This window comes from Phragmites australis, chromosome 15, assembly GCF_958298935.1.
Source record: "Phragmites australis chromosome 15, lpPhrAust1.1, whole genome shotgun sequence".
NCBI classification, from domain to species: domain Eukaryota; kingdom Viridiplantae; phylum Streptophyta; class Magnoliopsida; order Poales; family Poaceae; genus Phragmites; species Phragmites australis.
In genome coordinates this window covers 10,618,326-10,687,545 of record NC_084935.1, presented here as the reverse complement: position 1 = coordinate 10,687,545, position 69,220 = coordinate 10,618,326, and the positions used below count along the sequence as shown (strand labels likewise).

The window sequence follows — 69,220 nt, the reverse complement described above, 5'->3', positions numbered from 1 at the left end:
ACGATTGACTTGGAATTTGCATAACAGGGCATTGCGCAACTGCTCCCACGAGTAAATAGACCTTGAAGGTAGGGAGGAGTATCAGGATCTTTATAACAGCCCAAATTCTTAAAACCAGGAAAAATAAAAACTTTTGCAAAGAAAATAAAAAGAGTTTTCAAAAAACCAAATAAAACCCTAAGTGTGTATGTGTACCTTTATCCATATACACATATATGTGAATATGTGTGCTATATGTATAAATACATATATACATTGAGGGCTATTTTCTTATATAAGAATATCTATATATATGTGTGTATGTTGATTATATATTTGATTGCTTGTTTGATTGCTTGAGTATGTGAACTAATATATAAGTATATATGGTATATACACTATATGTATACATGTATATATACAAGAGAGAATAGAAAAGGAAAAAGATAAGTTTTTAGAGTTAAAAGGCCGAATCCATCTCTCCTTCACTCTTTTCTCTCTGATCCAGCCCAGCCCGAGCCAACATTTCCCTCTCTCCTTTCTCCCTTCTCGCAGCCCACTCAGACCGCAGACCCATTCTTCCTTTCCCTCCCTTTCTCCTCTCCCCGCCTGGGCCGAAGCCAACCCAACGACCTGCTCGCTCGCACCTCAGCCCAGCTGCAGCCGCATCCGCTTGCTGCCAAACGCGCTCCGAGTTGCTTACCAATCGAGCCCGCATGTCATGCCAGTCTCCCACCTCAAACCGGAGTCCGCCTCCTTCACGAGATCAAGTCGGCCGCAAATCCACACTAATCCAAACAATAGACCCTCTAGAAGCTTCCCAAATCGAGTCCGCATGAGTCCCACGACCTGCTGTCGCCCTATCCCTAACCAAATCACGCTTAAACGCGAGATCGAGTCTGGGTTTGAGCCGCCGTCGCCATGGATTCAAGTCGAGCTCGGACTCTATCTCTAGACCTCCCCGCCTATAAATAGCCATCCCTTGAACCTTCTCATCTCATCCCACTTCCTTTTGGCCATCAAGCCGAGGCTAATCCGCCGCTAGATGGCCCGTGCACCGAAGCTCTGAAGCCGCCCGCCACGCGTCGCCACCAGCTCTCCACAGCCATCACCGACGAAGACGTGCCCCTTGGCTGAGTTCGCGGTGAGCCCCTGGCTGTCCCACTGCTCGTCATCGATCGTAGGACACCGGAGCATCCATTCCGCCGAGTTCGAAGACCGTTGCCGCTGGATCGTGTCACCGCCTCTTCGACGATGCTGATGCCCAAGGTGAGTTCTCCGCCCTCCTGTTGTGCTTGTCCGCCGCTCATCGTTGCTGCCAGTGAGCCGGAGCTCAATTCCGGTGAAACTTCGGCCGAGCGCCGCCGCTCCCGAGCTTCCACTGTCGTTGGATACTTCTCTCTGGCCACCATCAATCCGAGCCGTTAGATCAAAAATCGGTGGTCACGATTAGATCTTCTACTTACCCCTTCAGCACCCAATCCAGATCCGCCACGTAGCCAACATGATCCCAGTCAACCTTTTGCCACATCGTCACGCCACCTCAGCCTTCAACGTTAGCCGTTTCGCTGATGTGTCGCACCACCTCACCATAGAGTGTCACGTGTCCAGCCCAATCAGCGATGTTTTTCTTTTTATTGCTGTGATGATGACATAATTGATGTATATTGCGCAATAAATAATTTTCCAGTATAAAAATAATTCTAAAAATAAGAATAATTAGGAAATTAATTTCTAATAATACTTTATAGGTTTATTTAATTATGTTTAATGTTTTTATATAGCTTAATAATTAAAGTAAATGCTAATAAATTCCAAAAAAAACCTAGAAAATCCCAGAAATCATAGATGACTCTGGAAAAGTTCTATAAAATTCCTAGCAACATAATTTCATTCGTGGATAATCCTTTTAGTCCTGTTTTAATCTTTAGATAATTGTAACTTGTTATCTGTAGTTCCGTTTTGACCCATTCTTTCATCGGGTTGTCCGGAAAAGCGTGATCTTGTTTGTAATGATGTTTGTTGTGTGATATTTGGTTCTTTTTTAATCTTGGTGTTTATGTGTTTCCTCTTCGCTTATGTTCGCGAGTAGACGCCAACTTTCCAGAGGAGCTATAGGGACTACAAGACCCAGACTTCGCTGAAGACCCAACTGAGTCGAGTAAAGGCAAGTTGTGTTCTTGAACATACTTATTACAGTTTTATAAATGTTTTATTTTACAAACATGCATGCTAATAATATGTTGGGAATCACAAGTGTTAGGCTTTACCCTAGGTTTTCTCTTATCATCCTTGTCGCCATAGTATGGTTCTGGGTTATGGATGGGTAGATGATACTTAGATTTTCTTTGGGATGGTAATTGTGAATTATTCCACGAACTTGATAATGGTCCTATGCAACAATGATAAAAGATGATGGAATAATTTTTGTAGTAACATGGTATAGGGATTTGAGCAGGTGGTTTGGTGAGATGTATGGTTGGGAAAGTGGTAGTCTTGCTCAAATCTAAGGACCGGTTCGTAGGGTGACCATTCTACGTTTACAGTACAACCACAAGCCTGGAATGGGACGGGCCTAGCCAAGTAATTTGCTTACTCTCAGTATAGTGTAGAGCAAGCAGAAGAGTGGTGAATGGACGATGTCTTGGGATCCGACAAGCGCAAGAGGGGGCTTCCGTTGTTGAGATGGAATCACGCGGCAGTAAAACCTTAGCAGGTAGACATGTGCTGAGAGGGGGTATTGTAAAGGCTTTATAGTGGATTTCTAGCGCACACCTCGGTAGTGTGTAAGAGTTATCCGTCGGACAACGAATGCTCGGCAAATGGGATGATACGTCTTATGGGTAAAGTACAACCTCTGCAAAGTTAAAACTGAATATTCAGTCGTACTCGCGGTCACGAGCGGCACGAAAAACCTACCATGATTATAACTTGATGTTTTAGTTAGTGGGTCAACTGTGGCGGTGGGAACCATGGTTGAGGTGTGGATCAATCACGATGGTGGGAATCATGGTTGAGGTGGTCTGTTAGTGGTTCAATTGTGGCGGTGGGAGCCATGGTTGAGGTGTTGGGTGTTCAAACTTGGTGGTTAGAACCTTGGTTGAGATGGTTAGTTGGTTAAGTCAAGATGGATGGAATCTTGATGTGGTTTGTTTTTTACTTAATTACTATCGCTTTTCAAATGTTTTTATATAAATATTGTTTTATGCAAAATAGCCATTTAGCCTTATTCTTGTTAAAGCCTTCATATGCATACTATTCCTTCACAACTTGCTGAGTACGTCATGTGCTCACACTTTCTATAACCAAACACTTAGTGGGAAAGAATTGGAAGGCTTCGTGGAAGATGCATTCTAGGGAGGTGTTCTCCATCGAATTTTTCCCTATGGAGTTATCGGTGAAGATGAAGACCACGCTTAGGATCTGCTACAGTTTATTTGGTTCTTCCACCCTTGAAAGTCTTTTAAAAGATGATTTATCGATTAAGATAATGATATTGCAATGATTATCATCAATTAAGTCACTATATGTTGGGATTATTTTCTAGGGCCAGCACATAGATGAGATTGGTTTGTTCCTTAAACTGGCCTCAACAGACTAGCTATCCCTTTCACTGCCAACGTATAGGCATTTGCCAGTGATGTGTCATCTCTACCAACAAATTTGACTGCCTCCTCGAAGCTCATGATGAACTACCTAGGATATGATTCTCTGTCAAACATCACCACCCTCAGCATTTTGAAACCTGAAGGCCAAGGCTGGTTCTGCAAGCCACAGGAGAGCAGTGAGTCTGGATCGCTTGCGCAAGACCTACGTCAAAGGTCTTGCACGGAACAGGCCGCAAATGTTGATGAAGGGGTGATGGTGTGTGGTGCCTCCTCGCGCTCGTGCTGCAGCACGTTAATTTGGCCTTGCAACTATTCTAGCATTCTTTTGGCCTCATCAGCTCATCAATGATATTTGGCTGTCTTCCGACTCGTTGTTAAGTTTTCTAGCATTTGCTTCTTTTGTCCTATTTGCTGCTCTAGGTGTTCGACTTCTAGCTGTGCAGCTCTTTTCGCTTTGGTTTCTTCTTTATCATCGTCTTCATAGTCTTGAAAATGATCGAAGTCGTCATGCCCTTAGCCTGAAGGGCCTTTTCCTTCGCAGTTGCCGAAGCTTCAAAACGAGCACAAAGGCCGGCATCTACCCTTTGCATTGAAGCATTTGCATCTTCCTAGTGAGTTGGGTCTTCGCGAACTCGACCCTCCCCATCGGTCAACACAGCCACATCGTGTTGTTTTTCTTGGACTTTGTCGACTGCCTTAGCCGTGGTGATGTTCAGCTCCACAGCTGCGTTGATGATGCTTCGACGCTCTTCAGCTTCTTCTTGGTGGCATGGATTCTTCTTCTTGTTTGATCCCCACGGACAGTGCCAACTGTTGGAGACTTGCGTAACCGAACAAGATGGTGGGCCTTCAGAACCCCAAAGAGATCCAAAGGCTAAGAGGATGAACACATAAGGTGGGGAATTGTGCACTGCTATTAGTGTCACCTGTCTTTTTGGTTACAGTGTTGGTCGGTCCCCCTTACAGTTTACGTGAACCAAAACCATATGAATCATGGTAAGATCCACGTCGAGCACCACCTCTAGGAGGAAACTAAGGAGCACGGGAGTCTAGTGAGTAAGAGCGAGGAAAAGGCTCATGTACACTAAAAGAGGGGCGGTACATGTCCCGAGTACTCCACTCCCACTCACGTCGCTCATCCCTCCTACGGCAAAAGCAAAACCCAACTAAGTGACCCTCTCTCTAGCAGTAGGTGCAATGGTAGCGTCTTTAATGAACTAGACTACCGGTCACTCTAAGCTCTTTCACAGGGGCTCTCATCTTAGGCTGTGAAGTTCTCTTGGATTGTGGTATGGGTTTCTTCTTTGTCGATTGTGGTGTGGGTTTCTTCTTTGTGGGTTGTGGTGTGACATCGATCTTAACTTTCTCAGCCTCAAGGGTAATAGGTGGGGTGAAAATAGTCTTAGCCTTCCCATTATAAGCTACCCTCTCAAAACCTAAAGCCAAAGCTAACTCAGTCTTATTGGTACACATCTTAGTCTTGGCTAAGATCAAATCCATTTTTCCCTTACCTTCTTAGCACTTCTCCACAAGAAAATGGACGTATTCATTCTCAGCCATGAGTTTCTCAACTTGCCCTCTAACCCAACTGAGCTTGTCCTTAAGGATGATGCAGGTGGAACAGTTTGGTTGTACATCCTTAGAACATTCAGCACTCTCTAATCTAGACTCTAGCTTCTATATGTGCTTGGCTTTCACATCAAGGAATAGCCTTTGAGAGTAAAGGGCAATTCTTGCAAAAGCCTAAGAGAGTAGGTCTAGACTCCTCCTCAAGGAGCTTCTTCTCAGTAGTTTCAAACTGACTAACAACTTGAGCATGCAAAGTATGAAACTCGGCAAGCTCACTCATGACCTCAAGGCAACTATCACACTCCTCATCCCTGACCCTAGGACTAAGCAACTCAAGCTTAGAAGATGAACATTCTAGCCTAGACTTGAGTTCCTTGACTTTGCAAACTACTTTCTTGAGTAATCTATCATGGCTAACAAGCGCATCATTCAAGGTATCGACCTGAACAGAAAGTTGGTCATAGGAAGGTGATACCTCGGAAGAATCAAGCTCGGGGTCATTGTCGTCTGCCATGAAGCACAAACCGATGAAGTCCTTGTTCTTCTTCTTGTTCTTCATGGGCGGCTCCTCCTCCTTCGAGCTCTCATCCTCGCTTGATGACGTGTCAATGTCGTTGAGCGCTGCCACAAATGCTCGTGATGCCACCTTGACCACCTTCTTTACCATCTTATCGCGGTTCATGAAGAAAGGCTTCTTGTTTTTCTTGTGCTTGTCGTGTTCATAGTTGCGATCTTCCCTCTTCTTGAGCTTGGGGCAGTCCGCCTTGAAGTGAGTGGTATCACCACACTCATAGCAGGCGCGAGAGCCCCCTCTCCTATGATCTCGTCGGTTGTTGTAGAAGTGGGTGAACTTCTTCATGATCAATGCCAAATCCTCATCATCAAGTGCGTCCACCTTCTCCTCTGTGATAGAAATCAAGGAAGACAAAGAAAATCCACTAGGTGAAGGGTTAGCACAAGAAAATTAGCTCCAGCTTGACTACCACCACTAGGTTCTGAAACCAATGCCATATTCTAAGACAAGGGGTTTCCTAGGTATATCCTAGCCGCCTTGGCTATCTCGGTGGATTTGAGCTTGCTGAAGAATTCATCACAAGTTAATGTGTCATAATTGTATGACTCCTCAATGGTCGAGATCTTCACTTCCCATACGTTACGGTCACGAGTATAGAGAAGCTTGATCACCCTCTCGTGATCAGAGTAAGGCAAAATCCCAATGGATCTAAGGGTGCCAACAATTCCATCAAACCTAGCAAACATAGCATCCAAAGACTCTCTAGGGCCCTGCATGAACATCTGATATTCTTGGTTGTACGTGCTATGGCGCCAAGCCTTGATTTGGTTAGTGCCCTCATGAAAGACACTAAGAGTGGCTCAAATCTCTCTAGCAGTACGGAGGTGCCGGACTCTATCAAACTCATTACGACTCAGGCTAGTGAACACTATATTTCTAGCCTTGTTGTTGGCTTCATATTGTTCAATTTGGGCCTGAGAACTATGAGCAGTAAGGATCTCATAATTGGAGTCCACAATCTCCCATATTGCACTTCCTTGGCTCAAGAGGTAAGCCTCCATGCACACCTTCCAATACGAAAAGTCACGACCTTCAAAGAGAGGGATCTTCCCATATCTATCCATTATTGTCTGTGGATCAGAAAGCCAGTAAAGGTCAACAAATGATCAAACTGGCTATGATACCAATTGTAGGACCAAGAAGGACGACTATAGAGGGGGTGAATAGGCGTCTCACCATTTCTTTCAAAATGGATGGCCTTCTTCTATTTTGATCACACAACGCACCTCAAAAACTAAGAGCGGAAGCAAAAACAGGAGAGATACAAGTTGCAATCAAAAGCACAAAGAAGGCATAGCTCTCATGGATCTTAGTGAACCCTAGGTTTGATTGAGACTCATTCCATAGGTCATCTCCATAAAAACATAGCAACTTGAGGGAAAACACTTAGATCCAAAGAAATGTGCATCGGTGAAGAAACTCTCCAAGTTGATTATCTAGAAGCAAGGGAATTCAAGATCAATTCTGAATGTGAATTTTATTCCTCTAGCAACAAGAGGAATAACTTTCCAAAGTGGAAATAGCTCAACAACTAAAATGAAAATCGAAACCAAAAAGGGAAAATCTCGCAACAAAGCAAAGGAGCCAAAAGAAGGAAACTAGAAGAAGATGAACATGAGCATCAAAGGAAATATACACTTCATTTCTTGTAGAGGTTAGCCCTCTTTTTGGCAAATTACAAGATGGTTTCCTCACAAAAAAACTCTCATATATTACAAAGGATAAGCTCTGCTCTCTTGTTTCCTCTAAAACCTTAGCATACAAACTCAAATGGCTGGCTCAAACCTCTCCTACAGCCATACTCCTCTATTTATAGGCCTAGGGATGTTGCTTAGCCCTTAAGATTTCTTGTTCCCAAAATACCCCTCTTCAATGGTCTCCTACCTACCACCGGGGCATTTTCGTCCATTTTTCGCTTCATCCATCGAACAGCTATGGCGCCTTCATGACTTAGCTTTGCCTCGACCCAAGCTTCGCGATGATGACACATGCACTCCATCCTTCCACGGTTTTGAGGATAAACCGTGAAACCGCCTCGCACGCTTCTCAAAGAGTAACTCACTATCACTTGCTTTCACCTCAAGCAAGCATCCCGATGACGACATGTTTACTCCGTCTTGCGATCTTGACCAACGACAAGTCTCTCCCGCTCCCGATCCCTCGGGCCGTATTGTCACTTGCACCGATATCCCCTTCGTTTGACTTTGTCAACACATCGTCTTCATCCATCTTCTCATGTTTTGCTTGACCTCTATGTGCACAGCTAGGATCACCCTTGAACCGCCCGACCTCCTTGATCGTCTGGCACCAAGCACCATAATTGGCCATGATCATCCCTCCCTCGACTGCCAAGTCACATCCATCATCTGCACAAACATGAGACAAGCAAACTCATATCTCCAACTCCATCTCTAGTTAGAAGAAATCAAAATCTCTGCTGAAAGAGAAATCGCATAGAAAACGTGAATGTTGGATTCTCTGGCATTGTTACCTTCTCAGTGTCGGATCATCTGTGTTCAATCTAGCAGACCGGCCATCTTGCAACCTCTGTATAAGAAACGCCCCGACGTGTTCATCATTTCATCGTCAGATCATCCGGCATGTACTTTTCTCCAAACCAGCCATCTTGCAACACTCTGCAAGAAATACTCCGACGAAGCATCTAGCGTTCATCCCTTTGAGCGCCGGACCATCCGGCGATTTTACAAATCCACTAGGGCCTGTTTGCAACCTCTCTGCAAGAAAAGAGCTGGCGTTCACATCACTCCATCGTCGGACCTCCCGGTGTTCACTTCAATTTTTACCTCTAGCTTGAAATACTCCGGTGTGAAAATTTCCTAAGCACCATACTATCTGGCGTGTTCAAATATCCCAGTGCCGGATCATCCGGTGTGTACAATTTTCCTAGACTCAGAGACAAAAGAGTTAACTCCATTTTTCTCTGCAACTATGGTTAGTCATGATCATAATTGCAATACATATTCATGCTTATGCAATCCCACAAGTCTACAAACCAAATCCACAACATTTTCAATCACTCATCACAAATAAAACCAAGGCACATTTCAACTTGGTTTCTCAAATGATTCATGCAACATGGCACACCCACGACAATCGTAACCTCTACTAGTAAACAATGGTCGTGGAGATCTTCGACCCAAGATCTGAATGGGGCCTGTGAGACCATTCCCCAACACCAAGTAACCTTCCTAATGATGACACGTGTACTCTGTCTTGCGATCTTGATCGTCGGCAAGTCTCTCCCACTCTTGATCCCTTAGGCCATCTTGTTACTTGCACCGACATCTCTTTCGCTTGACTTTGTCAACACGCCGTCTTCATCCACCTTCTCAAGCTTTCCTTACTCTCCATGTGTACAGCTAGGATCACACTTGACTCCGCACGGCCTTATTGATCGTCTGGCACCAACCACCCTACTAAGCCTTGATCATCCCGCTATCGACTGTCAAGTTACATCCATCACCTACACATTATAAGACAAGCACATAAGTTTCTCCAACTCCATTTCTCTTCATCTCCATTTAGTCATAATCATAATCATGCATTGTAATACACAGACATGCTCATGTAAACCAAATTCAACTCAACTCAATCTTTGTCAATTACTCATCACATATAAACCAATGTACATATTCACTTGATTTCTCATCCCTAAACAACGATGCTGACAATGGTGGTAGCGGAGCAGCCAACTAATACATCAGTATTAGGGTCTTCTCTTCCTTCCTCTTCCTGCACGGTGTCAGGCTAGAATTTAAGACCTCTTTTGGACCCCTTTTGGATGTATAGTTTCCTTAGCATGTCAGTCATCTATAAAAAAGAACTCAAAATTTTGTTAATGAATTCTCTACTTTTAACTGAATTGCCTTTGTATGAATCTGGGACTCCTTGAGTATTGGATATAGAAAGCATGTAACAACTTATCATGTTTATCCTTAGACGCTTCTTCTTCCAATTAGTTCAGGAGTTTGCAATCACTTGTCAAGATACATACTGTCGACGTTTGGTGAACCACCGATCTTACAAATTTGTAGAATAAATAGGGGATGCCTTGAGTAAATAAATCGCATGAGAACATAGAGAGGTTTTTATACAGGTTCGGGCCTCTCTGAGGGTAATAACTCTACGTCATGTTTGTCTTGTATTGATCTGAGCCTGTTACAAGAGGGATATGGCTAGTCTAGATAGATCTAAATGTAGTGGATGACATTCTTGCTCGACTTCATGTGTCTTCTGGCTTGTTTGGCGTGTCAACTCTTTCTAATGACTTCTAATGGTTTGTCTTGACTTGTCCTCCACAAGGGTCCTAGGCTCCATATATATAGGGGGTATCGTACATTCTTTGCAGTTCTAATGGTTTCTCCTGACTTGTCCTCCACAAGGGTCCTTGGCTCCGTATATATAGGGGGTGTTATACACTTTTTGGAGTCTTTCTTTCCGTTCTTGGAGATAAATTTTCCTATTTACAGGATACCATGGGTACATACGGGTAGTTTCCTGTCATCTAGGATCCCCTTCCTAGAGATAGAGATATGCCCTGAGAATTATGAGAAACTCTAGGGTGCCTGAATATGGTAGTTATCCAGTAGTTATCGTTAAGCCTCCCATCAATACATAAAATGAGGCTTTGACGGATCAAGTACATAGCCAGCAAAGATAAACATTTTGTCCGACCGTGTCATCAAGTAAGACTCGAGTTTCTGATTAGTATGATGCATCTAATCAGGTAATCTGGGTTCTCAGATCATCTACTCGAGGTTCCAAACACCTCTGAGTTCTCAAGCGAGTCCAAAGATGTTCCATCCGAGTAGGTTTTCTAATCGGCCCAAAAATAACAGTCCCATCCCCACGAGAGGACAAAGGGGAAAAAACTTATCACTAGTCGGGTTCGAAAGTTGGACCGGCGCAGCGTAGATTTCGGATAGTGGTAAGAATCTTTAGCCTGGCAGGAAATCATGATTACGGTGGAAAAATGTGTGTCCTGGGCGGTGTTGTGCGCTGAGCTCCTCGAGCTAACGCCCCAACTGCTCTGCATGTATCGGGCATTAAATGTGATGTGACGGTAAAACGGAAGATCGTGACCTCGAGTTGTGCCACACTGTCAATCGAAGAGTTGTTGCCACGTATAAAAGCAGAGGGGGAGCCCACTTCATCGTTCACCCCACCGTCATCATTTGCTTTTCGTCATCCTCTCTGTGCTCCTCACGCCTTTAGCCTCAAAACCCCGAAAACCCTCCTCCTCCGCTTCCTCCAACCCCATTAGGGAAAAGACCAATAACCCGGGAGAGTTTGGGCTTCCCAAACAAGGCCTGAGGGATGCAACCCACGGAAACACCCACCGCAACAAAAAATCCCGTGAAAAAAAAAATCCACCGCGCCGCCATCCATTTTTCCGCATTCAAGTCGAACTAGAAAATACGTGGCGTGCATCCTCATCGCGGGCGCAACAGGTCGTTGTTCGATCGAGTGACGGTCGAGAAAAAGGAAAATATCAACGCCACCGTCGGTATCCTATCTCCGAGCAGTGCCCATCCTAGGCAGCTCGCAGCCTTGCGGACAAGAGATATTAGCAAGCGTGGGTGATGTTTGCGCGGGTCAATTTCCACCCCGAGAATTTTTTTTGCCGACACTTGCATCATCTTCTGAAGTCGTTGGGGAGCTCGGTCGTGTCCTCCAATTCCTTTGACAAAACGAACGGAAGATATCCGTGCCAGAGGAAACGAGTGGAAGGGGAGAGAGTAGCAGCTAGAGAGAGCGACGGGCCGGAAGCCGGGAGCCGCACGTACGGCGCGCGCATGCAGCAAGCGTAGCCGGCCGAGACGCGCGCGCGCTCCCCGCCGTTGTCGCGCGTGCAGCCGCTGCAGCTGCATACCCCCCTTCCCAAGGAGACGTACCCCCGCTCTCGTTGGACGCCAAACCAAGCGCCTTGTTTGGCCCTGTCTCGGGGCTAATTTTATCCCTCGCGTTGCGCCGCTCTCGTCGTCGTCCCCCGTTGACGGTGGGCCTTCTCTTCTGCCTTGTGGGAGTTGCGTTGCCGTGACCAGACAGAGAGAGAGGGGACAGGGAGAGGGAGGGAGATGGAGTGCCTGCTGGGGCTGCTCAAGGTGCGGGTGGTGAGAGGGGTGAACCTGGCCATCTGCGACCCCCTCACCCACAGCAGCGACCCCTACGTCGTCCTCCGCCTCGGACAGCAGGTAAACCGTCAGCTCCTGCTTACATTCAGGGTTTTTTACCCATAAATAAAATTTTCGGGATGTCACCGGTAAACATAATTTATCAGATATCGAACAAAATTCAAATAAAATACTGATAAATATGATAATTTTTTAGCGCTAGAGCCTACCAGTAGATCGGTAAAACAGATATATCGGATATACTAAGCCGATTTTTTTCCATGCTTCCATTTCCCACCTACTCAATCACCATTGGTCTGCCTTTTCATCTGTTTATCGGTCTCACTAGATCATGCGCAAGTATCGGCGAAGATGATTGATTGTGTGATTCTTATGGTGGTGAAAGTCGTGCAAGTTCCGTCGCCTATTCACCTATATTCAATTCAAATGCAAGTTTATTGTGGGTTCGTTTTCCTTTATGATTTTGTCATACCTTAATTCTGAACCGGTTGTCTTCTCCCGCTCAACGCCTGAACTTTTTCTTCACCATTTTCTCCGAGGCCGGCGAGCCCTAACCCGCACCATTTCCCCCGCTTTCTCACCTCAAGCAAACTTTCCCATGCACCCTCGCCCTATGCCATCCTCTCTCATTCGACAGCTCTAGCTACTAGATTCACCACTAACACCATCTTACCACTCCCTTCCTTGTTGCCACCCACCCTTAACAGCGTCGCCCACCGCCATCCTGCCAGTTTTTCGCTGCCCCAGTCTTCCTCTAAGCCCAAAGAGTTAGTGGTGAAATCCGTCCCTAGAACCAAATTCATCCTAACCCTAATCCCTAACTCTTGAGAAGGTTCCTACCACCAAAGATGAAATGGATAGCGAGAAAAACCACATGTTGCAACATTTGGTTGTATTATAGCATATCTATTTTGAAATAGCTCTGATCATATTTTGGCAAGGGCACAGAGGTACCAGATTTTATTCATGTTTAGAATATAGTGGATTTTGTCAAAACATTTTGTGGAAGCGAACGGCAGCAAAAACATTTACTCGATGTAATTTTGCAAAGTTCCCGATAGTGTCACGGTCTGACAGATCCACTTGTCAGTGAGATAATGTATACTGTCATATAAGGAATAAGGAAATTTTACAGTGCAAATAACAAATTGTTCCTAAACGCTTGGGCAACCACAACGTGAGGAGTACCAAGTTCCAACAAGATGCTTCGGATGTCTTATTCACCTAAGAGTTCAAGATTCAGTACAAACACTTCTTTACGGTGCTTAGATAGTCACGTAAACTTAAGATCTCGTAGAAGACTATCCAAGCACCGATGCATAATGCAGCAGTGATACTACCATAAGCACCTTATCTTTATTCTATTTGCTAAAAGAACTAGTTTTTTCATGTAAATATCTTTCTAGGCAACAAAATTGTACATGTCCTGACAATTTTAAAGGCACAACAGCTGGAGTCTCTCTTTTTTCACTATTGTTTTTCAGGAACCCGCAAAAGTTTTTGTGTATTTTTCTCTATCCTCAATGACCTTCTTGCATTGCCACTTTTTGCCTCTTTGTCCAACTTTTTTATGTGGGAACTTCTTTTCATATATTGCGCAGAAAGTGAAGTCAAGTATAAAATATCACACAATCAACCCAGAATGGAACGAGGAGCTCACCCTATCCATCACAAACATGATGCTGCCGGTCAAGATTGTAAGTTCATCACCATCTCCATGAAAAAATGCCACAACCTTCGGCGTCTCGCATCTGCCTTTTCCCTCCTCCAGGATTTCAATAATTTGGTGCCACTCTACTGGACAATTTTCAACAGCCCTTGTTCCTGAAAGAAACCTCGTCTTCTTTGGTACTCCGAATTGCAGGAGCTCTTCGACAAGGACACGTTCACCAAGGACGACAGCATGGGCGACGCCGAGTTCTGCATCCTGGACTTCGTGGAGATCGCCAAGCAGGACATGAGCCACGTCTCCGACGGCACCGTGATGAAGACGATCCACCCGGAGAAGGGCAACTGCCTCGCCACCGACAGCCACATCACGTGGAAGGACGGCAAGGTCTCCCAGGACATCGTCCTCAGGCTCAGGAACACCGAGACCGGCGAGCTCATCCTGCACCTGCAGTGGGTCAACATCCCCGGCGTCGCACGATGAGTTCTTCTCGCAACGGCGAGGGTGCGGCGACGGCCGCCCTGATGATTTATATTATGTAATGTTGCCCTGTTTACGAGGCATGGAGAATAAGCAGCATCCTGAGGAGATCCTGGGATGTCTAATATGTAAGGCATGCAGCAGGGAGCAATGCTTGTTTCAGTTTTTGGTTCTGCATAATATCTGCAGTCTTTTGATCCACACAGATATATTTGTCTTGAAGGTCTGTAAAGCTATATTGCATACTGCAGTACTAAATGTCTCAGTGTTCCATATTCCCATTTATTGGTAGAAACCAATGTACAACAAACTATTTGGATCGACATTAGACCATCTCCAACCATATTCCCTTCATTTTGTTCCCTTCCCGATTCCCTTCCCCGTTCTCATTCCCTTTATTTCCTCTCATCTCCAACAACTTCCCCTCAAGGGGAATCGCGAAGGGAAAGGAGAGAGAATCCCGTCCTGAAGGGAATGACTCTGGGAATCCCGTCGTGACGGGAACCGTGAAGGGAAACTGTTGGAGCGCTGAAGGGAACGAAAATCCCGTCGTGAAGGGATTTTGGTCCCTGAAGGGAAACCGTTGGAGATGGTCTTACAGATCCAACGAAAGTTCAGGTTTCTCCCACCCCAACGCCACTGCTACTGATAAAAAGCAGTTTGCAGAGCTCAAAAGTTCAAACCAATTGACAAATAAAAAAATCGACATGCCTGATCAATGAAGTAGAAATTGTATAGTCGGAATCATAGTCACTAGAAATTTGGGTTGATTGGGCCAAGAAACGGAGTCATGGGACATAGGTCGATACCTAATTAAAATATGGTATCAAGAGGTATACCTCACGACAAATCAAAGTAGAATATGACCACGATTCATCCACACATGTATATGTTAGCCAAAAAATAACAAAAGAAAACATATTTGTCCTATGCCACATTCACTACTCAACCCATTATCAAACTATGGGTGAAAACAGGACGAATATTTCCCGCCCAACCGAAGTTTTATGAAGTAAATATAGGATGCAACAATGGTACCTGGCACTATTCGACACTATCCGTGTTTGAATCCGGATCCGAGAAAAAATTAGATAGGATACATGATGACTGGTATTCATTCAAAGTATCTGATGGTTAGGTATTATGAGAAAATCTATTGTGATTGCACTTAAAAATATGACAATATATAGGTATATTATCACACATCTATAGACATATAATATTGAATGCTCTTGTTTTCATATCTCATCGATCATTCTCTATATACTCACTTTATTTATACCCCTATATTGTTTAATGTATTGTGTGAAGATGCAAATGAAGTGAAAATTTTCTATCTATCCAACTAACTGAAAGCTTACAACACTATCAGCTCTGACTCCCACTCTAATATATATATATATATAGGACACAGGATGAAGAAATAATTATATAGTACTATCCGTGTCCGACTTCGACTCTGAGAAAAAATATAGGATAAGATATATAATGAGCTATATATATATTACACCCCTAATCTCCACTCAGCAGAAACCTCTGGCCTTCACAGCCCTGGCGCCTCTCTCTATAGCAGCGAAGCATCCCCATGGCGAGCGACAAGAGGCAACAGCGGGCGCGTAATCCTCCTCTCCCGACGGTTTCATCCCGGTGGCGTCACAGCAGCAAACTAGACCCGCAATCCAGGTGGTTCGATCCGGGGTCATGAATCGCGACATCGACCCGTTTGTGGTGACTGTGGTCAGAGCAGCAGATGGGAAGAACCTGATAATCTCTCTAATTTGACTGTTCTCCTGGACCAAATTTCGAGCAAAAAAGGGAGTATAGACACTATTACTGACCTAGTATTTACAACTTTGTTCTTCAAATCTGCGAACGAGAATACAAGAAAAGCAGAATGGAAGCCAAGTCAGCATTGTTGGCTATCAACTAGCTATGGAAGCAAATGGCGAGCTTTCTTTGTTGCTACTTCGCGAGCTTTCAGGTGGGCGCTGGTGCTTGGTCATTTGCACGTCCCGCGTAAATTGGGTCCTTGATTTAGCATAAGGAGCTTCCCTTGCTGCAAATTAAGGTCAATACAATCAGTCGATTCAGTCCGTTACCACCTGAAACTTTGTACGTCATGCTTTCAGATTAGACAACTGGTCAAATTCTTACCTGCAGCTAATTTTTTAGCACGGAGAATGTTCTGCCTTCTTTTCCACCAGCATGCTGCGAAAACAACTAGAAACAGAATAGCTAAAAGCACCCCAAAAGCCATGCCAATCTTCGCAGCCACAGATAAATGAGGGCCACACTCATGTAACCCAGGGATTCCGCATAATCCAGAATTGTCCGTGAAGCTGCAATGTTGTCACAACACTATTAAGTTACCTTACCATTCATGTTAGTACTAAGAGAAATGACAACTCAGGGTATGTGTCTAGATTAGTATAAATGATGTTATGCGTGAGGAAAATTTGGTAACTTGTACACAACTATGTACAGTGATAACATGAAAAAGAGAACTTTTTACAAATGGAGTGGTTTCTTACTTAAAGCTAGCTCTGTGCAGAGGCCTTCCTCCCAAATTGGCCGGAACCCTTCCCGACAAACGATTGCCATTCAGATTCCTGAATCCAAGCAATTCTTTTATGTTAAGAGGAAGGAAAGCACAAACATAAATGGAAAACAGAATAGCATGCATAACTAATGCACTCACAGTGTCTGTAAAAACGTCAGCTGGCCAAGGCTCTCAGGAATAGATCCATTAAGTTCATTGTATGACAGATCCCTAAGATAGTTATAAAAATCAGTTTCATATGAAACAACATTTATTTGATCTAAGTGAGGGAAAATATTTTCGTTGAACCAATTTCACAAAAAAGAATAAAAAATAGCTTTGACATGTCAATGACATGAGCTTAATCCTCTGATTGCAACAGCATTTTTTTTTCTAGTTGTCATATGCCACAAGATGTGCTGAATAAGATGAGTTCCATGTCTACAGAGACCAGGTAATAAGCAGCCAGAAAATTCTCAGTGAATATAAAGAACCAGGGATATTGAAAACTTTAATCTGATGATGCAAGATCTAATTACCGCAATAACCTTTTCTGATGTTTTGTATCCTACTATTACTAAAAGTGAGAACACTTCAGCCAAATAAATAAATTTTCCCTACTATCACCTATCCGAGATCAATTGGCATCATACATCAAGAAGATGGAAACTTAATGAGTTTGGAATAACATTTGCAACATTTATATACTCTTATTTTCATGAGAGAAACCTATTGTGGCTTAGGCTGTCTTTGAAAGAACAGAAATATCACGTAGGTACTGAAATAGACGGTGTTAAAGTGCACTTACAGTACTTGCAGAGCAGAGATGGTGCCGACAGAGGTTGGAATGTTACCCTTGATGCTATTGCTGCTTAAGTTTCTGTTTGACAAGACAGGAAGTTACTTCTGTCAGACAGGAAGTGCCATTGCTTTCTTAGGATGGTAAGAAACACAATCATTCCATTTAGATTTGGTCGCAATGCTGAGCAATCACATGATCCGAGTTCCTAGGATATTAGGGCATAAGAGATTATGAAACAATCCACAATCCGATTTTTAACTTCTTAAACAATACTGGATTATTTGTCATTCAACTCAGCCATGTCACCATGGACTACAATACAACCAGCAAGCATTTCATATTTTGAAGAGGTCAACCTTTGTATCATGGAAGGGTTTGCAGCTTCTTCTTATTTTTTAATATTATCAGCATATGACACAGGAAACCATCCCAAAGATTCAGAATCAGCCCTATAGTTAAAATTACTGTAAGTTTGAGATTCAAACCCATCTGAAATACAAGGAAACTATAGATGTAGTAGTTTCCATCAGCTCAAGAATAAACACCGGTATATGCTAAATAGCTCAATAAAGTTAGCTGATTTCCATGCATTGTGCATGAAAACGTAATTAGGCAATCAGATTTTCTGTATAGTTTTTTAAATATACTTTCAAATCCCTTGGAGGAATTATAAAGAGGCACTAGATTGATGCTTCAACCCATTTCCAGTGGTCCTTTATGTTGCCAGAGTTTACAAAAAAAATACACATTAACAATAATTGCAGCTAATGGTCTAAAAGTATTACAGGTTTTTTAGAGTACATTTTCTAAATGTCTAGTAAATGTTAGAGCTTTATGCATTTTTACACAAAGCATACACTGTTGAGGAAAAGTGGACGATATACTAGACATTTTTACACAAACCCCCTCCCAAAAAAACCATGAACCCACACACACGCGTCTAGGCTTGTCTAGGGCCCACAATATGGACACGATGTGCAAAGGGAGGGGCAACACCCCCCCCCCCCCCACCCGGGAAATTGTGTTAACCAGGTCCTAAACTCAGGAGTCAGGACCTTTGGTTCCGATACTCTTCATCAACCAACCAATTCACGGTAAAAGATCTGTGGACTGACGGCAGACAATATACTTTAACAGGTAATGGGAACTGGTATTGCTAATTTAAATAAAATACTTTCAAATAATCATGTATTTATGTCTGTGTTGTACATAAAAACTCACATGCTTTGCAGGTGTTGCAGCTTAGATATCTCACCAGGTATAAACCCTCTCAAACCCTGGTTGTCAAGACCTCTGCACATTCAAGGAGTAGTGTTAAATACTTGCAACAAAAAGAACGAATTGTCACTGACGGATAATTTATAAAATTGTAATGAGTATAGGGAAGAAAAAAATGTTGAGGTTTAAGCTCCTAAAATATGATAACACAACAAGAACTAAGAAAAACCCTTGAACTTCTGAATTTGAACAAGCATATGAAAAAACTTCAATTGTCCGAATCAACTCTTTCACCGGAGTATCGCTAAGCAATCCTACAGAATGTCACATGGACAATAAACTGCAAGGAGACAAGGACTTGATGGAATGACATTGCAAATAAATACATAGACATTTTGAATGTGTCATACAACAAGACTGTGTGCCAATTTTTGTAATGCCTAGTATAACTAGTATGCTTGCTTCAACTTTCTTTTAAGAACAGCTTAGAACATCAAATTCAGGATATTTCACTTGGTGTCAGCTCATGGAAAATTAGGATATTTAGTTAAAGAATAGTATGTTCATTTGTTCAAAAAAATTCATATATTCTTAATGTTTCCGGCCTTCTTTTTCTTTTGTATTAGTTTTATGTAACTGAAATACAATCATTACATAAAACTTTTCAGCTTCAAACAAATCAATAGATAGCATTTATATAGAAACAGTATCGTTGTATGTTATCTAAACAAATAACGAATCACTGCACAGGTTTTTCAATTTCAAATGATAAACAAATAGAATGAATTCTATCATGCTAATCATAAAAAACTATCGATCTTTGTGATATGGACCAGCATGATATAGAGAACGTACAATCCATCAATAACCCAATTCCCTTTGGTGTTGTCAAACTGGCAATCAACTCCACTCCATGGATGCTGCTGAGGAACACAGGGGTCACCATTCCAACCAAATCGAAGAGGAAGACCAAGTGAACCCTTCAAAGTCCGCAATGCACTCACTATAGGGAGTCGAAAACAAGAAATTAATACATAAAACTAATAGCTAATTCCAGGTGGTAACCATGTAAATCTCTATTGCTTCAAAACAGACATAAGTTGTGCTATTTATTTAGAATCAATAAAAGCAACTTTCTTCGGTACTAGATTTTATCAACTATCGCCATGTATCATTAAATGGTTTTTATCCATTTTTAAAGTTACATGATCCTCTGCATTCTGCAAGATCCCAAATAAAAGAGGCTTGAAACATTTATTAACTTAAGTTTGGTACCGCTAGAAACAACAAAAAATTGAGTTTGGAGAATGTTAAACAACAACCTTCTTGAGGCAAAGTCTTCTTTTCAGCTGGGATTATCTCAAACACTTCAATGGCACTAATAATGGCACGGGTTCCTTTCACAGGTTGCAAGATAATTTTTAGTGTTGTCCCGCTGACAGCTATAGTTTTATTCAGAACAAGAGCAGTAAATCGCTCTCCTGTCATGCGAACTATATCAACATCCTTAAATGCAATGTCTCCATTGATGAGTACATCAAATACTCTTTGTTCTTCTGCAGTTACCCCATTATCAATCTCTGCAAAGTGAAGCCATACTGAATAGTTCTTGTTTGGAGTGACATCCATTTCAAAAGACAAGCTTGATTGCCTATCAGTGCCCATGATAGCTGATTGGTAGATGCTTTGAGGATAAAAATTTGGTGCAAGCAATGTCCCTGCTATAACATTCTCGGTTGATATAGATTGATCATCAGAACTCGATGACAAAGTTTTCACCCCTAACCAGAATCTGTCCCCACCCCAGTGGATACCATTCAGATCTTCATCAAAAGCAGGCTTTCCAGAACCACATGTCAACCTTTTGGCTGTTCTAAGCACTGTCCCTTTTCCCCATGGCGGGCCAAAGTTATAGGCATTGTCATCTATTTGGAGAACTTCAATAGAAAGAATTGATGGATCGCCATGACCCGTGCTATGGAAGCAAATTGATAAGCTTGAGTCCTGAACAAAAACCAAAGCTTCCGCAAATGTCTTTTCATCATCGCTGCTCCAGCCCAAAAGCAAAGAACTAAATAGGGTACCCTCAACAGAAACATCGAAAATTGGCTCGCTGTCAATACTAGGATTGGCCACTAGGGCAAAGAAAAGCCTAACTTGATAGTGCCCATTCGGAACGTTGTTGATGGTGTAACAATTTTCAGGGCCATCAGACAGCGGGAAATATCGAAGCGTTTTCAGCGGGGGGATAATAAAGCTCGGGCGAGTGGCATTTGCAAACCTGCCTCCGGTATAACCAAAGTCTCTGTACCACAATGTATTGGTTGGCGCCGTGCGCACATCGTCGAAATTTCCGCAGCTTATGCGGATGGTAAATGGTTCTGAAAATAAACAGACAATTAGAACTATAGGAAACAGAAAATTTAAGCTAAAAAACATACGGAGCAAGAGGTTCTTTAAATCAGGACAGTCGAGCATACAGAAAGGAAGGTTTGGATGTTTGCTTTCCTTCACTACTAAATTTCCCAAGCCTCCTTCGTATTCAGTCCTAGCTTGAGCAAGCTTTATCTTAAAATGGCATGTTCAGCACAATGTATGCACATGTGAGCAAGAAAGGGCGATAACTGTACTACTTACAAGTAACAAAGAAGCAATCAATATCAGCTGAATGAATACACAAAGTTTCTCAAAATGGGTAAGACTCCATTCTTCGTTCCGTCAACCGCCCCCAATTCGCCACAGAAATGGGACTAGAGCTGAAGATAGATGGGCCTTCTAAGAAAGTTCCAGGGTTGCAGAAACTAAACAACAACTGATTTGGTCAAGAATGCAACATCAGGGAGCGAAAATCCGAGAACTGGGGGAGCCTAGCATGGCTAGATTTAGAGATAAGAGCAAGAAAAGGCGAAGTAGACACGAAATATGTTATCCTGGAAGCCAGAAAGTTCTCGATTTGGTTACGAATGCAACACCATCTGCACAAATGCAAGAAATTGGAAAGGCTCGGCCTCACCGCTATGCTGCATTTAGCAAGATTTCAGCAGGAAGACGAAATCTCAAGCTAAAAGGCTCACCTTTGCTAAGATCGGCCGCGAGGACACCAAGAAGAGTCGGCGACGCGGAGACGGCGAGCAGCCACAGCTTCAGCTGCAGCACGGGAGATCTCTGCCGCATTGAGCCTTAGTCCGCCTCCCTCTCTCTCTCTCTCTCTCTCAAAGTACGAGCTTTTTCCTTTGGCTTTGGAGTTTGGACTAGATTTCTCCTTAGAGATGCCGAAATGTGCACGAATTTTACGGAAGAACTTCAATTTCCGTACAAATCTTCGAGAAATTCACGTGTGTTTCAACGGCGCCTTACTCCTTTTCTCTCCAGTTTCGGCTTAAAGAATCGAAATGAGCTGTGTGGAGTAATGGAGCTTAGACGGAGCTAAATGTGGTTGCGTTTGTGCCAGCAATAATAGAAGCCGGAGTTGACGTGGTTCACTGGATTCTTTTTTATTTCCTTTTATTTTGGGCACTGGGGAGTGGGGCAGCTCATCACGTTCTTGAATCTTGATTACGACTCACGAGCCACCCGAGAATTTAAGAACTGGACGGACTCTCCTGATTGCGAGAATGACTGAACGAATGTCTCGGCAACCCTGATTTAAAAAGAAAAAATGGACAAGGTGCGACGGAAGTGCCAGGACGTCGCTCTAGCGGATATCATTTCTAGCCTAGCTAGATGTTGTAACAAGTGGCTCATGAACTTGCCATCTTGCTCGTCGATGGATCCGAGTGCTCTCATGCTGCGGCCCACGAGTCAGTTTCGGCTGATGTTATGCCGTTGGTTATCAGTGGTTTAGCTGGCCCATTGGTCTAATGGAATAGAATGAGATTAAATAAAAATAAAAAGATATCATTTATAGGCGTAAATTGTAATACCTACCCATTGTTACCTAGATGACTGGATTCATGCTAAATTCCAACTGTTCAAAGAACTCGCAATTTGATATCATTTCTAGGCCGTTTTTGCAACGGAGAAATCGTGCATTCTTTACTATAGTACAAGCAATAACCAACTGTAGCCGGAAGCGAGCTGGCTTTTGTGGGTCACTCACGTCACGTGCGAACAGGAGAGGGGGGACAGCCAGCCGGACACGGGTCCCGGGGAGCACAAGCCCGAACCAGAACGGCAAAACCAGAGGGGCCGAGCTGACGGGCGGCAGACAGCGCGGCCACAGGACCGGAGACACTCGCTGTCGCAGGTGGGTTGGCTGCGCCAGGCCGGAGATGGCGTCGTACGCGCCGGCATGTGTGCCCCAACAGGCGCTGCCGCTCGTTGCGGCGAGTTATGCGCGTCGGCGTCAGGTGTCGGGGACGGGTCGTGCGACGTCGTGCGCCTCACGTTTTCACGAAGGGCTTCAATTAGTCTTAGACCAACCCAACCGTTTCCTTCCCTTACCACTCCAAAATTTCTTCCCAGCACGATTCCCTTCCCAGATTCATTCCCTTTAGGATCCTGCACTCCAACAGCATTCCCTTCACCATTCCCTTCCCTAACAGACTTTCAATATTTTAATATACTTGGTACCGAATCTGTATATCTACGATGAATGCGTTTGTACGGCGTATGCAGTACGGGATTAGAGTGTTGAATGAGTAGACGGCTTGTGGTGGAAGGAAACGTTGGACTTTTCAAGCGGCTTGCAATGGAAGCCACTGAAGTGTGGCTTCGCAGGGAAGATTTGTAGCACTACAAAAAGGGCCGGCATGCTCACAGCGGAGTCACACTAGTTCCTCCTTTTGCCAAATACAAGATGAACTCCTCAGATTCGGAGGAAATGATGATGTTCTCCTCAGATTCGAGTGACGAAGAGGATGAGCTGCTTGTGCTGATTGCCATCGAGGAGGAAGAAGCAGCAGCTGCGCGTCGTAGCAGGCAGCGTGGGTCGATGCCCGGCCATGCGGTTATAGACCGGCAACACCGCGAAGGTGCTGCTAGGCTGTACAACGACTACTTCACCGACAACCCTGTGTACGGCGATATCCTGTTTCGTCGGAGGTAAGTTCGATTTTGTAATGGAAGCCGTAACCTTCCTTCTGTACACTGAGTCATGTATTTTCACGCACCCAGGTTTCGTATGTCACGGCGGTTGTTCTTGCGTATTGCGGCCGCTGTGGAGGAGCATGACACCTGGTTCAGGCAGAGAAGGGATGCAACGGGGAAGCTCGGCCTTAGCCCCTTGCAAAAAATGACAGCGGCCATACGGCAACTAGCATACGGAGTCAGTTCCGATGCAGTTGACGAGTACGTGCGGATAGGAGCGAGCACGGCGATGATGGCATTACGGAAATATGTGCAAGCTATTGTGGAGGTGTTCGGAGAAGAATATCTCCGGGCTCCCAATGAAACTGACACCGCCCGTCTCCTGGCAGAAGGGGAGCGCCGTGGGTTTCCCGGGATGCTCGGGAGCATCGATTGCATGCATTGGGTATGGAAGAACTGTCCAAAAGCGTGGCATGGCGCGTACACAGGCCATACTCGCAAGCCTTCTATAGTTTTGGAGGCGGTTGCGTCGTATGACTTATGGATTTGGCATGCCTGGGAGTCTTAACGATATAAACGTATTGCACCGCTCTAACTTATTTACTAGGCTTATCGATGGGAGTGCCCCACCTGTTTCGTACATCATAAATGGTAACAGGTACGACATGGGATACTACCTCGGTGATAGCATATACCCCGAATGGGCGACCATAGTGAAGGCAATTCCTGCTCCACGAGGCAACAAGAGCATCCATTTCTCCGCGATGCAAGCTGCTCTCCACAAGGATGTCGAACGTGCATTTGGTGTGTTGCAATCTAGGTTTGCTATTGTTCGCGGGCCGGCTAGAGTATGGGATCAGTCTACCTTGCATAATATCATGACCGCATGCGTTATTATGCACAACATGATAATTGAGGACGAGCGTGGTACCGCTTCCCCGGTGCAGGTGTTCGACTTCATGGGGGAACCAACTCAAGTCCATCGAAGTGGTGACGAAGGTGTCCTGCATTATGTCGAAACAACTCAAGCTATCCGCAACCGTGCAGTGCACCGCCAATTGCCGGCGGACCTTGTGGAGCACCTTTGGAGTATGCATGGAGCACAGTAGAATTCAGAAAGTATGTATTCTATAAGCTAGTTTGAAGCATGAAGTTTGGTTTTAAGTTCCCAATAGGGTCACCGTTTCGCATGTACTTTTGTGTGATGTTTCCAGTTGAGTCGGCTTTGGCATGTACTTTGGTTTGTAATGCTAGTACTATGAATCAATACATGAACCACTATTGCAGTCCTCAATGAAAGTACTTCAATGTAACAAATATTACAAAGCAAAGTTCATAATTCCGAAGTTGCACAGTACCATGACACACACATGTCCATCAATATTACAGTCCGATTAACAACTATTTGACGAGTTCAACCGTCCTAATCTCGGTTCTCTAGGACCTTCCACCGCGCCATTATGTCTTCCTGGCGCTTCCTATAATACTCCCGTAGTGGTTCCGAAACAGTGTCCAAATCAACCTTCATAATTCTTTCGTCTTGGTCATTCATTCGGACAGTCGCTTGGAGACGCATCACCTCCAGCTGCTCCTTCTTAAGTTCCACCATCACTTTCTTTGTTTCACTGATGTCTTGCAATTGTCGCTCATATGCTCCTCCGGACACGGTTGGAATTGAGGACTGCAACGGCGACTTGCGCACTCGGGAAGCTTTCGCTTGGTCACGGCCAATAGGATGGGGAAGGTCCGTCGACGCGTTGGAAGCGGCATCATTTGGGATGTCATTGCCTGCAGCTTGGCTGCACTGTGCTTCCGCAAGCTCCAAGACCTTCTGCGCCTTTGCTGCTTCGTGTGCATGCCACTTTGGGTGCTCGGCCAGCAGCACCCAACAGTGGGTGTATGCGAAGGGTTTTCCCTCAATTGCTTTATACGCGGAGCACGCTCTAGCCATCTGCGAAGCATATAAATATAAGTCCTGTTCGACTATACATGCATGGACAATTTCAGCGAAATGTACAGTTACCTTGTCACGTTCATTGGTGCCACTCGGGTTCAGCTGCTCCACCTTCCTGTAATGCACCGTAAACTTTGTCACGGCATTCGTGATCAGCTTCATATGATTGATGAGCGCTTTGTCGGTCCTCGGCATCATGGTGTCCTTCTTGTAAGTGTTGAAATACTTTGCGATACGGCCCCAATAGGTCTCTCTGAACTGATCCGTGCCCACAACCGGATCTTGGCTTACGTTGAGCCAGGCCGACACCAACAACTCATCTTCCTCGTCAGTCCATTTGGTTCTATCAGTTTTCGCGTCCACCTTCTTCTTCTTCCTCGAGGTGACCTTCTTCGTACCCTTGTCATCGCTCCCTAGACTGAACTACCCTAACTCGGACTGCCCTCCAAGATCAGTAGGCTGTGAGAACTGCGACATCTCTGCTTGTGGACCGTCGATTGACCCCCCCTGGGTACCCATGTCTTGACCCCCCCCCCCCCAAGTCATACGGTCGAAACCGTCCTGCAGGATGCTCTCGTAAAAAGGATCCATTCGGCCCCTTCAATTAAGATAAGTTTCAAAATTTATGATAAACATCACAGGTAATAGGGCAACAAGCAGGTAATATGTGATAAAGATGACAGTTACAGTCCAAAGGCTAATAGACATATCAACCAAATGTAGCAGGCCGAACATTGCAAAACATTGTGCATAGTACATCAATCTTTGATCCAGCAGAATGTACTCAACTCAGGGCCTTTGGACCACCTATGGCATATTCATAAACAAGACTACCTAATCACTCCTATTGCACAGTTACAGTCCAAAGGCTAATAGACATATCAACCAAATGTAGCAAGCCGAACATTGCAAAACATTGTGCATAGTACATCAATCTTTGATCCAGCAGAATGTACTCAACTCAGGGCCTTTGGACCACCTATGGCATATTCATAAACAAGACTACCTAATCACTCCTATTGCACACTTACAGTCCAAAGGCTAATAGACATATCACCCAAATGTAGCAAGCCGAACAATGCAAAACATTGTGCATAGTGCATCAATCTTTGATTCACCAGAATGTACTCAACTCAGGGCCTTCGGACCACCTATGGCATATTCATAAACAAGACTACCTAATCACTCCTATTGCACACTTACAGTCCCAATGCTAATAGACAATTCACTCAACCAAGCAGAACATTGGTATACATTATGCATAGCACAGCAATCCTTGATTCACCAGAAGGTGCTTTCCTCCATACAAGATACATTATCAAGTATTGTAGTTTCTACTAAATTTGATGAATTTACCCTTTACCAGAACAATCAAATTGTAATTACAAATGACATACACCTGGTTCAGTAAAATTTGCTAGTGTACAGTGTGCAATAGGCCATTCCATGGACCAGTACAAGCAATCAAATTGTGGACACCAAATGCGAACAACATTCTTATTGCCATACAGAGGAAATAGTAGTGCCATACTGATACAAAATAATTGGGGACAACAAACATGATAGCAGTTCAGTTCATCACAGAGCTTAAGGCGACAACAAACAAGCATTTTCGAGTTAGCAAACTTACTACGGGCACCACACGCACTGCGCACAAGACCAGAATTGAGGATGACACCTTTCCATCCTTACCGGTGCCCAGATTACAGCCGCCACGACCTATCGGACTCAACCGAACCACAATCTACACTACTGGAGCACAGCACGTCATCCGAGCTCCCTTCAGTTTGGTCCGAATCATCACCGGCGATGTTGAAGGAAGCTCATGCCTCTCCTTCGACCCCATCGGTAGTCCTGTCCTCCTCCTCGGTGGACAAGGACAGAGAACACCGGCGCATCGCATCCTCCACCTGGAAGACTAGCTGACCCAAATCGCCGGCAATTGCATCCACTTGTAGAAGCGCCATGTTGAGATCGACGGCCGCTGGTGTGCTCTCTGGGCTCATGTTGTCGGATGCTACCTTCTTCAACGCGTCGGCCGCTTCCTGCACTTGGTCTTGCATCAACGACACAAGCATCGCCAGAGCTGCCACGTCCATCTACATAGTCCACCACGGCAATCCGATGAGCCCGAAGACTCCCCTTCACCGACGGCAACGCAAGTTCACCCCGCCCTCCCACCACCTCCTCCGCCGTAGTTCGATGCACAGAACCCAGGACCCCTGCGATGCCTCCATCGCCCACCCCGTCCGGACTTGCCCCATGTCCGAGGACTCCTCAATCGACCTCCGCCGCCGCCGCCTACCCACCCCTCTGCCTGTTCACTGCATCTCGCTCACCCCGTCCGGACTTCCCCCATGTCCGAGGACCGCTCATTCTAGCGCGAGCGCCGCCTGCCCCCCTGCTCCGTCCCCCACGCCGCAAGGGCCGACGACCCTCCTGACCTCAACTACACGCCGGAACCCAATCCATGTACCCACCCTTCCCCGGATCTACGGATCGGGTATGGCGGCTGGGACGTACCTGCCATCGATGAGACGCTGCGCCGCCTGGCCACCTCCGCCGACGTCGACGCGTTCGTCCCCGCGCGGTCGCCCTGCCCCCCTGGCCCCAGTCGCCGCTCCGACGACCCTTGCGCCTCCGTCCTCCCTGCTCGTGCCGCCTCCGCTCCGGCTCTCCGCGGCTTCCGCACCAGCGCGCGACGCCAACTGCCGGACACTTCTCCGCTCTCCGTCTGCGCGAAGGGAACGGAGAGAGGTTCCCACGGCCGAGGGAATCTCTCTCCTTTCCCATCCCACGCCGCGCCGGGAGGGGAAGCGATTGGGAGTGCTCTGGCGTTCCCGTCTCGGGCGTTTTCCCATCGCGAAGGGAACGAGCCCCGGGACGGGAACCCGTTGGGTTCGGTCTTAGGCCATCTCCAACCGAATCAACAAATCCGATTTTTCCAGTGTTATAGTACTTTACGATTTTACTATAGTAATTGAAGCACACTCTAACAAAGTTGGTTTTCGGTTGCACAGTAATACGGTGGCAGCAAAGGAGAAGAGAGGGGCGGCTTCTTTGCGAGAGAAAAATTGGAAACGTATCACTGTTCGTCGACATGGCGCGAGCCCGTGCGCTTTGGCGATGTCGTCGGACGACGCATCGGGTACGACGCCGCAAACTTCTGCAGCTACCCGTTGTCCCCGTCGACCTCCGAGCCAGCCTCGCTCGCCGGGGCCGCGGCCTGTTCCCTCGACCTCGTCACTAGCTTCTGCATCGGCTGCAACGGCGACGGGGGTGGGGACGTCCAGCTCCTCTGCCAAAGCCTCGGGCTTTGACAAGGCCGTGCGCTCCTCCACTCCGCCTCCAGCTCCCCTGCGCGGGATTCCTCCACGCACCTCAATCCCGACCCCCTCCCCCCCCACACGGGACTCCCCTGCGTTTCCCTCGTGGAAAGAACCAGCCTGCCATGGGAACAGCCGCGCCTTGAGCTGTGCCGGCCTTGCCTAGTGCCGACGGCAGGCGCCATCATGGCCAGACCGAGCGTCATCCTCCGCGCTGCCAGACCGAGCGCCGCGCCATCCTCTACGTTTCCCCCATGGGAAGGAAGGAAGGGCTGGTTGGTGGATGGAGTGGATGATGAGGGAGAGGTGTGGCCGGTATCCGGAAAAAAAATATAGGAGAGAAAATAGGGTTAATGTATAGAGTATATGGTGAAGGTGGTTGGAAAAAATAGTCATGTAATAGTGATAATGGATATTGCAATAGTGTTATAGAGTACGAAATTTTACGATAGCTATTGGAGATAACCTTAGTAGGTAAATATTGTGCGGACAGTAAATCTTGCGTGCATCTGACCAGCATGTGCCTCTATCCGTTTGTTAAAAAAAATGATTTGTGGAGAGGAAACATGTGAAAGTTGTATTAAATGATCTTAATCACAGTTATTGCTTATTATTATACTTTATACTCTCTTAACTATCTTTAGGTCGATTTATTTTAACCAGAAATTATGAAAAATAGTTTGTATTAAATGATCCTAATTATAGTTATTACTTATTACTATACTTTATACTCTTTAACTATTCGTTTAGGTTCTGTTTATTTCAATTAAAAATTGTAAAAAATAGTTTGTAAATTATGAATTGTAGAAATTGAATTGTACAGTCTGCAGAAACTGATAGAATTCGAATTGCTGGATTGTTACAATTTAAGACCTAGATTATGATAAGTGATTATTTATTTTAGCTTACAGATTATAAATCACACTTTACAATATCTAGCTTAAACAAACAGAACATTAGTATCGTAAAATAGGCTAGGTTGTTTAATACGACATTTTGTGCTATGAGTTTACACTCTGCAATTCGGCGGCGGCATTATATGTACTCTAGCTTTTCCAACAATCCTCTCAATTTCTCCCCTTTACATATACCCTTTCTGTTCTTGTTCTAAGTATACAATTGCATAAATTTCACAAAACTACTAGTAGATTCACCAAACTATCGCAAAGTATAGATCTGCAGATTTAATGCCAAATTTAGTACCGTCAGCGCAAAGAGTGAACATGGGACGAGATGCGCGCGTGCTCCTTGGCGGAAGCAAATCACGACAAATGAGCAACCACACGGTTCACCGGATCAAACGAGAAACTCGATTCGTCCCAGCATCTCATCCAACTCTACTGCCAGATAAGTTTGAAAAAAAAAATCCAAGTAACCAACCGCTGAACTGCCATTATGCACATCCCGAACCTGAAACGTCAGCAAGGACGAACACAAGATTTGCCCGGGTGAACCAGGATGGCAAATCTTCGAAACGCTGCTAAATTAATAGCATACAAGCAATTTTCCCCAGCGAGGTAGCAACAGCTGCAGCTGTTCACGGGGCAGGGTATATCACATCTGGAACTCTCACTTTCACAATGTCAACACCCTCTGTACAACGCTCAGACCAAAAAAGCAGGACTGAAATACTGGTAGTAGACAAAGACATGCAACAGTGAATACCGCATGGGCGGCAAAGGAAGCTTTCAACGTGGGATGCTTGATACAGTAGTTTGTACAACACAAGACCTCTTGAAATTAATAACATAAAACTTTTCTACAGTTATCTTTTTTTTTGCTTTCGCATGGTTGCTGCCTTGTCTTATTGCACCTCAATTCCGGCCTAAACGTACAAGGAACAGAGAAACCGTAAATTTGATGACACAGAAACTAGCTTACAAGGAACAGAGAAACAGTAAATTTGATGAAACTAGCTTTTCTGGGAAAAGGTACAGAATATTGTGATACCTTGTATAAGCTGAGCTAACTACTACTTGTCAACTATACAGTACAAAGCAGTGCTCATCTAAGCTGGTGGTAGGGAGCGCCTGCAAGTTGGGCACTCCATCTTGATGTCCATCCATCGTTGTAAACAGCCCGAGTGGAATATATGCTCACAAGGTGCCACCTGCAAGAGGGGGGGGGGGGGGGACAGTGAGTGCTCAACGATAGGTGTGCGAGTGTCACAAGCCACAAATATTTCACAATTACCATGTATTCACTTGTTCTTTGGGTAAGATCGATTGTAGTCATGCAAATAACACAATCAATGGGCTGATTTGTGCTATCCTCTACCTTCCTGTGGTAGCAGTATTTCTCAGGCAGGATCTATAAAATAATAGGCAGTGGACATGACAAATTAATTAGTAAAAAAGTGATACTAATAAAAGAAACTGTCAATATCATTTAAGGAATAAATCAACTGGACAGTAAAATGCATCTAGAGCAACTAAAACATCCTTTGAGGAACGGAATTAGCTGCATGAATGGTGACTAAAATCCATCTAGGATGCAACAGAACAGAATGCATGTATTATGGTAAAATGGCATAGTTATTACCTGGCGAGGAATGAAGCAGCGAGAACCAAGATAGTGCTGGAGCAGAAGCACTGCTGCTTGGATACCCATGAATACTGTGACAGCTATGCACCACTTCTTGTCGGGATCAATGCGCATGAAGTTATTAGGGCAACCAAATATATACAGTGGAATAGCAAGGCGGGTAACGGTCATGCCTAAAATATACTGTGGGTGCAGAGGTTTTCTTGTATCCCGGATGACATTTGTGACAATTTGAGGTACCCAAAAGGAGTACATCAGGAGAAGAAGTGGGCGCAAGAAATTGTGCAGCTCATACATTAGAAGGATTCCTCCCAAAAGAATGCCATCTGCAGAATACAAAGCAAATTGAATAATGTCTTAAAGTTGGTAAAAGAAAAGCTAAACACTACTGACATACTACTATGGAAATATATGCTGTTTCTAGTTAACAAAGGAAATGATCATTCCAAGGGCTACCATAGAATATCATTCCAGGCTTCCATTAATAGCACACATCAGGTACTTTGCAGCTTTGCCTAACAACTTACACTAAGGATACCGTCTCACTCGCCATTACATGTAGCAGGTACATGAGACAACAAAGGTATGTTATAGACAAGAACTAGCTAACAGGGCAATGACCAGTATTAGTCCCAATATCTTTATGTTATACCTCTCAAACCCCAGATTGAGGGCACATCTAAGTTCTAATAGCAATGAATCAGATAGCAAGAAGCATGCTCCTGTGCTACGTGCAATCTATGTTGGTTGGAGTTGATTGACCTACTGGCATGATTCTTAAGAAAGTATGAAGAAACCAGATGAATGTAGTAGTACTTACAAAAGCGGCTGTAAAGAACAGACAGCTCTCGCCTCATTATTTCCCAACCTTCTCCACTGTTCAACGGTCTACTTGCTTTCCATATAGCGAGGAGATACCTCATTTCAAAAATAGAAAATATGACAAACTTGAAGAAGGCAGCCGTTGCGAAGGCGTTAAAGAGCGACTCTGTAGAAAGTTGAACATGTAAAAAAAATGCAAGCCAATATAAGGCTGTAAATTTCAAAGGACTGACATTTTGAAAATAAGGTGTTATACAATAATCAGAACACAGAAGTGGTAAGAAGAAACTTAAACAGTCCATTAGTTAATATTAGAACTGGAGGATTGTTCTCATATATATCAGCATCATTATCACATAGCACTCTGGGGGTAATGAGTAATGACAGTACTTCATTGATGTAAGCAATTTAGCAAGTACACGAGTTTTGAGCAAGCTAATGTGTAAATCACTTTCAACAGTCTCCACTAGTTATGTAGCATATAATCATAGTTGTTAGGATAATCATCCACCGGGAGGATAACCGAGCAGCGTCGACCATACTTATCATGACGTCGCCATATCGTCGTTATGGCGGCGTGGCGGGATTTTGGGCCTCGCCACGGCGACGCCACGTCGCCGGCATCTATGGCGTCCGCCACATCTGAATGGCGTCGATATGGCATCGCTATGGCATGATTTGGCGTCCTATAACATGTGGCGGGCGCCATAAGTTCCTATGGAGGGGATTAGAAGAGTTCAGAACTCCAGACTTAGCTGCAAATCGCGCTCCATCTCCGCTTGATTTCCGCCGGCGCATCCACCTCCGTCGCCTCTGCTCCAGCCGCCTTCACCCTCTGCTCCGACCGGCGGCCGCCTCCACCCTCTGCTCCGGCCGCCTCCACCGTCTGCTCGGATTCTCGGAAGCCCTAGCCCTCTGCTCGGAAGCCCTCTGCTTCGGCCGCCTCCACCCTCTGCTCCGGCCGCCTGCACCCTCTGCTCGGACGCCATCCGCACCCCTCTGCTCGGACGCCCTCCGCCTGGACAGCCATCCCGCCCCCTCTGCTGATCTGCTCAGACTCCTCATGGCTGCTCCTCCCTGGTAAGTCACTCCGCACCCCTCTCTGCTCGCGCTGAATGCAGCAAAACAGTAGCCCGTCGCCCCTCTGGTCTGCAATCCGCGGTGCTATGAGCTCAGGGCTCACGGTCACGGCTCAAGGCCTCAGGCAGACAGGCACTCATGTTCTTGCGAAGATTGAACTACTGAAGTGCAAAGGGAAAAGTGAAAAACTAATATTTTGTACAGTCAAGACTACAATTACATTCAAATACCAATGTAATTAGGAAAAAACAATCAAGATTCAAGAGTTAAATACCAATGTAATTAGGAAAAAACAATCAAACTAAGTTGTTGTCACTTTTTTTCAGAACATGGCTACTCAAGGGACTAGAAGTGCGGAGGCCTCGGACGCCGCATCAAATTATGATCCAAAGACTGATCCAAAGCGCAAGCCGGGAAGGTCAAATGATCCTGGATGGAAATATGCATTTTGGCCGACTATTGGTAATAGAGATCTCTTGCAGTGTTGCTTGTGTGATAGAACTGTAACTGGAGGAATTACAAGGCTCAAGGAGCATCTTGTGAGTGGTTATGGAGATATTCTGAAGTGTGGCAAAACCACACCAGCTATCGCTCAGGAGATGCAAGCTGCTTTGAAGGGCAAGAAGAGACCACTTCTGCTTGATGATGATGGAGCACTTCAAGGAGAAGATGATGATATGCTTAATGTGACAGAGGAGTCCCAAGATGCTTCTAGAAGCATTGTGCATCCTATTTCAGGGACAGCTGCCAAAAGAAAACAATCTAGCTTTTTAAAGTTTAGAGCACCAAAAGAGTCCAACACAAAGTCAGTCGGTTCAATGCTTAGGAGAACTCCAAAAGAGGTTGTGGAAGAAAGACATTCGAAGGGTCCTTCTCAGATCAGTATCCAAACTAGCATGAGGACAAAAGAAGAAAGAGATGCTGTCAACTTGGAGTGGGCCAGGTTCTTTTATGAGTGTGACATACCATTCAATGCCGTAAATTCTAGGCAGTTTGAGATTGCTATAGAGGCCACTGCACAATATGGTTCTGGGTACAAGCCTCCTACCTACCATGAGCTTAGGGAGCCATTACTCGAGAAGGTTGTTAAGGAAACAGATGATTTGAGGAAGAGGCATGAGGATGCATGGAAGCAATATGGTTGCACATTAATGTCAGATGGATAGACGGATAGGAGAGGGCACCATTTGATCAACTAGTAAATAGTCCGGAGGGGACTTTCTTCTTAGAGTCGATTGATGCATCAAGTGAAGTTCATGATCAAATGATGCTAGCTGATTTGTTAGGGAAGAGAATAAGAGACATTGGCGTTGATAAAGTTGTGCAAGTTGTCACTGACAATGGGGATAACTATAAGGCAGCGGGCAAGCTTCTCATGGAGAGGTTTCCTACGCTTTATTGGATACCTTGTGCTGCACATTGCTTGGATCTTATGTTGGAAGATGTTGGAAAGTTGAAGGCATTCAAGAAGCCTATCTCACGTGCCAGGCATGTCACTACTTTCATCTATATGCATGGAAGACTTCTTAATGCAATGAGGGAGAAGACAGGTGGTAGAGATCTTGTGAGACCAGCAGCAACTCGGTTTGCTACCACAATTTTCACCTTGCAAAGTTTGCACAAGCACAGAGATGCACTGAGATATCTGTTTACCTCTGATGATTGGACGAGTTGCAAACTAGCAAAGACAGAGGCCGGGAAAAAAGTGTATGATATTGTGCTTTCTAGGGAGTTTTGGAACTCCGTTGAGGATTGCCTTAGAGCTTCTCTACCACTTATCATTGTGTTGAGGGTGATTGATGGTGATGAGAGGCCTGCCATGCCAGAAGTTGCTTCTCTCATGAATCATGCAAAAGAGAGGATAAAGACTGCCTTCTGTACTGAAAACAAGAGAAGTTTGCTTAATAATATCTTATAAATTATTGAGGGTCGTTGGGATAGGCAAATGGACACCCCACTCTATGGTGCTGTCCTCTTTTTGAACCCAGGAAAATTCTATGCCATCCAAAAAGATAATGATAAATATGTTGGGCACCTAAGGGGTTGTTTCAATGATGTGCTTGCACGAATGGTGGAAGATGAGACCCTTCGAAACAAAATTGAAGAACAATCCATGCTCTACGAAGATCAACATGGAGGCATCTTCAAGAATTGCATGGCCTTCCAAACTATGAAGTCAAAGAACCCTCGTAAGTGATTTAAAATTTTAATTACAGCATGTTATTTACAGCTTAACCCGTAATATATGCATGTTTATTGTCAATTTAGTTGATTGGTGGCGTGCGTATGGTGGCCGATCCATTGACTTACAAAGATTTGCTAAGCGTATTGTTAGTCTTTGTACTTCATCATCTGGTTGTGAGCGTAATTGAAGCACTTTTGAATTTGTAAGTGAAGTACTCAAGTTTCATATTTCAATTAGCAAAATTAATAATACATTTTTGTTAACTTTGCTTGCTTTTATGGTTACTTGTAGATTCATACAAAGAAGAGAAACCGGCTAGAGCATAAAAGATTGAATGATTTGGTTTATGTTGCCTACAATCGAAAAATGACTAGTAGGTTCCAAAAACGTTGTGAGGAAGCGGGTAAAAGCTATGATCCTTTGGTTATGGAAGACTTTGATTGGGAAAATGAATGGGTTGACCCAACGGCTCAACCTCAATGTTCTAGTGCTTTGGACATCACATGGGACCAAGTTGATGAAGCAATTGGTGCATCAAATGAGCATCGAGGTCGTAACCTTCCTAGGACCTACGCTCGTTGTGCAAGACATATATCAAGAGTGGTTGAAGATGATGAGGAGTGAGAGAAAGAAGACATCATTGTGGATGATGTTGATGTTGATGATTTTGGGGACAAACCAATGGATGCTACTGAAGATGATGCGGAGAACATGGATGCTTCAAACGATTTCGATGAGTTTGCATTGGATGACTTTTGAGAGATGAGAGATTTGAAACTTTGAATGATGATTGATGAGAGAGTGCTATGTCTTTTGTGCTACATTTACATTGCTATTTATCTTTTGTGCTACATTTACATTTCCTAATATCCTAGACTATGATTGTTAGGCTACATTTACATTGTTATTTGCTAATATCCTATACTATAATGTTTGTATTCGCCACGTATGTATAGCGTCGCCACGCCACGCGTCATGTCGCTGTAAAGTTATGAAGGTGGTTGGTCGCCGCTTCACGCCATGCCACCGTAACAACCATGGCGTCAACTACTAGGGGAGGGGTTAGACCATAGATCGAGGAAACAGAATATTAGAGGAGACTTAGATTAATTCTTATTTACTTGATTACAAAGGGTGGCAACCTTGTGCCTTATATAAGCCTACAAAGACCTCATTCAAATCCAACTTAACTTATTTCTAATCTTATATCTAACTCTTATCTGATTTAAACTAATCGATCTCTAATTGAATCTGATTCAAACTAACAAACCGAATAGATAAATCCTCAACTGAAGTCCTGCTGCTGCGTGGCTACTGTTCACTCGTGTGAACAGTAATCCTGCACGTGAACAGCGACCCTGCTCGTGTGAACAGTAACCCCGCACATAACAGTAGTACAACACCATTCGCCTATGGGTAGATTTCCCTTAAATTGCAGTGCTATTCAAACAAGATGCTATGGGTTAAACATGAAATGACCAAAAGGGAAATGAATATAACAGAAAATAAAACCAAATACAGTCCATGAATCCTGGGGAAAAAACATGAAATCCTAATAGGTCACGATTTAGTTTACCATCAAAAGAAAGACATAGAAGTATTCGCAGATGAGCATGAAAAATACTTCGGCAAACTACCTAAGCCTAGGCTTGCCTAATCTGGCATCAAGCCTAATCTGGCGCCAGACTGCTCATGTGAAAAATACTTCTATGCCTAATCATCATCTATAGCGATCCTGCACGATTAGTATGTCAGAACGAAATAGACGGAGAAAAAAGTGCAAACAAATTAGGCAAGCCATAAAACTCACCAACCAATATCCCAGCAGTCAGATGAAGTAGACAGAGATATGCATCCATGATAGCTTGTTGGCCAATCATTAAAATAGAAACCTTAGCAGCACCCTGCAAGCAATAAAGATGCACATCAAACAAATGGCAGCTTGGAAGACATGTAAAGCAAGAGGTTTATTTTATTCAAAAAATTAATGGTTCTTGAAGGGAAAAATAATGCTTACGGATTGAGTGTTGCTATGCTCCATTTGTCTAATCAGCAGCAAAACTTGGAGGAAAGAGATCTAGCATACTCCAGTTAAGGAATTCCCAGAGTAGACAGACCGATAAAGATAAAATCAAAAGAAAGAAAGCCAATCACAGAGGATACAAAAGTGACCATCAGTGTGTAGTTCACTGCTTTGTTGTAATAAACTTCAACGTTCAAAGATGTTGCATTTAATAAGATTGGTGAGAAGCACTCTCCATCATCATCAACAGGTGGACTCTCCATCAAACCCTCCAACCGGTACTTCTCATGCTCTCCTTCTAGTGAAACAAAAAAGTATTTACAAAGCAGTTACTATTTTAAATGTTACTGAAAGAGAAGAAATTACAACAGAAACTTAGTATACACACAGATTACGATGATGCACAATTAATTGACAGTGAAAGATGAATTTAACAATAAATAAAGAAATTCTGTACCATTCGGGTTAGATGACACACGAACCACCTTAGCAGTTATTTCCGTGTTACAGTGTTTCTCCATGTCGTACGTGAGAGCTGATAAGGAGAAATACACATCAAAAATCACATCAGGCGGTAGGAAGCATTCAGTTTCAACTTCCAATGTACAAACTGAATCTTACAATTCTTCCTCTGATTCTTCTCTTCAGAAGATTCTTGGAACACTTGAGAGGAAAAAATCCGCAGCTGTTACAAATCAATCAGGTAAAAGTATATTTCATAAGCATGTTCATTAATTGTAAGGGGGATCTTCTGTGTACATGTACATCTGAAGACAACTAACACAAAGGAATGCTGGATAAGAAAAGGCTTGTGAAAAATCAGGAAGCAAAATAGAACTATGTAAGATAGATAATGAAATAATACCCATTACTAATCAACAACAAACAAAAAAAATCAAATTCATGTGCTTACCAAATGGTATGGATTTGACAAAAAGTAATCTTCTTCTTGAAGTGGCTCACCATCTGCACCACTGAAAAAAGATAAATACAGTCCCATTAAGTCATATGGCAAAAGGAGGATGTACAAAATACTTATATTTAACAAGAAACTTTCCAAGTTTCCATACATGAATGAGATGCAAATGGACCTTCAGTTACAGAGAAAAGAATATAAGACAGTTACCTGTTTGCTACCATTCGAAGTTGTCTAAAAGGCCATATATACACTCCTTCTAACCTTATTTGAGCAACTCCACGATCATGGCCATTGTCAATGACATCATGGAATGTAATTGATCCCTGTAAGCCCATGGTAAGCAAAGCAATTAGTAGAGAAGGCAGGGAACACAATCAAGCTTGCGTTGACATCCAAGATTATAATAGCTCAGGTTGATTGAAAAAATGTGTGATTTATTTACTCTAAGGCTAAACTGGAACAACCTGCATATGAAAGACCAAGCTTGAAATAACATTCATGGTTATATTTAACTAAGGTTGGTCACGAAATAATTGTATGGTTTATTTCCTGTAAGGCTACACTAGGATGACAAAAGAAATTGGCAGATATAACCATATAGGTAAGAATTGGTGTGTGAATGGTATTTTTATTTTCAAAGGTTACACAGTCATAAGGAAGGAGCTTTGATTTACCTGAACATAATGTACCCCGCTTATCTTTGTTGGAGTGCTCAACAATTCCAAAACCGAATTACCTTTAGATTTCACAAACTCAATAAACCTAGATGAACCATTTGTGGCACCAGCAAAGCTCCAGCTCCCTGAACCACAAAATTGTAATGTTATTACACAAATTGCACCGATACCGACAAGTAAGCATAAAGCAGCAGTAACAAATACATAAAGAAGCAAGAATATGGTAAATTCTGGGCAAAGCAACTGTGTGCTTTATTAAGGTTGTTCCGAAACTACGGTAAAGGAGAACAGTGCACTTAGCATTGTGCCACATAATATATGGACTTGATGTATAAATGTTATGAGCATAAGACTACTTTTGCTAGGATTGACAACATATGGCTAAGGCTCCATTTGGTTTTGCAGTGGCTTTCCAGAATCAGTCCTTTTTCTATGTCTGAATTCCTTAAAAAATTGAATTCATTACAGCATAATCTTGAAGTAAATGGTAAAGATTCCCATGAGTAACTAGATTCCAAAATACAGCACTGCACAACACAGCAACCACAAATTGACCCTAAGAACCAAGACAGCTCTAGCCTCTCAGTAGTATTGTATGCAAGAATGAGAAATGCATTAGGCACGAGGAAGTATACTAAACAACACTGAGAGAAAGCAAGCAACAGAAGGAGATGCCACAATTTTGAATGTGTGGTAATGCTATTAAAAAAAGAAGATATAACACCACTAATTTGTATGGAATGGTCCAAATAAAATAAAATAAAAAACTTGCCCTTTGGTTCCTTAAGAATAAATCGGTAATGCCAAAAGAAAAAAAAAACATCCCAGATCCTAAAATTTGGAAGACTGCAACATAATGAACTCCAGGAATTAAGGGACGTCCTCCTATGCCTTAAAAATTATATATTTGACTATTTATCTACCAGCCAACGTGATGTATCTACTTTCTGGAAACCTGAAGTCAGATAGTTATCCTAATGTATGCAGTGGAAATGCAAGGATGCTCATATTGAAGCAATTTTAAGAGAAAGGGAAAGACAAGCTAATACTACAGCATATGCTGCTGGGTGAAAAACTTTGTGAGAAAACAAGTCGAACACAAGAATTGTACAACTAATGCAAAAATATGGAAAGAACAAAGTTACCTTTATAGGTTCCTGTAATATTCCACGAATACGGGCTTAAATCATTCTCATCCCTCTTGAAGAAGGCATGCTGCACAAACACACAGATCGCAAGCAACCAGCTCAGTTGCACACATACCAGTCGAGTTAATAGTTCCAGAGAAACAGATGCTACTAGTCATCTCCCCACTATAATCAGCTAACGTCCATACCATGATAAATAGAAAACCAATCAAAGCTGGCATTCAACTAACTCTCATTCAGTGTTCAAAAGAAGAAACGTCATGGACACTTGAGTACTCCCTACTCCCTAGACTCTTTCAAGTGCTTGGGTCAATTCGTTCAGTCGATTAAACACACAGATGTCCAATTTACATGACTATCCAGATTAGATAAAACAAAGTTGAGTCAGAAACCAAGAATTTTTGCCATTGCAACATCAAACTTAACAGTCAAACTCAACAGCCAATACCTATCCGCTTCGATCGAACCATAGCTCAAGGGAATAATCACTAGTGTTAGACCGCAAAATGATACCTTCAGCCACCGAATTAAGTCAAAACCAATCATCTTCGTCGCCTTCTTCGCTTCAATTGTTCAACCCTAAGCTGCCAATTCCCCTAAACCCCCTAGCCCCGTGTAAACAAAAATGGGGGGAAAAACTTCCAAGCCCACCAATCGAAGCTCAGCAGCACCATTCTCACCTCATCGCCCCACGAGCCGGCGGCGGCGGATGCGCCGGCGGACGCGACGCGCTCCCTGATCGGCCGCAGCGCCGCGGCCAGCGGCGGGGACAGGGCCAGCGCGATGACGACCACCACCAGACCCACCACGGCGGCTCTCATCACGGCGCCAGCGGCGGCGGGCCCCATCTCCCAATATATCGCGCGCGCAGCCTTCACGACGACGCGGAGGCCGCCATGCGGTCCTGCGGCGAGCGCAAGCAACTCGCGGGGGGTGGTTGGGTTCTGGGGTAGCTAAATCTAAGACGGGGCAGAGGAGGAGAGGAGGGGCCAAAGGGGGAAGGGGAAAGCGAGCGGGGAACGGACGAACGGGAGCGGGGAGGGGAGGGGAGGGGGTCAAACGGGCAGAGGGTGGGAGGTGACGGCGGATGGAGGACGGCGCCTTTCGTTTCGGCGGACGCTTGCGGGTGGGGGGTTTCGTGGTTGGCGCTGGGGGCGGGAGACGGGCTGGAATGGGAACAGCTCGGGCGAGGCCACCCTCTTCTGGGACCCACCTGTCAGAGGGTGATGGAGCAATGGTCCGTGGGGCTGGGGCCACCTGTCATGCGGTACTATTTGGCATCAGGGGCATTCAAAAGTGGTCACACCGGAGAGACGACGTGTGGAAAAGCAGAAAGCGGAGGAATTTCGCAGGTTTTAGGTCCGTTTCAAATGCACAAATGCGTTACTCCTTTCCATCGTAAATACATGTCTTTTAGATAAGATATAACTTTTAATATATAATTTTGATTACTATTTTTTATTAGAATATATTTATAAAAATCATTGAATTTGTGATATTATAAAAATCAAGATAAATCTATAAATATGATTTTTAATATTTTCAAACTAAATATTTTAATATCTATTGTTAGTTAAAGTTTTAAAATTTTGGTTGAGCATTTTTCAAAATAACCGGTATTTATGACCGGGTGGAGTATGTGAAATTTTAAAGTTCCAAATAGACCATTAATCCAAAGAAATAAATTCATGTGGAAGTTATAAGTGTAAGTTCAAGGATTTTCAAACTAAATATTTTAATAGTTATTATTAGTTAAAGTTTAAAAAATTTATCGGGCATTTTTCAAAACAACCGATATTTATGACCGGATGGAGTATGTGAAATTTTAAAGTTCCAAATAGACCATTAATCCAAAGAAAGAAATTCATGTGGAAGTTATAAGTGAAGTCCAAGGAAATTTCGTAGCAAACATCCATATCACGTACCGTAGTAACTTTTTCTCAGGAACACGTGTGAGAATCCAGTTGAGTTGTCCAATACAACATCTCTCTCCAAGCTCCTCAATCAGCACGTAAGTTGTACATCTCCTCTAAATTTCACCATTTTTTCTCCTTGTACATCCAAACGCATTTTGAATATTTCTGCGCTTTCATTTCCTATAGTACCATCTATAGGTTGTTCTGGTAGCTAACTCGCAAATTTCGCAGATATAGACACTTGTGGCGGGGCTTCGCAGATGGAAAAATCCTCGCGGGGGTGCCAAGCACATTATTGCGATGGCGAAGAAAGCTGTCAAGGCTCATGAATGCTCCGCCTTGTCTTCCATCATCTCTAAAGTGACTAAACATGGGTGAACTGAGCTATTCTCAGATGGCTATGGTTCTTACGGTGAAACTTGGTAATTCTGGTTTAAGTCGTAGGCTCCCTCGATATGGGTGTTTGTATTTTTTAAAATTAAATCTTTAGAGGAATAATACATACATATATGAGTGAATTCAGTGGTTAAAATATATACACATGTTACGTGAGGTTATACCTCTAATCTTATTTAAATATATGCTTGGACCTACTTAGGTAGGTATGGGTGTAGACATTTCGTGAGTGTTTTGTGCACTTTCAATTTATACTTAAAAAATAAAGCATAGGAAGCTAGGAGTTGGTGAAACCTAGGGCTTTTTGGTATAGTTTTTCTGATTCAAATTCTCTGTGAAGAGTGATTCTCTGGGAGAAGTGATTCTATGGTTGAAAGTGATTCTCTAGTGATTCTGTGCGGGAAATGAATTAGGGGAAGCTGATTTTTTTCAACTCCTCAGCTTCTAATTAATTTTAAAGAATCACTTCCACGGATTCCACCAAAAAGCTAAAAACTAAAAGCTACTGTTTGACAGAGCCCTAATTCTAGTCGAAAAGTTATTATGAGAGCTCTGCTAAATAGATCTCAGTATGTCAAAACTACCTTTTAGATTGATGGTGAAGATTGTAAAGTCATGACTGGGGAAGAACTAAACAAGTCCTAACTAGCCCTGAGCAATTAGCCTGTTATGTTCTGAGCCTATCAATAAGTTATCAGTTGATTTAAATTGGTCATGACTCTTTTTCTATCAATTTCTATCTCTCTTACTGACAACAACAACATAATAACTTCTAGATTGATTGTGAAGACCGTAAAGTCCCGAGTTTCCAGTCCCCGTGTGCGGATTTTTCTTGTCTGCTAGACAACCAAAATGCCTAGCTCCAACCTTTCAAAAAAACCACAGCCCCACAAAAACTGTGGCCAGAATGCTTTGCTCAGATGTGTGTGGCTGCCAAGCCAGGAACCGGACAATCAATCAGATTTGGTTGCTCGCTACTTACAAAAAGAGAATAAAGAAACGGAATCAGTTGTGAGCGGCCATTTTGGCCTGTTTATATCAAACACTGATCACCAACTAAAGCGATTAGTCCATGGATTATTATGCTTCCTGTTGTACGCTGATTCAGCACAAACACACCGTGATCTTAGGCTTCTCAGTACTCTGTGCTAAAGCGACTGATCTGCACAAGCCAACCTCCATGTGGTCCGGACTCCGGAGCACCGTTTTTGTCATTTTCCATCGGTTTCACCTCCCGATGTTTTGTTGCCGAAGCTTCGTCCCTCTCTGACGATTCCCAGGTCTAACAGAGGCGTCATTTTCGTTCCGTCTCGCTTCTTCCGTGTAGTACGATGAAATTCGGTCGTCTTGAAATCGTGACTCCCAAAAGCTTTTAGGACTCGTTTGGTAGAATTTTTTTTAATTTAAATTTTTTATGAGGAGTAATTTTATAGAGGAAGTGATTCTATGGCTAAAGGTGATTATCTAAAATAAAATATACGGAGGAAATGATTTTCTGCGAGAAGTGAACCAGGAAAGCTGCTTTTTTCAACTCTCAACTTTTAGTTTATTTCAGAAAATTACTCTCACGGATTCCACTCAGAAAGTTAAAAGCTGAAAATTACTGTTTAACAGAGCTCTCCTGATTCCAACCGGAAAGCTACTCTGAGTACTTACCAAACAGACTCTTACTCATTTGAATGTTCCAGTTTTATCAGAGAAGGTACAAAAAGTATTTTGATGAGAAAGGATGTATCATATGTAGGCAAAGCTGCAAAAACGGTCACTCGCTCTGTATATGTCATTCCACGCTCTGGCCATCTCAAAAAGAAAACCCGCAGAGGCGATCCTGTGTGGGATCCTTTTCTATCATATATAAGGGAATTTTGAATAAAATGGCCTTCTAAATAATAACCTCATAAATCCTATATCTTATCTATGTAAAGAAGCAATCGTGTTAGGATGAGCCACCCAAGATCTTTGGTCTTCCCCCGGACAGACCTGATACGCTACTGTCTCGTCACGGCATACAATTTCTTCTGTCCTTTTTTCTTCTTTTTTTAAACTAAGATATATAGTATGCTACGCGACGTAGTTGGCCTTCTTCTCCTGCATGGCCTCCGCGAGCTTCGACCACTTGGTGCGGACGGTGATCACCAGCAGCGAGCAGGCCTGGCATGTCAGCCCGCAGATCAGCCCCGCCCACAAACCCTGCAAAAGATTGGCAACAGAACGCTCAGTTTGGGAAGGAGCACTGGCAAGAGGGATTTGTGATTGTTCATGAGCAGATCGTTGGTATTCAACCGACGTACGTACCCTGGCGTAGAACTTGAGCTTGAAGGCGAAGAGGATGGCCAGCGGCATGCCGACGAAGTAGAACGCCACCAGGTTGGTCACCACGGCCTGGTGCTGCCACCCGCAGCCCCTCGACACGCCCGACAGGACGCCCTGCGCGGAGTCGAGCACGATGGAGACCATCATGAGCGGCGTGATGGCCGCGAACTCCGACACGATCGTAGCGCTCCCGCTGAAGAGGCTCGCCCACGGCCCGTGCCCAAACGCCAGCAGCAGCACGAACGAGACGGCCAGGAACACCGACAGCTTCATCGTCACCGACACCGCGTTCTTCGCCCTCTCCACGTTCCCCGCGCCGATCTCGTTCGACACCCGGGTGCTGCACGTGAAGATCCAGGCGATGCGGCCACCGTAAGCACGAGGAAAAATAAGAACAGACGAAACTTGACGGCAGAACGTAACGCACCTCACGGCGGCACTGAACCCGAACGTGATCATGTACGCGATCGCCTCTGTGCTAGAGCTGCACACATTGTATCGACGATCCAGTGATCAGTTTGTTAATTTCATGATGAATCATGGTACGCATCTGATGGAACAGAACTGTTTCTTTCTAGCAATGAAGCTTCAGTCTCGAGACGACATACATACCACATGGCGATCAGCGACGTGTTCACGGTGGAATTAGGGAGCAAGCCGGCGATCAGGACCAGGAGCTCAAACGCCCAGTACTCCAAGCTGCAATGCAGATGCCGCGTGCGTTATACGCAGCAGCTACACTGACCGCATCGAGATTTAAGCATCGCCATTACTCGCAAGAAGTACACTTACCAGACCATGACGGCGGACGGCGCGGCGAGCTTCACCGTGGGCAGCACGTACTTGAAGGCGTCGACGGAGAACCCCCTCCACGTCTCGCTGAACGCATCCGACCGGAGCACGTAGGCGAGCAGCATGAGGCAGGAGATCCAGAACGTGGCCGAGATGGCGGCGGCGGCCCCCGCGAGCCCCAAGCCGAGCACGTTCACCAGCAGGTGCGCCAGCGCGACGTGGAGCGCGAACGGCGCCACAGAGCAGACGACGAGCGGGAGCACGATGGACTGCGCCTGCAGGTACCGCAGCAGGCACTGCAGGAAGGAGAAGGCAAAGAGTCCTGGGATCTGGAACCGGACGAACGCGGCCGCGGCGCGGGACACCTCGGGGTCCTGCCGCAGGCACAGCAGCAGCGGCTCCGTGAAGCCCCACAGCACGGAGATGAGCACAGACACGGCGGCCGACATGATGAGCGACGACTGCAGGTACAGGCCCAGCATGCGGTACAGCCGGGCTCCGTACGCCTGCCCGCACAGCGTCTCCAGGGCGCCGCTCAGGCCGGTCTGAAAATCGGGAAAGCAGCCATGCATCCGTAAAGCATCCCGTTGCATTGCATGGAATTCTGGGATCTTTTGCAAAAAATTACATGGTGCGAAATAGTATATATGAACTTCAGGTTTGGAAGTGTTTGATTCAAGTTCGGGTTGATAATTAAGAGCTCAACGGTGTATTTCAATGAATCACCAAACGAAGCGAGTTATGAACCTTATGTTCCGGTTTGTTGATGTAATTTTTTTTTTACGAAATGACGTGATCCATTTAGTGTGGACAAACACAAGAAGATTGGAAGAAAGCAACGGGAACGTATTATATAATGACCGAGTAATTTTTTTTTGACAAAATCTTGATACCGAGAAATCAGCTAACTGAGAATATACACATGCATGTAAATCATCCCTCATATAGCACCCCATTCACCTAATACCGACAAGAGGGTCCAAATTAGTAATATATAGGGTCGTTACCTGTCGGATTTGATAGATTACGTCCAACTTGGGCTAAAACTAAGTAAGCGTGCTGAATCGGTCACAGATATAGTTCAACCCTCGACTTTCGTTTCTGAAACATATATGAACATGAACCTTCCATAGCGCGCATTTGGTTGATAAAGGTATCATATATATCTGGCTATCACCAATTCACCATATGACTAGGCGGCGTATTGAGCATTTACATGACCACGTAAACGAACTCCGTGCGAACACATGGACAAAAAGCTTGACCATGACCAAGCTGCTGCAATCTGAAAACGCATAGTCCAAAGTCCAAACCCAAACAGCATGAACTTTCGACTGCTTTTGGTTTGAATTTACGAATCATGAAAGTGACGCACCATGATGACGACTATGTCTCACACTGTCGTCATCCATGCTTTTGGTCGGAGTTTGGAGCGTCAGCGGTGGCGCTGCTGCTGCTGCAGGCTCCGAAACGATCGACTGGTTCCCAGGCGATGGTGCCTTTGGTTGCTTCTACAATCTTTCCTAACGCGACCATCGACTATATATCTGCCATCCAACGGCCCACACACGCACAAACGTCAAAGGAACACTACATGGACGTCGAGATCCAGCGAAATAGCGCTCGCATGTCGCATGTGTCGAATTCTGGGTCGCCTGTCGGCCTACCAACCACCGTAGGCTCATCCCCATACGACATTGATCATGGGCTAGCTCGTACCGCTGCTACCGGTTACTCCTCCGATTACAAATAAATATCGTTTTGAATATAAAAATAGTGCTCAAAACATAACTGTGAAAACCACTTTTTATTGTAATATATTTATAAAATAAAAAAAAATATTATTATGAAAATATTTTTTAAGACAAATCTATCCATATTATTTTTAAATATTAAAATTAATATATAAAAGTAATTTGTAACAAAATTTAGAATTACCTACATGTAATCTAAAATGATATTTATTAATTTGTGACTGGAGGGTATACATACTGCCATATTGTGGGTAACGGTATATTTACTCATGCTGTTTATTACTCCCTCTAGTAAAAAATACATAATATTTTTAATTTGTTACGATTTTCAACATTCAACTTTGATCAATATTTTCTATTAAAATATAGTTATAATATCTAATAAAAATATAATATTATGAAAGTATTTTTAAAAATAAATCTACACGTATAGTTTTTATATTTCTAAATATAAATATTTTAAAAACTGTTAATGATTAAAGTTTAAAAAACTTGATCAGAGCCTGATCAAACAATCAGGTATTTATGATGGTAGGAAGTACTAGAGAAGTTATGATTAGTATACAAGCAATGACGAGTCCTGGTTTCCAAAAGGAGCGTAGGAAATTAGTAGGTAAGGGGAGGAAATTGTATAAGGCCCGCTCTCAGTAACTCGTGTGAGACCTCCATCCGCGTCGTTCATGCCGCGATCGGATGGCGCGCGCGTGGGTAGACACAGAGGCGGACCCTCTCTATAGGCGACGTGGGGCGGCCGCCCCAGCTACTGGCATGGCTCCGTGCCTCCGTCTGGCGCCCAGACGCCGAATGTGTGCGGTGTGCCTCCAGCCGACCGGAGCCCGGAGGTGAAAAAGAAAAGTATTAGCGACTTAGCGTGGGCCGGCGGACCGCGGATTGGGGCATGGGCCCTTGGCCATCCGCCCATCCGAACTCTCCCAGCTCCCAAGCAACCAGCAACCAGCCCCAATCGATCTCCCACTCCCAGACTCCAGTCCGCCTCCTGCCTCCAGCAGCCCCCATCGATCTCCCGAATCCCGAATTTCCAATCCATCTCCGAGCTCCGGCAGACTGCCCCCATCGGTCCTCAATTTCTCAGTCCCCAGCGCCGAGCTGCCGTTAATCCGTTCTACGGCGGCTGCGCCTGCGACTCTGCGAGGCTGCACGTCCTGCGACGCTGGGCGGCTCCGCGGCTGGGCACCTGGGCTCGATTCGGCGTCTGGGAGTCTGGGACTCCGGCCTCCGGGCACGGCTGCTGCCTGCGCCCTGCTGCGGACTGCGGTGCTCGGCGCCGTCCACGCCTCTGCGCGGCTGGCGGACGGCCGACGGCGGACCTCCGACTCCGACTCTCCGAGGCTACGACAGTGGGCGCGACCGCGCTATCCGGGAGCCCCAGCTGCAGACGGGTCACGGGTGCCGAGCGGACGGCGGTCGGCGGACCTGCGGGCTGCGGTACTCGGCGAGTCGGCGACCAGCTCGGTGCGGTTGTGACTCACTGACTCGTGCTGCTTGACGGCTTCCCCATCCCCCAGGTCACCCAGTAGAGCAGAGAGCAAACCACTTCTTGACTTGATGGAGGAAGAGGAGGCCGGAGGTGCCCCGGCTGCCGGCGTTGCCGGGCACGGCCATGGCCATGGCCGCACTACTGCTTCGGCTGCAGTAGCGGTTCCGGTGGGAGTTGGCATTGGCCGAGGCCGCGGTGCCACCAGCACGAACCTCACTAGAAACAACAACAAAGGAATCGGCAAAAAGACTAAAATAAATGGTAAAATTCGTTATTGTTTAATTGAAATTATTTGTAATTTAGCAATTTGCTTAGTCATTCATATGCTTAGTGTAACATGTACTTATTATCTTATTGTGTAGATTTGAAGAACTATTTTACAAGTTTGAGTGGTGGCTCCTCGAGCTCCAACCACCCAAGCACCCATGAAAGTCGCAATGCCGCCGATTCCATAGTCGGAGAAGTTGAAGGCCATGCTACCATTGAAGCCGTAGTATCTAATATAGCTCAAGTTGAGATTGGTGTTGATGATGCACAACCACAAGCACAACAAGAAGAAAATGAACAAGAAGGTATTGACCTTATTGTAGAATTTAACCCGCTTGTTCATGTTGTTGCTGATCCGGCTCTTAGAATACCAATTGAGGGATTTCATCCTAATATTAAATCTGAGGTTAGGAGAGCTTATTTATTGCGAGGCCCCACCCAACCTATAGGTCATAATTTTCCTCGCAAGCGTGTTGGAAAGGATTGGAGACTCTTTCAACCGAAATGGTTTAAGGACTATGATTGGTTGGAGTATAGTGTGTCAAAGGATGCCGCATTTTGTTTCTATTGCTTTCTTTTTAGGCAAGAAGCTGAGCATGAAAAATTTGGTCATGTGGTTTTCACAAAGACAGGGTATGATGATTGGAAGCATGCATATAGAGGTTTACCTGGTCATGTTGGTGGAGTTTCAGGTTGCTACAATAAAGCAAGGTTATGTACCAAGGATTTTAAGAATCAAAGGGCGAGTATCTCCCATAAGATCGATTCTAACTCTAAAGATGCAGAAATGCTATATGAAGTTCGTTTGACTGCTGCTTTAGATGTTGCAAGTTATCTCATTTCGCAAGGTCACGCATTCCGTGGACATGATGAATCTGCCTCTTCCTTAAACAAAGGTAATTTCTTAGAGATGATTGATTGGTACAAAAAACGCAATGAGGAGGTAAGGGTTGCATTTGATGAGTTGTGTCCAAAAACTGCCCGCATGACTTCTCACAAGATTCAAAAGGACCTTACACAAAGTTGTGCAGAAGAGATCACTGAAGTGATAAAGGAAGAGATTGGGGATAGTCTTTTCTCCATTCTAATTGATGAATCTCGTGATATCTCAATAGCAGAGCAAATGGTTGTACTTGTGAGGTTAGTAGTTTTTTTTTTATGCATTATATTGAAATATTCATTGATGACTCGATGTGTTAAGCAACTAACTGTGCTATTGTGTCATGCAGGTTTGTGAACAAAAAAGGAATGGTTGTGGAAAGGTTTCTAGGTCTTAAACATGTTGAAGATACAACCTCAAATGCATTAAAGAAAGTTTTGACTGAGGTTCTTGCTGACCATGGTTTATCTATTGCTAAACTAAGAGGGCAGGGATATGATGGAGCTTCAAATATGAGAGGTGAATTCAATGGTTTGCAAAAACAAATTCGTGATGAGAACCCTTATGCTTTCTATGTTCATTGCTTTGCTCACCAATTACAGTTGGTCATTGTTTCTGTTGCAACTTGTTGCTCATCTTTTGATGATTTCTTCAACTATGTGAATTTGATTGTGACAAGTACTAGTGCATCTTGCAAGAGAAATGATAAGTTACTTGCAAAGCATCGTGAAACCATTTTGGCAAAGTTGGAGAGTGGTGAGATTTTTAAAGGAAGGGGGAAGCACCAAAGCACAAACTTGACTAGACCTGGAGATACAAGATGGGGCTCTCATTTTACAACATTAGTTCGTATTGAGTCAATGTGGGATTCTGTGGTCAAGGTATTGGCCATGATTCATGAGGACGAACGTAATCCTGGTCGAGCAGGTGGTTTGGTGCGCAAAATGGAGAGCTTTTCCTTTGTTTTAAACATGAAGTTGATGTTGAAAGTGTTTCGTATTACACATGATTTATCTCTCCTGATGCAAAGAAAAGATCAAAATATTGTTCAAGCCATGTCATTGCTTATTGATGTGAAAGCACGTTTGATCACCTTCAGAAATGAAGGCTGGGAGCCATTATTGGAAGAAGTTAAATCATTTTGTGTTGCAAAACATATTCCAATACCAAATATGGATGAGGCAATACCAAGATGGGGTCGATCAAGGCTTGATGGGAACTTAATCACTCAAGAACATCATTACCGTGTTGATACAATCTTTACTGCACTTGATGCTATTATCACAGAGATGGATCATCGCTTCAATGAGGTATCATCGGAGTTGCTTGTTTGTTTTTCTTGTCTTGATCCAAGAAATTCCTTCTCTAAGTTTGATGTTGGTAAGATTGCTCGACTAACGGAGATCTATGATGAAGATTTCATAATTGTTGATCGTTCTCTTATAAAAGATCAACTTGAGACCTTCATTATACATGTGAGAAGAATTGATGATTTCACTGCTTGTCATGATCTTGGAAGTTTAGCCGTGAAGATGGTTGAAACTGAAAAGCATATTGCTTTTCCATTGGTCTATCGCCTCATTGAGTTAGCATTGATCCTACCAGTGGCAACGGCATCCGTTGAAAGAGCATTCTCGGCTATGCACTTAATCAAGACAGATTTGCGCAATAAGATGTCCGATGATTGGCTCAATTACTTGCTGGTGTGCTACATTGAGAAGGAGATTTTTAAAGGACTTGATTGTGATAAAATTAAGAAGAGGTTTCAAGTCATGAAAGACCGCAAAATGGACTTGCCGAGGAAACCTAAAGGATCTAGACGTGCTTAGTGTTTTACTAGTAGTATGTATATTCTCATAATTTTCACCAATTTTTAAGGCATATGATCACTTCATTATTACTAACTAATTGATCTTTATCAAATTGACAGGTTGCTTTGATACATTATCTTTTGGTGTATTTTGAATTATATGGTGCTGTTGCAAGAACTGTTATTTATTTCTTCATATTAGAGGTATCATCTGAAATCTTCTTCTACGTCGTTCATTTACCGTTTACACTCTAATTTGTATGATTGCAATATACGAATACGGTGTGTAGTATATTTTTACTTTTGATTTACTTTTTCGCTCCAATTCGCCCCACCTAAAAATTTTAGCTGGGTCCGCCACTGGGTAGACACGTGTCAGGCAGCGGCGAGGATCTCCACGGAGGATCCGACCTTATACAATTTCCTTCCGGTGATTCGCTGACCGATTCAAGCCAGCACCAAAGGAAGCTAGCTCGATAGTGAGCTCTATTTTCCACGCACAAGGATTCCAAGTTTCTGGATTCTGATCACTTGACAAGTCTACTCTAGTTTTTTAACCCCTCGATCAGAGATGTGATTTGCGAAGACTGACCAATGAAGCGGCCCATGACTTGCGGACTTTGATCCCTGAGCCGACGACACGGCCAGCCAGCCAGCCAGCTCGCGTCCTCCATCGAACGAACGGCCCACCACGGCAGCACGGTAGCTGCCGACGCACACCAAGGCCTACGTGGCGAGACGACGCAACACGGCCAAGGCCCGTGCGGACACGTGCCTCCGCACCGACAGCGACGCGTACCCGTACCGAGCAATCCGGCGCTACATGTACATGCACATGCACAATGGTGGCGACTCTGGGTTTCTGGATTACCACATTTGTGGAGACTCTGGGTTTCTGGATTACCACATTTGTGGAAACCAAGACTTGAATTTCATAAAATGAGAATTCAAGGGAGGCCGTATGTGTGTGTGTGAGAGAGAGAGGCTTCGCGAAACTGACGGACGGCCGGCCTTGGGAATGCGGCGGCAGAAGGGCGGAGACTACCTCTCCCAACCACGGAAATGGAATCAAGCGGTGTGCGTCGGGCGTCGGCGCACGTAGGTCCGATCGTGTGTTCTCTGGCTGGCAGCGAGAGCGAATTTCTGAGGCGAGACGCGCGCGCGAGCGGCGGGCGATTCGTCCAACCCGCGGCTGAGAAGGGAGCGATTTGGCGTGGCGTGGAGTGGAGCGGGCAAGGGCGACCGCGCGAATCGGCGTGCAGCGAAACAAGCGTGTAACATAGGGATGTCAACGGAGACCCTATCCTCGATTTCCCACGGAAAATTTCTATTAGAAAATAAAGATGAAGAAATTTTGTCCCTCACAAACTCATATAGAGACAGGAACGAGAAGACGCTCCCCGTCCCCGCTATATCCTCGATATCACATATATACATATTTTTTATATATAAATGTAGAGTAAATAATAAATTACTCTTATTCTTTTTTGTCTAACCTACGGTATTTAATTAATCTTGCATTAATTACCCTCGTATACATCAATAAATTACTTATTTATACAACGTACATATTATTAATATATAAAATAATTAAATATTATTTAATTTTACATCCCTATTAGAGATTCGATCCCCGTAAAATCTTCATAGGAATGAGGATGGGAGAAATCTTTCCCCCAATAACTAAATAGGGACGAAGATGAGAAAGCATTTCCCATAGGAATGGATCCCGTTGCCATCCCTAGTGTAACAGCTTGGCCTGGCATCACTCGATTTTTCATGGTGCGAGTGGCCAATCCATCGGTCTATCGTCGTCTACGCGTCCCCTTATTTTTAATTTTTTTTCCAACCATTTTGTCTTCTCCTTTTTTTTTTGATAAATTTTGTGTCTTACCTTTGAACACTGCTAGTAAGTATTAGCACATCCTGCAGCACTTGATACTACTACTATGTTCGGTTACTCTTGATAACTACATATGCTCAGTATAATAAATGTTAGTGACTGCACTCAGAGTTGCGTCTAGCACGGGCGTTGAACGTATCCAGCCTACTCGCGTCACCATGCCTAGTGGCCCATGCCAGTCGTTGTGACCATCCTGCTACGGACACGTGCGCTGACAAGCCCGGCCACAAGCATGATATTATCAAACGAAACAGCATGATTGCAGAAAGCAAAATCCTAAACGAATGCTAAGATGCTGATCGGACGTGGTCGATTATTACGTCGCGGACCAGCGATAGATATTATCACCATATTTTTATTTCTGTGCGTATTAATTTGTATAGCAACCGGGCGGCTGCGAGCTTGGCGATCGGCGCCATGAACATGCGAGGGCATCAAATGCTGGGAGCAATGAAGTAATGGAGCAAGGGGGGGGGGGGGGCGTGAGTTTCCTGTGCGTGCGTACCACGAAGGCGTAGCCGGTGACGGTGGCCCAGGAGTTGCCGAGCGTGGCGCCGGCGAGGTGGACGTCGCCGAGGTGACCGGAGAACATCACGGACACCAGCGGGATGCCGTAGTAGGCCATGCTGGTGAGCACCATCGGCACCGCGAACCGCAGCTGCGCCCGCGCCTCCTCCGTGTCCACCACGCGGCCCAGCCACGCCGGCGGCCGCTCCTCGCCGCCCTTGCCGCCGCCGTCGCCGAGCAGCGGAGCCGAGGACATGCCGCCGTCTGATGACTGCTGCCGAGAGGAGGAGGACCCGGCGGGCGGGTGCGGCGGAGTGGTGGAGCTCGCGAGCAGACGGAACCGCTTCCTCCTCCCGGCTGCTGGCTGGCGACCGAGCGAGAGGCGTGGCGCGGTAGAAACGGCGTGGAAGTGGAAACGGGACCGAGTTGCGAGCATGGTGTGGAACTGTGTACTAATTAAGCTGGTGGAGTACCGTACTATTTTATTATTATCTATTTATTTATTACTTGAAGTCAAAGCTCATTTATTTCGCTTCAGATGCCCTTCTATTTCTCAGGCAAAACTAGGTCACTCCCACGCTTCTATTGGCCGAACTCTTGGCCGGATCGTCCGCCTCGCGTGCTCGCATCTGCAGCATATGCTTTGGAGGCAGTTCTCTGTATCAATGCTCGTGAAGCTAGGTTGGAGATTGCTCGTCAATACGAACTCGCTGTGTGCGCGGTCTTAAAAGGTAGATACTATTTAAATTCTAATTTCCTTTCGGATATAACGAAAAACATGCAAGTCAGACATGTGTGTAATATTAACAGGCTGTGATGTTCTCCAACAAGCTTTGACTAAGAGAATTGAAAATGGATACACCAGGAAAATTTGGTAGGATCGTTAGATTTCGGATCATTTCAATGGTACAATAATTACCCTTACTGATGGTCAAAAAGTATAATTTGTAGCTAACCTACGCACATCCAATGATCAATAGAATAAATCTCTCGTCACACAAGTATTCTTTCCATTTGATGCTAATGCTATTATGAGAATCCTAATTGGTCATGCTTACGAGGATTTCTGGGCATGGTCCGGAGGTTCTCCTAAGGTGAGAGTTTTTTTAACGGAGAGTGATCTCACAAATTTCTATCAGCAAAGAGTGTTCTGCACAAAAGACATATTGATCCAGTTGTTTTATGTGAAGTTTGTGGAGCTAAGGAGGAAAATATGAGACATGTATTGATAAATTGCTTGGTACAAAATATAATTGGAGTTATACAAATGAGCTTATAGGAGTGAAATTTTTGAAGTTGCACCCTCTGACATGGGCTTAGGATTTGTTGTTTAATGAGGTATGCTTGAAGCTACCTTCATCTTGTGCGGAATGTGTACATTGTGGATGACAAGAAAGAAGAGAAGGCATGACGAGGTAATGATGTCTATGAGATAGGCAATATATTGGGCCCAAGAGAGGGCATTTGATTTCTGGCAAATACTAGTATTGAAAAGCCGAGACCTCGTCAACTAGTATGGGAGAAGCCTCCCGTAGGGTGGATCAAATGTCGCACTGATGATGCATTTTATGAGAACTCTACTAGCGCGATAGGTTATGTGCTCTGAGATGAGTATAGAGAATTTCATAGTCCAGCTGCTGTTTGGTATGCGAATGCACTTAGTGCCTTGACTATGGAGGCGATGGTCTGCAGAGATGATTTGTTGTTCGCTATCCGAAGGAGGTAATGAAGGTGTTTATTAAAACAGATAACAAAATACTTACAGATCTTTGGAACAAATCTTAGCAACAAAGGCTCGAGCTTTCGTTAATCATCGATGGTATTAAGAAGCTTAGTAGGAAGGTTTTGAATTTTTCTATTTCTTATACTAATTGTGTTTATAATAAAGTAATATATTTGTACGTTAAAGAAGTATTATGTATTAGAATTAGCAGTGAGCACTTACTTTAGCACTGCTACCCGTACAAGAATGCTGGCTTCTTGATTAAAAAGAACTATTAAATGAAGCTCCTTGATTAAAAAAAACTCCGAGTTGGGCGCCGAGCTTTGCGGAGAATTGTTTGACGCTTCCAGTCTGCTACTCTAGCTGCATGCAGAGCTGTGGCAGCAAAGTCACATAGAGCTTGATTTTCTTTCTCCTCCTCTATCTTACCGCCGCTGATATCAAGTGAACATGTGCCTTGTATGTTCTTTTCTTTGCAACCTATGTAAACTTTTTCTGGTGGGAAATATATTAACACCTAGCAAAATTGTTTGCTCTGTTTTATGTGCTTTACTCCTCTAAACAATATATACCGGTCAAGATCAAGTTCGCCGCTTATATTACAAATAAAAAGGGTACTATATTTTTGGCTGATGCGATTTTTTCTTTTTGCGAGTTTGGACCGATGATCTTGTCAAACGTTACTGGAAATAGGAGAAAGCAATACGAAAGCATTTCTATGTAAGATATATTGGTATCAAATCTGGCGAAAATATGTTTGAACATATTAGTCCTACGACTTTTAAAAAATAGAAAAGTAAGGGACACATAGTTTCCTTTCTGCCACTTATACATCTAAACTTGTCCGATGGTAAGTGCAGTTTTACATTATTTTTTCATTTAGCCAAACAAGATGTTTGTAATGCAGGAATTCTGCGTAGGACATCCTTGCAAAATTACTGTCTTATGAATAAAGCTTTTACTTACAAGGTAAGGTGGGTCTCTCCTTGCAAAACAAAACAAAAATAAAATCAACAGGTAAGTGGGTCATCTAAGAAATTTTAAGGATTACATTGCGACTACCTAAAAGTACTTCCCCATGTCGATTTTCAAGAGCTTGTTTGGAAGAAGGGGACTATTCTAGAAACCTTTAGGACTCAGTTCAAATTTGAACTAAACTCTGGAAACATTTTGTTACAACCCCTTTTATGAACACGTTTCTTTCTTTTTAATCGTGAAGACAAAGACACAGGTTCCCTCGAAAACATGATGCTACGGCACATTGAACATGTGAGCTGGACATGGCCAATCAGCAAACGTGGCCTCCTGTGTGACTGACTGACTGACTGACTGTTCCGGTGTTTCTCCCGAGCCCCAAGCCCACAGCTCGCCTCCCGAGTCCCGATCTGCTAATGACGTTTCAGCAGCCATACAGTACAACAAGACAGCATGCATCGGCTTGGTTAGAATACATAATAACAAAGTACGATTTTCCTTAAGATAAGGAATACTTTATTCATTCCAGTATGAAATAAGATTTCAGCCTCTGCAGTGAGCAGGTGCAAGTAGGAATAAGATTCTACAGGACCTACTAGTAGGGCTGCAAATGGGTTGAGCTTGTTTGGGTAACGGGTTGGGTTTCTTTTGGATGGGTTGAAACGAGTTGCGAGGTACATTGGGTCGGGTTGATTTATTATTGGGTTATGTTGAGGTGGGTTAAGGTTAGATATTATCATATGTATTAGGTGAAAATCTATGCTTGTTATGGAGAATTGAGAAAGTCTTTGGTTGTAGGTGTTGGAATGCCAAACTGAATATTAGTTATGGTCAAAATCGAGGTGGTACCAAATTTTGATTAAAAAATTATCTTCTAGTTCATGACCAAACCAAACTTTGGTAGCCCGGCCAAAACGCTAGCGGCTAAAGCGAACGCCCAAAACTCATCCCGACTGCTAGTTTGCGGTAGATAGACACTGCCAAAAAAATTTAGATAGCTGAATTTTGACTTCAAACTAAACACTAACTAAATCACTGGACATGATCAAAATTTAATCGGACTTCCCGATGTCGCAAACCAAACATGCCCTGAAGCTCATCTGTCTCACTTTCCATGGGTTCCTTCTAATTCTGACTGCGGTGCATGTAATCCGCTTCGATTTGGTGCTGGAGATCTCAGCGAATTGGAACTCGGAGCTCCCAGCCGGCAGGTGGCAGCGCCGTTGTTGGTGTGGTGTTGGCGTGTTGCTGCTCGTCCATCTGTGTCCTGGCGCGTGCGCGCTCAATCCAACGGCTGCTGCTGCTGATGAACAGTAATCTACAGTCACTAGTACGGTGTGCGAGAGGCCGTTGAGCTGATTTTTACTGTAGCACACATGCCATTTTAGCCGGTCTTCCTGTAGCATGAGAACTGTAGCAATATTGTATCATTGCTATATCGCTACAACTCGCTGCCCATATTCAATCAACAACTCGCAACGAATGAAGTCATGTCTACTGTTTATACGTGACTTTGCTTCGTCAAGTCCTAGATCTATTTCCGTGCTGCTGATCTATACCATAATTCCCCGCGAACTTCTCAGCTCCTCACCTGGCCACATCGACTCGTTGCTTGCGGCCGTCGGATGCTTGCATCGTGTGTCTCCTGTTGCCTCCCGCTCGCGGTTAGGTGGCCGGCCCTCCTCTTTATTGCGGTTCCTGGTGCGGTACACGTGTCGTCGTGCCGTTTGTACGCTGCGGGGGTGCGTGCGTCGGTAAAATCGCTGCCTCGTTTGGGGGATTGGCCCTCCTCTTTGTTTTCTCCGTCGCTGGTTCTCTTGACTACTCGGTTCCTGAGCTCTACCGCTTCCCCTTCCACTTTCCTGTCTGGTGAATGCCCTCCTCTTTGTTTTCTCCGTCGCTGGTTCTCTTGATTGCTCGCTTCCTGAGCTCTACCGGTTCCCCTTCCAGTTTCCTCTCTGGTGGGTTTTCGTTCACTTTGCGTGCTTGCTGGATGGGGATGTTCACGTTTTTTGTTTGGATCGGATCCTTCTTGTGTGTTCCTGCTGTGTACATGCCGTGTGGATTTCTTTCTTATTCCTTTGATTTGTGCAACTTCTTTATTTGTTGGATTTTACGGATCTGGTGTTCTTTGTCTCGGATTTATAGTAATTCTTTGTTCCTTGGCTCTATTGTCTCCAGTTGCTTTGAGTTAGGCTTCGATCTACTCTGTTTGTGTCCTTGTTTGTTGATCTTTTTTGCCCCAAAAACAAAAAAGAGATGGGCATTTGTTAATAGGAAAATGGTAGCTTTCTTTTTGTCCAGCCTACGAATCTCTGGCGTTTGGGTTTTAGGTCTTTTTTCTTGGATTTCTTCTTTCCTACCGTTTTGACCGTCCCTTTTTTTTGCTTTATTTCTGCGCTTTGCGCTGTCTATAGTTCGGGCTGTAATTTTCATTCGTTGTTTCCTTTTTTTTTTTTTGGCCCATTCCAGCTCCGGAGATCGGTGCTTTTCATCTTACAGCTCTGTTCGTTCCTGCTGTATTGTGCTACGGGTTCGTCCACGTTTTTTCCACCCGGACCCCTCGTTTTTGCCGTCGTTGCTTTCGGTATATTTGTTAGCTGCGTCTTTTTAACTCCGTTCCATGCCGGAGGTTTGTCCATGTTTCTTTTTAATTTATTTTTTACCTTCGTTGTGTGAGTGTTCATCAGCCTCTGTCTTTTTCGATCTATTTTGTGCCGACATTTTGTCCATGTTTCTTTTAAGTTTATTCCTTATTTCTTTGTCCACCTTTTTTTTCCCGTTCGCATTTATTTAACGAGAAAATCCTAAACTTTGTTTCTTGGATTTCTTCTTCCCTGCCGTTTTGACCGTCCTTCTTTTTGCTTTATTCCTGTGGTTTGCGTTGTTTATACTTCGGGTTGTAATTTCCGTTCGTTGTTTCCTTTTCTTTTTGACCCGTTCCAGCTCCGCAGATCGGTGCTTTTCATCTTACAGCTCTGTTCGTTCCTGCTGTATTGTGCTACGGGTTCGTCCACGTCTTTTGCACCCGGCGGCAGGTATGCAAGGCGTGGGCAGGGATTAATGTTGTTTCTAGCTATTTTTTACTCCCGAGCTTTTTTTGTTTTCTTTCTTAGCCGTTTGGTTTTTTTTGCTGTGTTCTAATGTTAGTGTGGATGGTTGTACCGTCTCTGATCATTTGGGTATACGCCGGCCACTGGTCTACTCTGAAGGTTAGTTCTTTTATTCCTTTTATGGATATATATCTTCGGTTCATAGAATATGGATTCCTTGTTTGTTATCTGGTTACTGTTACCGATTGAATGTTGATAATCCTGTCTGTTCTCACGGTCTCCTTGTCATGGTTCCCCCCTGTGTTTTCATACCTCCATGTGTAGCCGGGGCACGCTTCTTTAGGAGCCTCTGTTAGAGTTTATGTTGCTTAATTACCTACGTTGATTCCACTGTTATGTATATGCGGTGCTCCACCATCTTGGTTCTGCTCTGTTAGTCTGGGTTAGCGGTCATGTGGTTTCGTTATGTAGGTGAGTTTTGTTATTGCAGATCTTCGGTACCTTAAACGTTTAGTGCACCCTCTATTCTTTCTTGCAGATGTATTGTGCTACGGGTGATCATATCGTGGAGGATCTGATGATGGTGATATACGACATATTGACCTTGTGCTCTTGGATGCTGAGGTAGTACACAGTTAACCTACTTTGCTATTACAGATGTATACTCCGTTTACCATTCGTTACTCCCTATTTGCTATTCTAATTATGTATCTTCACCTATTTTAGGGGACTGCTATGTACGCTGAAATTGCCTCGGACAATATCAAAGACAAGAAAGCTATGCTCACTGAAGGGAAAGTATACACCCTAAAGAGATTCAGGGTGCTCAAATCAAAACCCTCTTACAGACCTGTTGACTCAGAATTTATGATCGAAATTACCTGTCATACCTTGATTGAAGAGAAGAGTGGCCACCAATCTACCATTCCGCTATACACCTATAGTCTAACGCGATTCTCTGATTTGCCTACGCTTGTTGGGGAGACCAAGCACTTTATTGGTACATACCTATTTCACAATCTATTTATCACTTGCTTCCTACACCGCTAATTACCCAACATTCTGCTACTATTCTGCTCAATCCTTTCTTTTATCTTGCAGATGTTATTGGTTTAATCACTGAGGTTGCTGATACAACCACACTCCAGCTAGCTAATCAAAGCAAACCCACAACCCGAAGGGCTATCACATTGAGAGACAACAGGTAAACTATAATCTGCATTCTTTTCTCCATGACTACTGTCTTCTCCTACTGTTCGAACCAAATTTTTAATATTCCTCTAAAGTTCTTCAGTTCTGATTTATCCCGTTCCATTTTAGCAACTATGAAATCAAACTGTATCTTTGGGGACAAAGAGCTTCTGAATTTAATGCTGATGAAATATACACAATTGGCCAAAAAGAACCAGTTGTGGCTATCTTTGTTGGGCTTCTTATGAAATCTTACAGAGGTCTGTCCCTTAACAACTTTCCATTGTTCTCTCTTCATATCCCATTACCATACCCTTTCTTTACAGAAAAACTTAATACCATGTATGTGATTTCCCATTATAGGCGAACATTCGCTAAGTGGTAATACAGCTTGCTGGTGGTACATAAATCCTAATCTCCCTGAAGCTCACACTGTCCTAGCAAAGTATTGTTTACCTACCATAGTCATACCTCTTTTATTTCATACTATTCCATATTGTGCTATTTATTGTTTTATGCAACTACATTCTCCTCAATTAATTACTTCATTCCCCCTCTACACCCCAATAGCCTCCACGGTAGTTTCCAGCCTGTGCAACACACCGCAATGGATCAGCAGCCTCCTATTCCCCAGCTGCCACCTGCTGAACCAGAACAGAAAACTTTAGAGGAGATGTTTAGTATCAGTCCATACGACTTCCCAGTTAAGTATACTACCAGTTTTAACTTCAATTGATCATTCAGTGCCTTATCCAACATGTACTACAACACGATCCATTACCATATCTTTTATTGCAGCCTCAAGGCTTCCGGTGCACCATTACTATTTCCCGGATCGATCCATCTATATCCTGGTTTTTTCCATCATGCAATCGGTGCAGCAAAACTGCGCTCCCCGACGGAAGTGGATACAAATGTCCACATTGCAAATGCACAGGGTCTAAATTCAAGTAATACTTCCTTACTATACAGATGTACACCTTCTACCAATTTTGCATACCATATTTGAATAATATAGTATACACATACATTTACTCATACCATATCTTTACTGCAGATATAAGATATGCTTAATAGGAACTGATGGCACAGATGAAGCAGAATTTGTCCTCTTTGGTGACATGGGCCGTCGCCTTGTTCATAAAGACGTGAAGGTATTACTAAGATCCTGCCGCTCCATTGACACAATTCCAAGTGAAATAGCCTCGCTGGTTTCGCAAAAATACCAGTTCACAATGAACGTCACCAGCAAATGTTTCGAGAAACCCCAGCGATCATACGAAGTGAAACACGTTAATTGTGCATACGGTCGGCAAACTACCGTTCCAACAATCAGGAGGTCCACCAGTTTATCCCTTCATGACAAACAGAAATCAGTTTTAGCAATTGGATCCTCATCTGATTTTTCAGAATCACACAAAAATCCGCAGGATGAGATTTCTGAATTATCTGAGGTACTTAAATCCTTAATCTTTTCTATTCACTTGGTTACCTCCTATTTTGTATCTTATCATATACCTTCTACTGATATTTGCTTTCTCTACCACAACATCAAGCATACTCCGCCACCAGCAACATCCCCAAATGTTGCCACCCTGAAAAACAAGCAACCTCCTCCGTAAGTACACTAAGCATATTCTACTCTTTGGAATACCTACTCGCTTACTCTACACTTTACCATTGTTCTCTTTTTGCATGTCCCAAAATCTAGTGATCACCCTGTTGATACCAAAGAAAGAAGAGATGTACGCAGGCGTTTATCCTTGCATACAGATACAAGTGGTCAGGTTAATTATACTTCACTCAGTTCCTTCATTCCCTTGACATCTACGTCTAAACCTCTTCTGTTTTCAACAAATGTGTACACACCCAGCCACTCCCAGCCTAATTATACTTATCATACTTTACTTGCCGGCTATCCAAATGTCTAAATGTCATTATTTCGCTTCCAAAATAAGCTGCGTTTTACTGTAGGGTACATCCAAACACATTCTCCCTGATGCTGATAGTTTGGAAACCCATTTACACCCTACCACTAGGTCAGTGCTCTCCAAAACTCTCAATAACTACTACCCTCACAATTTATATTAAAAACTATTTAAACCTGTTATTTTTACATCTTGACCATTCAATCCTTACTTTCTTTATGTTAAGATCTACACTTCGTTCCCATGGTGCTGCTCATTCTGATATTCCCCACGGTGATCCATCAACTTAACAGAAGTTCCTAAGCTTCCTCAAGGAAATAGCTACCTGTAAGTCCTCTTGCTTTCAACACCTTCACTGCTGCTATCAATCCTACCTTTACTACTTCTATTACTTCTACTCTTCTAATACCTGCTCTTCTTTCTTACTGGTTCTTTCTTTATTATTTCAGATTGACAAACCCCGCCTCTGGACCTTTTTGTACCAATATGGATAACTCAAGACTTGACAACACAGGAATCTACCTTGGTTCCTTCCTGGTTGTGCCAGCAAACTTAATAGGCTATGTTTTTATTTTGCTGTGAATATGACTCTACCCTCGAACCTGCTACCGATGAACCTCTGTACATATAACCGTCGTAGACATTACCCCTCCACTATAGCACCTCCTGCCTGTGTGATGCATCTCGTCCTCTAAACACACTCACCCCCTTTTCAGCAATACCAGTTGTAAATACCTGGTCAACCTACTATAACTGCTTTTGCTGTACCATCTTAGATTACTACAATACGTTCTATTTCATTACCTTCAGCCAAGAAAATTAACCAGTCATGCCACTTGCCTTTTATCACAGTGCTAAGACAACCATGATACTGATAGAATACCGTCTTTACCTTTCAGCCAAATCCCACATTGGATTTCCAACTGCTACTTCTCACATTTTTTCTTACCACTATGGTATACACCTCTTCCTTTAATTATATTACTCTTTTTTGCACCACATACTCATATTTGTCCCTTCCTTCTAACATAAACGTTGATGTCTACGTCTCAACATAGTAGAATCAAATATATATTCTACGCTCCCTTTGTCTACCATCTTAGACAGCATTTTTTTTCAGGCCTTCACCTCGGCAGGTACGTACTTCTTCTCTACTTCCCTACCTACAACACTCTATAAATACCTTATGTATATCTGTGTCATACACCTAGCATCCCCTCTAGAAGACAGTACGTTGTTTACCACTGCTTACTAACACATAAGTTCACTCAACCAATCCCCTCTCTTCACCTCCTATATCTTGCCATCTCAAAACATACGATCCTCCCTTTTATCAAATAACGCCACTACATATTTAATCTGCCACTAGACTAACATGTATTATCGTTAATACGATTACTCTATTTACTGCTTTCCTACCTTCTAACGTAACCTCTGTTCTCCATTAGCATTCCATTATTATCCACCGCACAAAAAAACAAACACTCGGTGATAAATAGTAGGCTAACCAAGCAATATATATATACACAAATTCACAACATATACTTACAGCTTTAGTAAAGAGTTACAACCCTGCACCTTCTCAACATGTATCTTTCTTACTAGCGGTTCATAATCAACACTATGCTTTTACATATTAAACACCTAATACAATCTCTACGGAATCCATCTCATGCCTCGTTTCCAAACATAAAGCAGTTTTACCAAGCATATTCTCATCTTTATGCATATTCAATTACAAACACTAACTCGGTTAACCCACATAACACAGATTAGTTTTCTTCCTTTCTATCTTTTACCTACCCCTTTACATACCTTTCGTCAACCATTTACATTTACTACTTTTCAGCTCACATTTTATATATCATCACACACAAAAAATATATCTATATATCCAGATCTCCATGACATGACCATTATCACTCTCACTCCAAACTTTATGCTTAATTAGATGATGATTCCAGGTCAATTTCCCATGCCAAAATACAATAACAGCAGTGCGTGGAGCAAATGGATCCGTCGCGTCCACATGCGAGTCTCCCCGTGCTGTAAATCATAATCATCTATTCCCCACAGGGCCAGGTATACCGGCTTAGCACTATCCTAAGCCTGACACACAATATATGTATATCTTAAACTTCGCAATGACCGATCATCTATCTCACGCTATATCTATATCTTCAAAAACACAGATCCTCTGATTTACTATACACCCACTGTCACATAGACTCGAACCTCACGTGTTAACAGCCGTGCAATACTCAATCGGCATCTTATCTTGAAGACACCAACATACAAAACTACCGAGATGACCGCTCATTGAAATCTTTTTGCATTACCTATAAACAAAGCTTACAATAACTTCTAATCTATTCAAGACTAATGTATTTTGCAACAGATTCTGTAATTCTCAAGTAACTTCATAGGTGTATGTATTATTTCTCATCAAACATATCAAGTCAGCCATGAAAGAAGTTGACAAATGCCTTCAAACAGGAGCAACAATCTTCCATGACCATGGTGTTTACCCATTTGGTTCGGCAAGCCAAGGATGATAAATTCATCATATCACCGCCCAATCCAATTACTACCGTATACATGTAAAATCTATGTATTATTCTATACGTGTTTAATTCCCTAATTTGCATCCCAAACTTTATAATCCCACCACACTGTAAATAAACGCTTTCTTGTATTTTTGAACACATCATCCTCCATCTGTAATATATTTTACTTCACCCTACAAAATTCAAGATTCACAATACCATGCTCTTACAACTAGATATTATACAACATTACTCCAATAATCAATATTTATATTACATTACTGATTATTATCACATTCAACCCCTCCTTTCTACTAGCACCGTTATTTCCTCGTGGCGCGCAATGGCGCGCCAATCTCCACTAGTATAGCTTAAGAATTACCGCGGATCCGCTGGGCATGCCCGCCAGCTGGAGCTACAACGACGCTGCGCGTGCAACGGGTTCCCGCAGCTCGCGGCCGGGGCGAACGGCACCGCGGTGGGGAGCCTCAGCTGCCCAACGCGCAGGTCTCCATCCACCTTGACCTCTCCGGGAACAGCCTGTCATGTTCTTGGGCGAGCTCCGCTTCCACTTGGTGCTGGAGCACCTGCACGCGGACCTCGCGGAGGCGAGCTCGTGTGTTGTCGTGTGGTGCCTTGTCGTGGGAATTGGGAATTTTGCTTTGGCTTGTGTTGTAGTGAGCGAGCGATTGGAGAAGACGAATTGTGCTGGGTTAGAATCGGGTGGATAGTGGGTTTCCATCTTAGCGCCAGTTTAGTTACTCGCAAGGTCTAACTTAGCTAGTATTCAGTGAGATAGGCTTATTTGAGCCGGACTGAGTATATATAATATTATTTGTTTGGTTGTTTATATATACTTAGTTTGATTAAAAAATTGTATTTGTTAATTGTATGAGATTAAAATAAAAAATAAGTGTTAATATGATATTTATTTTTCATAAATACACTCTATAGTAATTAATTTATTACATTAAGCCTTAATCCAAGTTAAAATATACTATTATGAGTTAATATTAACTAATTATATGCTAATCACATCATTAGCGCCGTCTGGCTTGGGAGAACTGTGGGAACCATCTAACAATATTCTAATTAATCACTAGGAGGATCAGAATATTATCCCGGTAGTCCTAGCACGTGTTTTGTACTTAAGAATCAGAACACATGCCTTCCAATATATACATCACAACATAGCTTAATAAAGAGCGAGTAATAAACATTTATATTACAAGTATTAAGCATGCAACTGATTTCAACAATTTACAACAAAAACGAGCTAGGAGGAGACAGAACCCCTCAACTCCTAACCACAAAAGAACTACGCAGCGGAAAGATAATACTTAAGAACACAAAAGAGGACGGCAAAGCATGCCCTAAGGCACCGTCTCAAAACGCCATCTTCAGAGTAGGATGCACTACTCTTGCCTGCCACCCTGATCGGCAGGCACGAAGTAGTCAAAAACAGCCTCTTCCGCAGCAGCAGCAATACCTGCAAAAACTTAAGAGCAGCACCCTAAGTACGAAGGTACTCACAAGACTTACATAATATGGATATATAATATTCCGACTCCAAGGATTATACATTGAGCTGTTAGCAAGGACATGCCATGGGGTTAAGTAAAACATATACGGTAAGCAATCTGGACATATATGTGTGAGCACCTATACTTAACCAAACATGCCATTCTACCATGTAATAACCATCTGAACATAAATGAAACTGCAACATAAATGTAACATAAGTACTTGAACAATTAAGTAAACTGAACAAACTCATACATCATCATAATAACCAAACCATCACCCACATATCCGAACCATCAACCATATACGAGAACTTTACGATCGGGTGCAAATGAAATAATAGCATGCTCATGACCGAAAGCGCGACAGTTCGAACTGTTTATATACCCTGCAGAGGATACTCCTGAACCCACACAACACGAGTACCGTACGGCTTGTACCACTCACTAAAGTGCACACAAGGGGGTACTTGTGATAACCTTTCCCGACCAGCCCCAACCGTGTGGATCGTGCATCGCTCGGCGCGGTGGTACTAGAACTACTCCTGGAGCAAACTAGCACCACTTACAACCCGCCCGCTCACACCATCGACGTTCAGGCCCACAAAGCCACAACTGCGAAGGTATTTGACTCGCCTTACCATTAGATTGGCATGTGGTGAGTAAGGTAAGTGCTAAAGCTAACTACCCCGACGATTGGCCTTAAACGATGCAAGCGGTCTATGGTGCCCGGGTTCCTCTCCCGGACTACCCCTAGGATTTTTCTTCGAGGCAGACGTCACCCATAACACCGCCCACATCTCGTCTCATACTAACCACTCATCAAACTAGCATCCATATAACCATATACGTGAATAAATAGTAAACCATAAGCTCGCAAATAACTGTTGAACCATTGCTCATCTTCTACCGAGGACCTATGCATTGTTAAGCATTTCGATCGACTCTTAGACATTTACCACGTTACCAAGGCTACAAGAATATAGATGAACAATTCAAGGTAGGGATTATGCAATCAACATAGGCATAGTTTATCAATATTTAGATTTCATTCAATTCGACAAATGTGCAATATGATAGATGCTTGCCTTGCTGCTCAGGTAGCTGCCTATAGTTACCCACACAACACTCGTCGAAATCCGGAAGATTAGAGTTGTCTTCGACCATGGTCGCCTCCTGCTCTGGCTCCTTGTTCGCTAAACAAGAACGTGTGGAATGATGAGCATGAATGAATGCAATGAGGCATGCTACAATGCTTAACAACATGCTAGAAGTATAAGATATGTGAATCAATGCAATACTAAACAATCTAAATGAAAATCAGAAAATAACAGCCATCTGGAGTATCCGGACTGGTTCAGAGTATCCGGGCTCGGACCCTCCGGAGGAGACGCTCGGTTACTACTTTTTATTTGACTGGCTTAGAGTATCTGGGTAAATCTGAAATGTCCAAGTTCCGTAGTATCCGGGCCATCCTCCGTTGAAGGCTCTCGTTTAGCATTATTTTAATTTGACTCGGAACCTCTGGGTGGTCCGGACTATCCGGGATGTGCCGGACACTTTGAGTAAGGTTCCGAATGAAGCTCTCAGCTATACGATCACATAACTACCCAGAGTCTCCGGGTTTGTCTGGATAATCCGAGTGATACAGACTTGAATTTTTTTTCACGATTTTTCCCTCAGGTGATTTGGCTCATATTACAAATCTGTGCTACACAAATGTGCATATGCCCTATCTAAGGGATCCTAAACCAAACTCGCATCCTAAACCCTAACCAATTTTGAACACAATTCATCAGACAAATTCTGTTGAACCCGGAGTATCCGGGTGATTCCGGAGTATCCGAGTCAGTCCAGAAAAGCTGTTCTCAATGGGTTTTTGGTTGATTTGAGTTGCGATCTTTTTCAAGCCTAAAGGGGACATGTTAAGGATTATCTAAGGGTAC

At 43.8% G+C, this 69,220-nt stretch overlaps 7 protein-coding genes across 9 annotated transcripts; 4 read left to right on the top strand and 3 right to left on the bottom strand.

Moving 5' to 3' along the window:
* The first annotated feature begins 11,451 nt into the window (after positions 1–11,451).
* Positions 11,452–14,284, top strand: LOC133893308 (GTPase activating protein 1-like). The gene is made up of 3 exons (XM_062334305.1): positions 11,452–11,945; positions 13,487–13,582; positions 13,750–14,284. The coding sequence occupies exons 1-3, from the start codon at positions 11,829–11,831 to the stop codon at positions 14,035–14,037; spliced, it is 501 nt and encodes a 166-aa protein (XP_062190289.1). The 5' UTR covers positions 11,452–11,828; the 3' UTR covers positions 14,038–14,284.
* Positions 14,285–15,315: 1,031 nt separating this feature from the next.
* LOC133893355 (receptor-like protein 4) lies at positions 15,316–22,247 on the bottom strand. The gene is made up of 9 exons (XM_062334357.1): positions 21,668–22,247; positions 19,916–20,974; positions 19,449–19,596; positions 18,597–18,668; positions 17,382–17,453; positions 16,733–16,804; positions 16,566–16,643; positions 16,189–16,373; positions 15,316–16,090 (listed from the first exon to the last, which is right to left on the bottom strand). Exons 1-9 carry the CDS (start codon positions 21,765–21,767, stop codon positions 15,957–15,959), a joined length of 1,920 nt encoding a protein of 639 aa, XP_062190341.1. The 5' UTR covers positions 21,768–22,247; the 3' UTR covers positions 15,316–15,956.
* Positions 22,248–23,391: 1,144 nt separating this feature from the next.
* Positions 23,392–24,730, top strand: LOC133892123 (uncharacterized). The gene is made up of 3 exons (XM_062332856.1): positions 23,392–23,636; positions 23,709–24,026; positions 24,229–24,730. Exons 1-3 carry the CDS (start codon positions 23,392–23,394, stop codon positions 24,728–24,730), a joined length of 1,065 nt encoding a protein of 354 aa, XP_062188840.1.
* A 5,821-nt stretch (positions 24,731–30,551) lies between these two features.
* LOC133893667 (transmembrane E3 ubiquitin-protein ligase FLY2-like) lies at positions 30,552–41,376 on the bottom strand. 3 transcript variants are annotated; one of them, XR_009904545.1, is made up of 15 exons: positions 40,980–41,374; positions 40,297–40,366; positions 39,149–39,276; positions 38,682–38,797; positions 38,469–38,529; positions 38,177–38,240; positions 38,013–38,090; positions 37,696–37,853; positions 37,550–37,609; positions 37,343–37,436; positions 32,266–32,433; positions 31,443–31,771; positions 31,095–31,211; positions 30,852–31,011; positions 30,552–30,726 (listed from the first exon to the last, which is right to left on the bottom strand). XR_009904545.1 is itself a non-coding variant. In XM_062334756.1 (14 exons), exons 1-14 carry the CDS (start codon positions 41,145–41,147, stop codon positions 30,910–30,912), a joined length of 1,710 nt encoding a protein of 569 aa, XP_062190740.1. In that variant the 5' UTR covers positions 41,148–41,376; the 3' UTR covers positions 30,552–30,909. The 3 variants fall into 3 exon arrangements, 2 of the variants coding, with proteins under 2 accessions (XP_062190740.1, XP_062190739.1); XM_062334756.1 differs by having other exon boundaries at positions 30,552–31,011; positions 37,696–37,850; positions 40,980–41,376; XM_062334755.1 differs by having other exon boundaries at positions 30,552–31,011.
* A 3,105-nt stretch (positions 41,377–44,481) lies between these two features.
* LOC133893272 (protein DETOXIFICATION 19-like) lies at positions 44,482–54,815 on the bottom strand. The gene is made up of 6 exons (XM_062334260.1): positions 54,334–54,815; positions 45,717–46,261; positions 45,537–45,623; positions 45,352–45,408; positions 44,907–45,264; positions 44,482–44,801 (listed from the first exon to the last, which is right to left on the bottom strand). Exons 1-6 carry the CDS (start codon positions 54,769–54,771, stop codon positions 44,673–44,675), a joined length of 1,614 nt encoding a protein of 537 aa, XP_062190244.1. The 5' UTR covers positions 54,772–54,815; the 3' UTR covers positions 44,482–44,672.
* LOC133892931 (uncharacterized) lies at positions 48,923–51,944 on the top strand. Its single transcript, XM_062333922.1, has 3 exons — positions 48,923–49,229; positions 49,331–50,375; positions 50,465–51,944. The coding sequence occupies exons 1-3, from the start codon at positions 49,037–49,039 to the stop codon at positions 51,942–51,944; spliced, it is 2,718 nt and encodes a 905-aa protein (XP_062189906.1). The 5' UTR covers positions 48,923–49,036.
* Positions 54,816–60,654: 5,839 nt separating the features above from the next.
* LOC133893198 (uncharacterized) lies at positions 60,655–63,472 on the top strand. Its single transcript, XM_062334171.1, has 11 exons — positions 60,655–60,710; positions 60,813–61,086; positions 61,188–61,290; positions 61,407–61,537; positions 61,641–61,722; positions 61,848–61,980; positions 62,076–62,227; positions 62,335–62,731; positions 62,834–62,895; positions 62,989–63,064; positions 63,252–63,472. Exons 2-11 carry the CDS (start codon positions 60,822–60,824, stop codon positions 63,366–63,368), a joined length of 1,518 nt encoding a protein of 505 aa, XP_062190155.1. The 5' UTR covers positions 60,655–60,710; positions 60,813–60,821; the 3' UTR covers positions 63,369–63,472.
* Positions 63,473–69,220: the final 5,748 nt, after the last annotated feature.

What these genes read in the sequence shown, in the direction of transcription:
- LOC133893308 (XM_062334305.1), top strand. Translation starts at nt 11,829, where the DNA reads ATGGAGTGCCTGCTGGGGCTGCTCAAGGTGCGGGTGGTGAGAGGGGTG. An exon ending in TCCTCCGCCTCGGACAGCAG is followed by an intron (nt 11,946 to 13,486) that starts GTAAACCGTCAG and finishes TATATTGCGCAG; the next exon opens with AAAGTGAAGTCAAGTATAAA. An exon ending in TGATGCTGCCGGTCAAGATT is followed by an intron (nt 13,583 to 13,749) that starts GTAAGTTCATCA and finishes TCCGAATTGCAG; the next exon opens with GAGCTCTTCGACAAGGACAC.
- LOC133893355 (XM_062334357.1), bottom strand. Translation starts at nt 21,767, where the DNA reads ATGCGGCAGAGATCTCCCGTGCTGCAGCTGAAGCTGTGGCTGCTCGCC. An exon ending in CGCGGCCGATCTTAGCAAAG is followed by an intron (nt 20,975 to 21,667) that starts GTGAGCCTTTTA and finishes GTTTATTTTCAG; the next exon opens with AACCATTTACCATCCGCATA. An exon ending in ATCTCTGCTCTGCAAGTACT is followed by an intron (nt 16,805 to 17,381) that starts GTAAGTGCACTT and finishes TAACTATCTTAG; the next exon opens with GGATCTGTCATACAATGAAC.
- LOC133892123 (XM_062332856.1), top strand. Translation starts at nt 23,392, where the DNA reads ATGAACTCCTCAGATTCGGAGGAAATGATGATGTTCTCCTCAGATTCG. An exon ending in GATATCCTGTTTCGTCGGAG is followed by an intron (nt 23,637 to 23,708) that starts GTAAGTTCGATT and finishes TCACGCACCCAG; the next exon opens with GTTTCGTATGTCACGGCGGT. An exon ending in GCAGAAGGGGAGCGCCGTGG is followed by an intron (nt 24,027 to 24,228) that starts GTTTCCCGGGAT and finishes CTTATTTACTAG; the next exon opens with GCTTATCGATGGGAGTGCCC.
- LOC133893667 (XM_062334755.1), bottom strand. Translation starts at nt 41,147, where the DNA reads ATGGGGCCCGCCGCCGCTGGCGCCGTGATGAGAGCCGCCGTGGTGGGT. An exon ending in CTTCGAATGGTAGCAAACAG is followed by an intron (nt 38,530 to 38,681) that starts GTAACTGTCTTA and finishes ATCTTTTTTCAG; the next exon opens with TGGTGCAGATGGTGAGCCAC. An exon ending in TGTCAAATCCATACCATTTG is followed by an intron (nt 38,241 to 38,468) that starts GTAAGCACATGA and finishes GATTTGTAACAG; the next exon opens with CTGCGGATTTTTTCCTCTCA.
- LOC133892931 (XM_062333922.1), top strand. Translation starts at nt 49,037, where the DNA reads ATGGAGGAAGAGGAGGCCGGAGGTGCCCCGGCTGCCGGCGTTGCCGGG. An exon ending in CAAAAAGACTAAAATAAATG is followed by an intron (nt 49,230 to 49,330) that starts GTAAAATTCGTT and finishes CTTATTGTGTAG; the next exon opens with ATTTGAAGAACTATTTTACA. An exon ending in CAAATGGTTGTACTTGTGAG is followed by an intron (nt 50,376 to 50,464) that starts GTTAGTAGTTTT and finishes TGTGTCATGCAG; the next exon opens with GTTTGTGAACAAAAAAGGAA.
- LOC133893272 (XM_062334260.1), bottom strand. Translation starts at nt 54,771, where the DNA reads ATGCTCGCAACTCGGTCCCGTTTCCACTTCCACGCCGTTTCTACCGCG. An exon ending in GGGTTCAGTGCCGCCGTGAG is followed by an intron (nt 45,265 to 45,351) that starts GTGCGTTACGTT and finishes CTTCACGTGCAG; the next exon opens with CACCCGGGTGTCGAACGAGA. An exon ending in AGCTCAAGTTCTACGCCAGG is followed by an intron (nt 44,802 to 44,906) that starts GTACGTACGTCG and finishes AATCTTTTGCAG; the next exon opens with GGTTTGTGGGCGGGGCTGAT.
- LOC133893198 (XM_062334171.1), top strand. Translation starts at nt 60,822, where the DNA reads ATGTACGCTGAAATTGCCTCGGACAATATCAAAGACAAGAAAGCTATG. An exon ending in TCTTATGAAATCTTACAGAG is followed by an intron (nt 61,538 to 61,640) that starts GTCTGTCCCTTA and finishes TTCCCATTATAG; the next exon opens with GCGAACATTCGCTAAGTGGT. An exon ending in AGATTTCTGAATTATCTGAG is followed by an intron (nt 62,732 to 62,833) that starts GTACTTAAATCC and finishes CACAACATCAAG; the next exon opens with CATACTCCGCCACCAGCAAC.